General features: G+C 40.9%; 1 protein-coding gene and 1 long non-coding RNA gene across 2 annotated transcripts; both read right to left on the bottom strand.

Annotated features, from left to right (window-relative positions):
- Positions 1-14,727: 14,727 nt before the first annotated feature.
- ccnd1 (cyclin D1) lies at positions 14,728-31,636 on the bottom strand. The gene is made up of 5 exons (XM_042341474.1): positions 31,170-31,636; positions 28,989-29,204; positions 26,853-27,012; positions 22,711-22,859; positions 14,728-17,393 (listed from the first exon to the last, which is right to left on the bottom strand). Exons 1-5 carry the CDS (start codon positions 31,365-31,367, stop codon positions 17,238-17,240), a joined length of 879 nt encoding a protein of 292 aa, XP_042197408.1. The 5' UTR covers positions 31,368-31,636; the 3' UTR covers positions 14,728-17,237.
- A 7,989-nt stretch (positions 31,637-39,625) lies between these two features.
- On the bottom strand, positions 39,626-62,923 carry LOC103175013. Its single transcript, XR_487425.2, has 3 exons — positions 62,846-62,923; positions 62,086-62,134; positions 39,626-39,679 (listed from the first exon to the last, which is right to left on the bottom strand). It is a non-coding gene; the product is annotated as an uncharacterized LOC103175013 (long non-coding RNA).
- Positions 62,924-72,089: the final 9,166 nt, after the last annotated feature.

Raw genomic sequence — 72,089 nt, 5'->3', positions numbered from 1 at the left:
GTGAAGTCAATTAATACATCAGTTAAGGGCCATGTTATTAATAGCCCTGCACAAGGTATTTTTCCCATCAGCTATTCAGCATTGTAGCCTGGCATTAATTAAACAAACTGTCGGCTGGCCTTATTAAGAAGACCAGAGCCAGATAAAAGAGCACAAGTTCCTTTCAGCAAAGCGGCACATCTCGACAATGGAAGCCGCATTCTGGTGATTGTGCCTGCTGTGGCGGCAGGAACTCCTGAAATAGGGAAATTAGGTTCATTCAGCTCCTCGGCTCCCTTTTTAATCCTCAATTTATGTATGTGATGCGGAAACCTATCCTGGGAAATGATGATCAGCCACACAGAAGAAAAAAAAAAGTGGACATTGCAAAGAAATACCGAACAAGGCTTTTTTTTTTACAATAATTTCATAGGCTTTAAAGAAAAGGTGGTGGTGGAGCAACATTTTTTTTTCTTTCTATGGAGCACAATTAAATTATCTTTAAGCTGTGAAATAGATTTTTCTCAGGGTTCTCAGAGTTTGTCGTCCCCCCCCCCACTCCCTCTCTCTCTCTCTCTCTCTGGAGGGGACCATTCTCTGGAATGAGAATGTGGCGGAGATTTTAAGATTTTACCGCATCTGGTATTGTCATAGTGGTTGAAGATCAAGCCATACTCGGTAGGAAACTCTCCTCAAAATCCATCCCAATACTTTACAAGGAATATTTACTACTGTACCTTAAGGAGGCACATAGAACATGTTTACCCTGATCAGCCCAGGAACAACAAACCCAGCCTGGACCAAAGCACTCTTGTAAATTTGAGGATTTGACAAAGGATTATAATCGATGACACACACATCAAATCTAATTCCCCCCTGCATTATTTAAACAAAATGAATACAGTTCCCATAGCACATCCTTCCATCCTTCCTTTAAAGAAATTGTGCTGGACAAGCAAAGAAGAGAAACCTAACCCTACCGCAGGCTCCCTGTTCAGGCTAATACCCAGTTTCTTATCAACTGCTGTTGGCAAGTGCCATTTTATAAGCTCTTTAGTGGAATTCTAAACATTGGAGTTCTGCTGTTTGTTTTTAAATGCGACTGCTTGACTCACTTGAACTCCAACTGTTGCTTGTATAGTCACAGCACCTTTCACATAAAATAACAGGAACTGGAAGGTCTTTAACTTTCCTCCCTCAATGCCAAAACCTTTTTCGTGTGCACCCTGGCTATGGTATCTCCCCTCACACACCTGCAGGGAGGTTGGTTCCTTGCTTATATTGGCTTCATTGCATCATTATTAATCTATGAATAACAATAGATAATTATTTGGGCAGGGCAGGTTTGCAGGCGCTATGGGGAGAGAGGAGGGGGGAGTGGGATTGATTTGAATAGCTCTTTTCAAAGATCCGGCACAGACCCGATAGGCTGAATGGCCTCCTTCTGTGCTGTATAATTCTATGATTCTATGATTAATGCATTCCCCACATGGTTTGTTAAGTGGACCTGTTTCTTCCACTACAATCAGATGCAGCAGTTCCTTTGCTCTAATCACAGCCAGTTATCACCAAGTTATTGCATAACTGGAATTGAACCCTTTCCTGGACCTGGGTAACAATTCAAACCTATCATAGAATCATAGAATATTACAGAACAGAAGGCCCATCGTGCCTGTGCTGGCTCTTTGGAAGAGCTACCCATTCAGTTCCTTATACTCATGCTCTTTCCCCATATCCTTGCGAAATTTTCCTCTTCGAATACCTTTCCAATTCCCTTTTGGAAGTTGTTAATTAATCTGTTTCCACCAGCCTTTCAGGCAGTGCATTCCAGATGGTAACAACTCTGTGTGTGTGTGTGTAAAAAAAATTATCCTTGTCTCCCTTCTAATTTGCTAATTTATTTATCCATTTATGATGGGAATAATTTTCTCTAAACATTTAAGTGAGTGGGATTCAAAGCATTCATTTTATAACTTCTTATATATGTGTTTTATTTAGTGAGACACCTGGTGGGTAAAGACTGGATGTGTCTATTGCTTTGACCGCTGTGCAGATAAAGACTGTATTATGTTTTAAAAAGGAGACATCTAATGGTCGAGTTGGGTATGTCACAGCAGTGATCACCCCTCAGGCTCTACAGTGTTTCAACCAACTACCAACTTCATGCCATCAATTCTGTGAAAGCATATATTTGACTTTCTGAAAGCTCAAGAAGTATAGATAAGAGAGCTGCGTTAACAAGTACTTTCTCGTCCTTGGGATTTATTTATGGAAGTGTGAATGATGAGGTTGTGAGGATGCATTAACGGTATCCTAATACTCTGTGCATCCCCTTGTGGGAACAAGGTGGGCAAACTAGAATCAGTACATTGCACACATTGTTGTTGGTTTTCCATGAGTATAAGGATGTGCAGCATTATAGTCAGGCCACACTGTTGCATGGTAGCACGGTGCATTGGAGCACAAATCACAGTGCAAGGAGGAAACCTTCCACACACTGGCTTCAGCAGAGGAGGAATCGTCACATTTGTTTCTGCGAGGACAGTTTAGAAATCTGTCGTGGCCCGTGTCACCCAGAACAGAGACCATAAGGTGGTCTGAACATAAATGAAATCACCATCTCTCAAGCCAATTATTTAGATTCAATATGACATTACAAGACACATACTTTTCATTCATAATATTATTCGCAGTTGACTGCAGTCGGATCATTTACACTGAATGAAATGAAAACTTCCCAGGCATAGAGGCTGCTGCGATCCCATACTCAAAAATGACAGGGTCAGGTGAATCTACCCTTAAAATCTCTCAGAGAAGAATTTATTGAATGAATCATATTTTTTAAGATAAATGTATTTTTGTCAATACATGCACATTTGAACTATGAAGGGATTCGCTGTTTTGGTGCAGTTGTTTAGGCTGAGAAAACAAAAAAGAAACACTTCCTTCTTTGGAACTTAAGTGTGGTTACAGGCTGTGGGAAAGTTTTGACTAACTTCTCATGCTTTATTGGGCTGAATCCAGTGACTGGGGCAAAGTAATGCTCATGTCTGATTGTTGTCTGTAGATTATTGCAAAATATATTAACTTGTCCACTAGACAATAAGTGAACGTCAGTTTCACATTTGTCATCCATGCAACATATGTTCAGCAATGGTTATTAATAAGAGTCATGCAGGCTTCTTATTGTATTAACATAATATGAACATTCGCAGAGTGCCCCAAATGCAAAAATAAAGCACTGCAAGGAAGAAATGAACACATGGGTGAGCCAGTCACTGGTATATGAATGTGCTGCCAACATCTTGGTTTTAATATAAAACAGTATAGGCTTTTTATCCCCCAGACAATTACATTAGCCAAATGTGTTTTGATTTCTTTATATGCGGCCTTTCAAAAGTCACTGTCTCTTTGATTACGATACGAATCGATATTTTTACCTCCGTGAGTGAAGGCAAACCTATCCTTTTGAGCATACTGCCAACAGCCTAGAGCAGTTTGCTAAACTTTTGGAAAAACTATTGCTTTGGCATCTAATTGCATCAGACTCACCGGATATAGTAATCTCCAGATTGAACAGTTACTGAAAACATCCTAAAATCATTAATGTTGTTCAAAGGTGAAGCAAAGGAGAGCATGGATTTAGTTAAATTGTTGGCATTAAGTGGACTGGTAAGTGGAGCAATGGTTGCTAGTCAAGTCTTAGAGCTTTATTCTACAAAAAAANTTCCCAGACCTTTCAGGCGTTGAGTTCACATACCACAAGTGGAAAATCTATGATCTACAAAGCAAATTTATGTGTCTAGGAGTTTTATATTGTGCTTTGAAAATTATTCATTATTGTTCCATCTTATAATTTTGTGTGCAGGTTCCTATTACATATTAAAATATGATTTTTATTTCCCCCTCTAGCTGCGATGAAACATTATTTTGTTTATTCAAATATTTGGTGCAGCCAGGGATTTGACCATTGATTCTTGCATTCTTGATTGGGATCAGCTAACTCAATGCTAATTGGGAATGTTAATGTTAGGTTAATACAGTAAGAACATTATGTAAGTCTTATTAATCAGCTAACTCAGCACAGTCCAGGGATTTGAACCTTCCGGGTCTGTACAGTTTAGGTTCAACTCCAGTCAGTGCCTTTACCAATCGAATCATCCAGGAAGTTGACAGCAGTATTCGATCGCATAAGATGATTTTGAAGAAGTCATTTCGCAGGTCTTCGACATTCCATCACTGTATTTGTGGCCTGCAAACATACACAGGAGACAGCATGACAGAAATTACTTTACAGATTTTTGATTCATTTTTGTCATTGCTTCTTGCTCCTCGTTTGTTTTATCTTAGTCTAAATGAAACTATGACTTCCTTAAACACCAATCTCCCTTTTGAATGTGAAAAAGGGTTACAAAAGATATTTGGGAAGCAAAGGTGGAACAATTAAATGATCCAACAAATTGGTGGAACAGACTCAATGGGTCAAATGACCCCCATGTTCTTTATTCCTATTTTCTTCACAGTGTGTTTAAAAGTGTCCTTGATTAAGAATATTTTTTCGGTTCTATTTTCCTTCCTGAGAGAGTTGTCTTAATATTTATAGATCCAGCTATGAAAAATGAACACACGGATTTGCAGCAGAGATTTTGGTCAAACGTCTGAATGTGAGGCGAGAGAGAGTGCTATGAGCTGAGGCAGGCTGACACATCTTAAAGTTTTGTTTGAACTACAAGCATTACAACGCAAATTTGTTTTGTGACTTTTTTTCTATTAAAAGATTAATAAACAGCAGTCGGAAATTAGTATCACCGTGCATAGCTGCCAGTACTGATTTGAAACTCAGCTGCAAAATATATACCAGCAACTGGCAAAGACACCAAAAAGCCACCTTGAAAAGCAAAGCTTTTGAATGTTCACTCAAATCAAACCTGGAATGACTCTTCTGCGGTCTAAAATATTCTTTCAAATCATTCTTTAAGTGGTTAACAATCTAGCCACCAGGTATTAGTGCGCCCGTTGTCATCCGCTGTTTGTAACTGCAATGTGAAATCACAGATAAAGTGAGGCTCCATCAGCCGACAATCAGGTCATGTCAGAAGAACACGGCAAGGCAGGGAAGATAGGGTTTCATAACCTCCAGTCAACATTTCTAACCCAGATTCCTCTTACTCACTGCACAAATGGTATTTCGTGCTGCAGATGCCAAGGCACAAGCTGACATAAACAAGCTTGACAGATGAGGGATAGACCTCCACAAGAGTCAGTATCATGAGGGAAGATTTAGGAAATGTGATGACACGTAACATATATGGGATTTCCTCAGGTTTCAGACGGGGTTTCGTGGACAGTTTTAGAAACGCATCACGTTCCAGAGGCCATCAAGCATAAAAAAGCACATAGTTTATGTGATTCGGTTCAGGTGGGTCACCTGTGTTTAGGAATCTCTTCTATTCTTCACAAATAATGAAGGAGATTAATGCTTCTTTCTGATTTATCACATCAGGGTACTGTAAACACAAGGCGATGACAACTCTGATTGTTACCTTTGTTACTCAGGCGCAGCCACAACCTGCAGTCTGGGTCCTCTTGTATGGAAACACCCTTCAGGATTCATTACCATTTGTATATATCTATATTATATATTTTTAATAAAAATACTGCCAGCACTTTCATGAGAATTGGAGAATGAGGGGAAAGCAACTCTAATGATTCCATTAAATCTGCACAAAAACTGCTTTGCAAATGTCACTGAATTTATTCCTGTAGAATTTACATGAAAAGCATTATATATTTTTTCAATGTTTCTTTCATGACGAGCGAAATCATGCAGACTTCTCTTTGTGGTCAGCCGGGTGTCTGACACATGCGGAAATCCATCACATGCTTAAGAGTATCCATAAGAAAATCTTAAAAAATATATAAAATACTGATCGATCAGCAACTAAAATAGAATGGTGAAAAAATATAAGCAGAACGTTTTCCCTGGGTCTAGATTTACTCTATTTATGCTAAATTACAGAGTTTGAAGTGTTTGACAAATAGAACCTTGAATCCGAAGCTGATTTTCTCTACGTTCTTTTAACAACAAATAGTTTACCTCCAAATTAAAACTGAAGCTTAAAGAAAAGTATTTAGTGTGTTCAATTTGATATTTATTTACATTTGTTTAACAATAACCTGCTTTAAGAAAATGTCTAGCAGCAGGATTAAGTCTAAAAAAACGTCTTATTTTTGCTTCATATTTATGTTTATTACAAGTCTGCATGTGAGCCAAAGCAATTACAAGTGAGATTTCCAAGTGTTGTAAAATCTCCATCTCACTGGTATTTTAGCTATAGACTAATTTATGTGTTACCATGTTAGCCTCAAATAATATGTGGATTCCAGAAAAATGGTGTTTCGAATGGTAAATATGGGATTTCCATTTGAAGGGGTGAAATTTCACAACGTTTTCAAAAGTGCAGGTTATTGACGAATGATCTATCCACTGGTATATATCAAATGAAGTTGATGAATGGAATGTTTATTACCAGGACTCTGGTAATTACTAGACTGGTGGTCCAGTGAACGTTCATCCATAACCCCTTTAAAAACATACAACCTGCATGCTTGCCTTTTGTCAATCTGCGCAGGCTTCATTTCAAAGCCAGCATAAATCAGATAATGTCCTTTTCAACATTCCCTGGTCTTTGAAAACATTCTGCGTAGCTGTTCGGGTTTAAGTGCTACATTTTGGTCTTTCACTACATGGTTGTTTGGTTAGACGTCGTCATTTGCTGCTGCAATTGGAAACCGATGCATGGCCACTTCATTTGACATCAATTACCTGTGAAGTACTTTAAAGACATTTCAATATTATTGGCACTATAGGGATAAAAATTCCACCCGGGTCAAGATTTCTCTGTTAACTTAGCATTTCGGAGAGTCCAAGATTTGACAATTTTTAAATCTAGCCTTAATTTTGAAGGACTCCAGAGAACCTGCTTCTAAGTTCAGACTGAATTCAACAATTTGTAAAATGTTGCTGTATTTGCCTATGAATCATAGTAAATCCCGGGAAACACTTTGAATCGTCCTCCTGACATGAAATGCGCTATACAAAATGCAAGTATTATTCCTTTTTTTTATTATCTAAGTTTACCCCCTGATGGAGAGTGAAAAATACTGTTCATTCATCTGATTGCCTCATGCATAGAGCCAAAAGTGTTCTTAAAACCATGAATGCTAAGCAGACAAAAATACTTATCCCTCCAACACAGGCATATTTAGTGTCCTGGAACCTGTTGTTCTTGTCATATGGACATGAAAACACAAGATTACTGGCTAAGTAATCTCTCTCAGTTTTTGACTTCTTGAATGGTACAGTTGAATACCAATCAGCGCTTAACCATTTGTCCAGTGTGTTTAATGCTTGGATCAAGGTAATTCTCGGATTAGAACATTTATGCAATGGGAGAGAATGGTGTTGGAATTTTATGTGTGGACCAGTTATGCATTTGCGTTTATCCAGACTTGAATATTGTAAGTCGCAGAGCCTAAACATGCATCTTAATATCTTCAAGAATGCTAAATGGTATCTGAGACATTGGGAAATGTTAATCTTTTATTTTTACTAAGAAAACGTCAGAAAGTCACAGTGCTGCCCTGAACCTTATGTGGTTACTTTCTCTCTCTCTCTCCACTCATTTTATGTGCTCTCACCAAATTTACGGAAGTATGACTACACAAGGCTTTTCATTCCATTTCACGTTATTGTTCTTGCAGCCAGATCTCAGACAGTGTGCTATTACTGGAGATCATGTTTAGCAGTCTGTTAGGATGGATTAGAGTTTCATGGTTTCCAATAAACTCCCTGATCAAACACATTCTTTGCATAACTAATAGTGAATACCCTGCCACATAATGTAGGCCTGACTGCACAGAAAAGCTTCAGAAACTTGTGAAGTTTTAGATGGGAATATTAAAAAAATCCAAAGTAGTATCTGCTTCTGCTGAAACAACTTTGTGTCCAGTTCAAGTGGGTGTTTGATTTCACTGTATTTATGAAAGAGAGATAGGTGTTTCTTTTCCATGGAACTGGGCAATATCTACTTCTGAAAAACTAACGTTACTGTGAAATCTGTTAAGCTGCTTTGTTTTTCTCGTGTGCAGGCAAATGCTGTCAGTGTCTGTGGGAAACTGGAATGTTTTGTGTCTTTGCAGCACGAAAATAACTCGTTGGAAAAAGGCAACTGCAAACACCTCACTTCACCCGTCAAGAAAAAAAATGAAAGGACAAAGAAAGAATGATGTTGAATTTTAATAAACTTTTATCTTTGAATATGCTTTTGGCTACTTTTCCTCTACCCCTCCTGTCTCTCTCCATGTTCAAACTTCCAGTTCAATCCCCCACTCTCCTGATATACAAAGATAAAGCTTTTGAGATATTGTCCCTACATGAAAGGCTCGAAATATCAAATTGTAGTTGTCATTGATTTGAGGAAATGAAAAGTGCAAATTCTTCAAAGCATTATAACAAGCAAAAGTGCAATGTAATGAAAGACAGCAACAACTTAGCACTCAGTAGTCTTAATTGCTGTACTTTTTTTTTACAGATAATTCTTATTGTTAATTTCAAAACTCAATTGTTGAAGCAATCCGATATTCATATCACCCATCTCCTCGCAGCTCTGCATCTTATTTAGGATTAAATGTGCCTCTGGTTTAAAAACTCACTAAACCAAGCAATGAAGTGCAAATCATTTGGAAGCACAAAACCAGTTCAATATTCTGAATTTACTACACATGTGGAAGCATTTGATTTTCTTGATCCGGTTTTTAATTATTATTTTAAATTCTGTAGCATGTTATGATGCAAACTTATGTCTTCTAGGAGTTGAATTAAAATTGGTCAAAATTGGTAAATCGGGTACAAATGGTCTTTTGACCTCCAACTTAATGAAAAATGTTCTGGAAAACAACATGAGGTGAACTCTTATTTCCTATGTGGGAACTAACAATGGCATTGAGCTCCCAGTGTCACATGCCTCTATCCATCAGACCCATAAACATCATAGACATAGGAAACCACTGACATGTGACCTTTCAAATGATCACTTACACAGGTGTCAGCAAAATAAAAAAATGAAAAAGCAAAAACCTTTTAACAACGTCTGTGGCCCTTTCCCTTCATGTGTAACCAATCCAGCATGAAGTTTTATGCCTGCATTCACTGACTTTTGTACTACTTAAAAATTAAGAGGCACTTTGCATTGTTGTAGGATCAATGTCTAGTCCAGACACAGGCTTGAGCTTGTTTCTGTATGCAAGACTACTGTTGCTTCACAAGGATGAAGAGATTTCTATTTTCAGTGTGTTGAAACTTCATTGCAAAACACTCAAAACATCTCCCCAAGACAGAGGATGCACCAAGACAGTAAAACAAAGAGTACCCGGGTTTGGAATTTCAGGACAGACACCAGGAAGTATTTCTTTACACAACAACAACAACAACAACTTGCATTTTGTACAGTACCCTTCATGCAGGGTAACGTGAGGGTTTGGGAGCACTCACATACTAATTAAAAAACGGCTAAATGCTATGAAGGAAAGAGGATGGGGTGGGTGTTCTGGAGTGACGAGGTCCAAACCAATCTTGAGACCTTGAGAAGTCTATATATCTGGTGCATTTGGTAACTGAAGTACAGTAGTTTGTTATTGTGTTTTACTGGCATTTTGCAATTACAGTGGGTCCTTGCTATAATGCATGTTGGGAGAAAGCCATCGGTTATGTTTTTCTGGGGAGCAATTTTCTGAGCGAAATTCGTGCTGAATCTAAAAATTATGGAAGTCAAAAATAATTTCCGAAAAACATTGCAAGGATTATTGAAAAGTGCCTTGGATTGCTATTAAAGTTGACCCTTTCTTATCCGCAAGAAGGAATTTTCCCGACAAATTGCATTCAATCGCAGCAATAAATAGGGACTAATGATAACAACTCAAATGTTAGCCCGGTCATATTTTACGTAAGATGTTTTAATTTTGACGATATCATCCCTTTCTCTCCCATCATCTTCTTCCGAAGGCACTCAGTGTTGCTGGGCTTCAGCTCCACAGTGTGGAAAGTGTGGAAAGAATGGGAGAGTGAATGAGAAATAATCCGACTCCTATCATCAAAGTGTGTCTCTTCCTGGATTGTCTATGTACTGACAGGATGCTCGAAAGTATCTGAAACTGGACCTATCCCCAAGCAATCTGAACATACAATGAATCACTGAGATAATCTTTAAGGGAGGAAAATAGGGGAAAATGAATGACAATTATGAACGCAAGTAAAAATTTCACTGTGAAAGCTACTGTGAAGGAAGCACAAAGAGACGTGTACTATCTTTGGGAATAGACCCAACTTTCAAAAGCGTAGTTTTTTTTTTATTCGCCAGGAAGTTTGTGCTAGTTCTTGATTAGAGCTAGTATTCTTTTTAAAACAGGCTTGTTGTTGCAATTATAAATGTCATGGCCCAATTTTAACATTTTGTTTCAAAACAAATCCTATCTGATAATACTACTTGGGTATATAATAATATTTGCAATTGACATACATTGGCGCCTTATCATTTCATAATGCGTCAACAAGCGCTTCACACAATGAGTTTGAAGTGTAATGATAATTGTTATGCAGGCAACCGAGCAGCTAATCTGACCAGCAAAAGCGATGATAAGCAAAATAACAAATTTTACCATCTTTGAATAGGTGCCTAACTGAGTATGGATTATCGAGGTTATAAACATCCTATTAACATGCTTCTACTAACCAGAAAAATCACTTCCTACTCCTACCCTCCAACCCCCCGATCCCAACAACCAGCTCATACTGACTGTCCAGTGCCTTGGGGCACCCTCCTGTCGTGAAAGGTGCTGTACAAGTGTAATTTATTGTTGTTGTTGTTATCATCCCAGTAATACCTCAGCATGAAACTCTCTGTCTTCTGCTTGAAGAGTCTCAAGGTGATTACATAAAACAGAACACTGATTGATTGGCTGCATGGGTTATGGATGCTATGTTATTTGTTTCAATTCTAGGAGTATTGTGCAATTTTGGGTCCCTAACGTCTCGGCTTCTGCCAATGTACAACTGTATTCTCCAGACATAGGCAAGCAAGGTCTGATGAACCCCACCCCACACTTCACCCGGTGGGAGGTATTGAACACAGTTGAACATGGATAAAGAAAAAGTCTCTGCTTCTATAAGCTCCTAGTAGCTGAGACAGGAGACTCTTGAATGAGGCAAGGGGGCGTTCTGCGTGCGTTAGACTGTAGGCTGACAAAAACAACTCACTAAATAAACCTCAGTGCTTAAGGTATACTAAAAGTGATACTTATTGACCTTTAGGTTCAATAGCAGATGAAAGGCTCTTAAAGAATATCAAAGCACTGGTGACTCAAGCATTAAAGGTGATCCGAAAAATAAACACGAAAAAACTTTCATTCTATGTCATTGTTGTAAAGGCTATTATTCACCATCTGTGTCACACAAAGGCAAGTTTGGGTCTTGTTAGTTTTGCAAACATTTGCACAGCGATCCTCTATTTTCTTCCCCGTGGATTGGCGAGAAAGGAAAGCTGAAACACGTCAGCGTCTTTTTTTAAAATCTTAAAAAGCTTTCATCTACAAAACCGTGCAGCACACTCTCCGGGACGAAAGTAAGGAGCAGGTAACAAAAGACATTACAAAAATAACCTGAACAAATACGTGCCACAGGGCATTTTGTGGCGCTAGCTGGTGCCTTTTCATCAGGATGAACTGGATGGCAATTGACAGGAAATGGTTCAGGATATCGTGGCCCTTCTCTCTGGGTCACTTGATCTGCACCTTTGAAATTCCAACACAAAATCCATTTGCGTGCTTTTTAAGTCATGTTTGGCATTTTCGTGAACTCTTTTGTACGGCTGCCATTAAGTGTAAGATAAACACATCATTCCACTCACCAAAGCCTCCAGGTCGCAACATCTCTCACTCAGGTAGACATTTTTGAAATTACCTTTTTGTCTAATGTATCAGTTGTCACCCTTCGTCGCTGCTTTTAACAGTTTTTTTTNCTGAATGGACTTACCAAAAAAAAATTCCTTGAAACCTGAAAAACACTTAGCCTGACCTCAAATAATAACAATAATAATAATAATCCTTACAATTGAGGATTTCACATCTCAAAGACCGTCACAAGATTTACTGTAAAGTGTAGAGACTGGGTATTTGGCATCCAAAATAAGACAAAATATGTTGGCGAGTTTACATTATTTTCATTTGTCCAATGTCTAATGGATGCTGACCGCCACCAAATAATGAAACAAGGTTCAAAACCAGAAACAATGAGTGAAAATTGAGCGTTTTACCAAAATAAAAAATGTCTGATTTTCTTATGTGTCTTGTTTTACTTCTTAAAACAGCTAATTTCCATTTGTATATCAGGTAGCATTGCAGCAGTGCGCAGCGAGCAACATTAAAACAAAGACAGCTGTTTTGTGAATTTGACCCTGAACAGCACACACCAGATCTGGGAAAGATTGTGCAGGGACTTGGTGGGCAGAGCACAGCTTTCCAGTGCCTGAGGCAAGTTTCAACAACCGTCCCTCAACAAGTGATGGTTAACTCTGCATTTTAGCTTCCGCTCACAGGAACAGAGAGTTCTTAACGCAGACATTGGAAGTGGAAATGCAACCCTTCATAACAGGAAAGGGCAAACAACTCCTGACGCTGACAGGGAGGGAGGGAGCATTCAGACCGAGCTGGGGGTCAGACTTAGATCACATCGAAGTGCAGTTCCCGCAAGTCAACATGATGCCCTGCCGGGTAGTGGCAGTATTTGCTATTCGTCATATCCGGTTCCAAATACAGTTCTGACGAAAGGTCATCGACCTGAAACATTAACTCACTTTCCTCTCTCTCCATAGATGCTGCCTGACCTGCTGAGTGTTCACTGCACCTTGCTTTTATGTCACATTTCCAGCATCTGCAGTATTTTACCTTTTCCAAATACAGTATTGCATTTTAAATTCCGTTACCTGGGCCAGAATTCAACAGGCAGGGGAACGCATAATAATAATAATCCTTGTATTTGATATAACACTTTTCACGTCTCAAAGCGCTCTTGTGTGAAGCTTAAGACATGCATTACATGTGGGATGTAAACAATTGTTACAGAATGTCTAAACAGGGGGATCGAAGTACGAGCAACTACGTGGTGATTCTCTTATAATCTGATGAACGTACAACCTGGCAAGCTTTCTAATTGCACAGAGGGTACATGCATCGGGCAGAGAGCAACTGACCCTTATCAAAAGATGAACTGGTTTGCGGCTTTGGGCATACCGTGCTATGATGCAGCGTTAGAGGATTATAACATTCCATAATCCTTAATCAACGCTGGAAACCCAGACAAAGGTTTGCCTTCAGTAAGGGTGTGCAACAAGTGACACATTGACTGGCACTTCCTCAGTCTTTCATTTCAATCACCCTCCCCATTTCCACCAGCTCAGCAATTTCTTGATCCTAGGTGATATTCCTAGAAAAANTTCAGTGGGCGAACTCTGTTGATTAGTGCTCTTCAGGACCTGGTGTCGAGACTGCCCCAAAACCCAGCTCATACATACAATACTTCTGGTTTCTCATTGACAGCTCCATACTGATCAGACAGGAGAGCTATCACCCACTGCACCCCAATCAATCCCCTTCTCCCTCCCGCACCACATCCCTTATACATCGATTCAAACACCAATGGAAGAAACAGGCAACCCGCAGAGATAGGTTTTCAAAATATTTTTTATTTCTAGTTTATTTTTGTTGAAAATTTGTCTAGTACAGGTCTGTTTGTGAAAATGTGCATTTCAGACCATGAACAGTGACATTATGTAAAATATAAAAGTACAAATTTTTTTNGAGCTGAATGCTTTTATATAGATTGTAACCATCTGAAAATACGTGAAACATTGATTTTTAAAAAAAAAAACAGACATATTTGTCGGTACGTGAAACCTCTATTCAGCCTTTGGCCTTTCAGTACAGATTATCTTCTTTAATATAAAAATACAGTACACCGCCTTTCGGTACACAACCTTGCACAACCAACGTCCATTGTCTCTGCAGTATTGTGGTTATAAATGGAAGGTTCAGAAGAACAGAGATGCCACATGCAGAAATGACACTGAGGTAAGCAGTAACATGTTCCTGAAATTCAGACAATATACATCAAATCCTCTGGGATCCTGGATTCTTGTCATTACAAGATCCCTTTGGACAAGTGTACAAAGCATTTCAGTTTTCAGTAAAACAGTTCTATGAGGCAATGTATGAAATAAAAACCCGGTGTAAAAAGACTGGTTATTAAACTGTAGTTTGAGGTAATGTGAATAGGAACCTTTTTTTTTGGAATAGAGCAGTAATCACATTAAGTAGAACTGATCACATTAAAACAAAATAAAACGAAATCTACAAAAAAACCGATGTCAATAATATAATTTTCTATGAGAAAATTAAACCTATAACGTGGCAGTATATGGCATTGTAATAACAAAACAAAACAAAAAAAAAACCGATCCACAAAATAGCAGCAAAACACAATGACAAAAGAAAAAAAAGAGAAAAAAAAAAAGCAATGTTAATTTTCAAACCAAGCTGGGAACATTTCCATAGCAGCTCAAAGGAGTGTCCACTCCGTTTCTTACAATCAACACCTTAACGGCAGTATCACACAAAAAGCTCTCCCATCACATTCTCCTCACACCGCAACTTCAACTGAGTTTAGTTTCTCCTCCTCCTCCCCCCACCCCCCCACGACTACTTTCTAGCATCAGTACATACCAAGATGTGCAAATTTTCTACCAATACCTAAAAGCTGGGGGAAAACGTAGGAACGAACATAACTGTTTTCAAGTAGACCATTTCTACTAGAATTGTAACTATGGTGTTTTGTGTTTCTGGACACGAAGGGAACATTTTAAATGTATAAATGGAGCCTGAAGTAAGGATAAGTAAAAGGATTCCAATCCTACAGGCCTTTCTCGCTCTCTCTATAGGGGGCATGATATAGCAGCAGCTTTTCCAGGTTTTCCGCCTCATTCCACCCATCTGAAAGGAGCCCTACTTTTACTCTAAGCACTATTATTACCTGGTGTTAGCATCAGGGTCCAAAATGAGCAATTGAGCGTGGCTGGAGTCGGGGACAATGCAAAATTGTTTCGAACCACGTTAACTCTCAAAGATCACTGAGTTGCAACACAGAGTAAAAACACAGAAACGTACGTAATGTAAATTTTTTTAAAAATCTGCCACAAATGCCACTTTGATCGGAGGCAGGGATATAAGATTTTGGCCCAAAGACTATTTCACTTGTCGACGCGAGGCAGATGTCATATCACATCCTGTCATCTGAGAACTATAGCGTTACATCCTCAACACCTGTGAGGCCATAAAAGCAAGTCTTGTTTCAAACATTAAACTCAATTAATCTCTCCCAACTGGTTGACGGCTTAAGACTAGTCATTGACAGGTTACACCTCATGTATTGTCATCACCACAACACACCACCTGGGCAGGATTGCTCCTGGCTCCCAGTCAGGTAAAGAAACTTTTTTTTATATATACCAAAACCAACTAGAAAACTAAAGCCACCAGCAGTGAAAGCTCAGACCTCAACCTCTCAGTTACCCCTAACCTGAGGATCTTCATTTACTCTTCTAAAGACACCATACGTCACAGGAGTACTTTAAAAATGTATTTACTGCATGAAAAACACAGACATTTCCCATAAGGACTAAAACTCCTATATCTGCAACACAGACACTTTAACCTTGAACTCTGTGATGTGTCTCTACCAGAAGATTCTTTTTTTTTTCTACTTCAGTCTTACAATAAATAGTTCTACATTACCTTATAAATAAATTACATGATGAAGAATTTTCTTTTAGTTGTGGATAATTAAGCAAATAGGTTCTGTAGCAAATAGGTTCTAGTTACATTCTACGTTTCGCTAAACACCTGAAAAATAAATCTATGTAGGCCCCATTTATAAATTAGTTGGCACATGAAAAAGATTTCTAAACACTGTTCTTTCGCTAAACAGGTCAGTGATGCCAGCAGTTTTGGAATATAATTACCACTTACTGGAATGTCATGATCCAGGTTCCATTTCCCTCTCAAACACCATAGTCAACTCACTTGCTTTGCTACATCCGTGTGCAGGCAAGCAATAGTATTTTCTAAACCATTCCATTTAAATTCGTTTTTTTTTTTAAAAAAATTCCTCCAAAGAAAAACAAACAAACAAGGATTTTTAAATCTACTGACTGAAAGTGCTTCGAAATGGAATGGTTTCAGAAAAGAAAGGTAAGGCTAAGGATTAAACCCGACATTGGCAAGCCCGCATTGGGTTGACTCCAGCCAGCATTGTGTATTTACATAGTCTCCTCTGTCAAAAATAAAAAATTTAATAAAATGAAGGCTTAAAAACGTATTATACCATTAGTAACTGTGTGTATAATTAGGTACTTAGCCACGAGTAGTAAAAAGGGCAGTTACAAGTTATATTAAGCTGGCACCCACAAGCCTTCAGCACAGGTAATCCACAGTCTCCAAAGATTAACATATAATAATGCTGAGTACTAAAATACACTAATGGGTTACATCAACCATTTATAAGGTGAAGAGGATCAGCACTAAGGAATCATATAAACATCTGGACAAACTGATTATAAAGTGACTAGACACGTATGCAAGCAGGTATAGAAAAGCCTAGATTGCAGTAAAAGCTACGCACTTTTTTTTTCTTTTTTTCTCTCTTTTTGTAGAAAAAAAAGATTAAAATTGTTACTACCTAAAACCCTCTTCTACATTAAAAATGGTTCATTCACACTCAAAAATCAATTCTAATACCTCCCCTAATGACATTTTGTTGTTGTCACCTATTATTATAAACTTAGAAGCATAAACACTTGATTTTTTTTGTATATAAAACACACTATTTCATTAATGATACATATAATCTGCACAATTTTTTGTGGCATAACACACGCCGTGTTATGTTATCCAAATGCCTTCTTTTTTTGTTTTTATTTAACCTCAGTTTCAGACCATTTCATATTAAAAATGAATGGTAAAGGGCAACAGAGCACTGAAAAGCAAAGAGAAGAACTTCCCCTTCTTTTACAATGTCCTGGCGATGTTAATGGGGAGGTCATGATGTTTTTAGCGAGCATTTCCTTGCAAGTTGCCATGACCACTGTTAGAAATCATAGGTTCACATCTCGCACATCCGTTGGTGTACAGGACAGATCCAGTTCATCCTCAACAGTCTTTGTTTCCGAGGGTATACTGTTGTGTTGAACCTGGCGTAGGCTGGTCTCAAGCAGTGATTCGATTTGTTCTTGGCAAGCCCGTAAACAATCCTATACAAAGACAAAAGGTGAGGTGGGGTCGGTTAGTATGGACATTCTGCCAAACAAGTACAAATTAATTCAAACTTTTTTTTTTAATTGATTGCTTTGACAGAAGAATGCTAAGACCTTGTGGGGCAGAGAGTATCATGTTATTACAGGACCTGTGCAGGACGCCACAAAAAGACGAATGAATGTGCTTTGCAGTCTATAATAAAACAGGTATACGTGGTATGTCACTCAAATCTATTGTTTGATGAGAAGCCTCGGTAACGATCACAGTTTCTCTAGCGTCTAACAGGGAGACGGGCCACTGCTCTCCACCAGACCTCAGTAGCAGGAAGCTTCCAAATAAGAGCGCGAAAGGCAAGAATGTGCATTAGGTGAAAGATTCCAGCATTGCTAAGTCTGCCTCTATCCCACAGCCAAATGAAAGAGTGGAACCCATTGTGACTCTGAAAATGAAAGGTCTGGGATTCCAAACAAAAACAAAGTAACAATCATGGAATTGCTCAATCCAAGTCTTTTATCAATCCAGCTCCTTTAACTTCTTTCAAGTGCGCATTTTGATATGTCCTTTCCCTGCCATTTGCTCTGACCTCTGGAATGGCAAGCTTTGCTCTGAGTCCACTCTTCCATGATGAATTAGTGTTAGGATGTGCATGACTGCGAACGAATGACATTTCTCAAAGAGGGCGACCAGCCTTCTGCTCCCTTTTGCCTGAGTCTCAGTTACTCAATTTACTTGACTTCTGGTAACGTGCTTCATGTGTGATCCGCTCTCCTTTATCCCCTATTACCACAACATTGCATACTTTTGCCTACAGACAAAACAGTCGCTGAACATGAAGACCATCGAAACATTGACATCGTAGGCACTATAAAAATACAAATACTTTCTTTCCGACTTGGGTATTCACTGACCAGTTTATGTTTTACTTTTTTGATATTAAAAACACCCAATGTCAGGTATGAACTGCAAGTAGCGCAAATCCAATTATTAGAAATCATTGAAAATCAGGAACCCTCGACCTTACAAGTTTCTTTATTATTATAATCTTGGTTTGATACAACCCATGGAGAGACCAAAGCCGCAAAGTATCACCTCGGGCCTTATATATCTGCTGTATTTGAGAGTCACATTGTAGGCAATATTAATCCGATTAGTATCAGAAGAGTTAAGAAGATGCTCAGATATTCCAATGTATCTTGTTTGGCGTTACCACTGCACGTTCATTATCGATCACAATGGGGCAACTGCTGTAGTAATTGGTGAAACTTATTAAATGGGATTGAACCATTCAGTAACATTGGGCATCCTTGTCGATTTAAGACTCTCACTTTCATTGGCCCTGGATCATAATCTTGAATACATGACATAATGGGATTGTCCTGTTCTTTTTTTTTCGTCAGCTAGCCAGGCAGTCTGTGTACTCCTGAGAGACAGAGATTTATAATAACTAGTCTTAACAAATTGCTAGGTGGCTTCTGACAATCCAATGGGCAACTTTGCTGCATCTCAAGAGACTTGCCCAGAACCTACGCTCAGAAAGCTGGATTTAATCAATAATGAATTCTTGAAACACAGACTTGGCCTCATAACATGGGGCTGAATTAAGTTTGAATTAACGCAAGTGTGGGGGGTGAAGTTCAATACAGGGGAGAGAGAAAGAAGTAATAAATAGTACACATGTATAGATAGTTTCTACACTACCTCAGCTGACACCTCCCAAGCTTCATTGCACGAGGAATCTCAACATGACGCCACTCTGCGAGAATTCCTTTGAACAAATGTTATAAAAACCCAGGCCATTTGCTTTTCTTCGCTCCGTTCAGTTTATCGTACCTCTGCTTTCTGCCAGAACCCTGTCACCCGGCCTCAACGGTCGCGGGACAAAGGTCTCCACAAGTTTGTTCCTTTGAAACTTCCAAAGGGCTCAGTGATCAGAATGCCAGCCAGAAGAATATGTCTATTAGCTTCTCTTGCAATACCCTAAATACCAGTGACAACATTGCCAATAGCTAGACACAAAGTGGCCTCAAGCCCAAGATCAAACACAGTAAATGCAGCAAAGGACACACACCTAGGACTGCAGGAAGCAACCTCAGATCCTATTTAAGAAGGCCATGCCAACGTATTCGTGAAGAAAAGGGAAGAGTAGAAAAAAAAACTGATAGCAGCAACTTAGACCAAACAACAGAAAGGATAACTTGAGTTTGCTAAAACCAAACAAGTGGAATAGTACCACATATGCCTCCCGCCTCAGTCAGTCCGCACTTTTAATCAGTATTTTTTTTAGCTCCTTTTCTCTTTCAAGTTACAACCTTTTCTACTTACTAATGGTGCAAAAACACCCAAAAAGCGTAACCAACACAGAATAAACGTTGTACTAGATCATAGAATTAAAAAGTTCTAATCCAACAGTGGAAAAACATTTCAAAGCTTTCCATTTCCAGTAAGGCATTGCACAGCATCAGGGCTGGTTGTGGCCTCCATTAAAGTGTTGTGAACAGAGAAGTAATCCAAGCACTTTCAAATATATGGTCGCCCACAAATATACAGTCAATTCACTTTACAGTATATTCTGTGAAGCGCTTTGGGACGTCTAGAAGACCTGAAAACGCTATCTCAAATGCACAAGTCCCATTGCTTTAAGTAGGAATTCAGCAGTGGAGTGTCTCCCTAAACACAGCACGACAAGAAGTCTCATATGTTTGCCCTCTTGTGTTCCTACATACATGATCTCTTTGGGAATAGCAGATGCCAAATCTAAGGTGTTCTCTGTGTGGACAGGCAAAAGATTGAGCTAAAAAGACAATTACAGTGACGGAAACCTGATCAGGCCAAGCAAATTCATGGCTTTCAGACAAAGGGGCAAGAGCTTTTGAAAACTAGGAGATTGCCCAAGGGTCCCAATTATGCTTATTTGGGTTCCAATTACCTGTGATCAAAGTCAAAACAGGAAATTAGACCCAATGTTCAAGTGACTGATTCAGAGCAAGGTGCTGTCTGCTCAGGTGACGATTATTCGTTCAGGTTAGGGCTGTGTGTGCCCTTAGAAAAGAGCATCCTACTTATTTGTGTGTCAAAAAGGTTGTGCTTCTCTCTCTCTCTTTTAGCAGCTGATCGATAGAACCATATTCATCAATTGTCCCCTATTAAACCTACATTCGAACATCTCATAGATAAGCAGCGACTCCAAAGTATTGTCGAAAACAACTAATTTCCGAGCAATTGTGAGATGACAGATAATGTCAGGGGACAAAACCTCGGATATCTTAAGGCACGCTTGTCTTGCAGGATAATTCAGAGCCAGTTCAAACAAAACCAGCCCTGAAGTGTCCCGAGGCTGTTTGTTAATCCTAGGATCCTGCTTTACTTTGCGGGGGTAGAATCTAACAGGGAGCAACTCTGAAACAGTGTATGTGGAGACCCACACAGGTATGGTTGCACATTTAGTTTTCTGTCCAAGGGTCTTCCTAAACTCTCATTGCCATTTTGGGTGCTGTTGGGAGGTGGAAATAAAGACTTGCACGAAGAAATGGGTGACCACTGCCTCTGAAGCTATGGTATGCTCCCATCGGCAGCACCAATAGAAAATAAAATTAACATAATTATTAATATCCTGAAATATGGGAACACTAAAAAGGTTGTAAGGGAAATGACTACTTTAGAACAGCAGTTTTACTGAGGCTTCCTTCACCACCTTGTTCAGACTTTTTATGGGTTTTTTATGATGGACTTAATAAATATCACAGCAGTCAAATTGACTCAAATCCTGTTTATTTTGCCATCTACTGAGTAACCATGGAAAGGTTCTTGTGAGGCCAATTCTTTGGAAGAAAGAGAGAGGAAATATAAAGAGTATGGTCCTGACCTTAAAGGTCCATTAAGTACATCATTCCAGTCTTAATCACTATCCCACAAGTTAACAGTTGCTACATATCACATCAATGCTGCAATTGGAGTAATTGTGGTCCCTTATTTTGTTCATTTCCAATAAGAGTATTTCCTAACACTGTAAAGGGGAACATTGCTTTACAATGAAGTTAATCTTTTACACTTTCTAACACTTCGTTGCTTTTCTATTGTGACAAACCAACAAAGCAAACCTCTCGTCTAAAACTCCTGCATGTCTGTGTCACACACTCGCTCTCCCATTTGTAAACTGTCTTCCTGGGCCAATTGATTCTCGACTGCTTTATTGCCCAATACTACTGATGCACATCTCCTGCTGTCCAGTGGCAGAAGAAAGCTACAGCATAAATCAGGCCACAATCTGCCTAACAATGAGATAATGTAATCATTAAGAGGCTGGGCTGATGACTTTCGCAGCATAGGTGCAAGGTACAATAAAATCGACTCAGATCATTAGGAAATCTTGAATAAAAGGCATTTGCACCACTTGACATAAAGAGGTGTCGGGTTACAGGCCACACATAAGGTCACAGACACCATGAGGTCCATTTATCACGTTTTTATGAGCCATTTCCTTTTGAGTTTAACCCTCTGACTGTCTGAACTGACACTATTAATTGCTGGATCGCCACTAGAGTCACACATCACAGGGCTATTGTTCTGTTGAACTCAGTAGAGATACCAGTACATAACAAGGCTATTATTACCAATGGTCTCTTTTCACTCCCAAGGCATTCCATACTCATTAAATCGAATTATTTTTGACTGAATTCTTTAATTGGTAACATTAATTTGCAGGAATAAAACTATTTTTACATGGGATTTCATCACAGCTCTGCAAACTACTACCAATAATATTTTTTAAAAATCCTTGTATTGGATATAGTACTTTAATGCCTTGTCGAAATGTCTCACAAAGTTATTTCTTAAGATTTACTGCAAAGTTATTTCTTAAGATTTACTGTTTGTGGGTGAACATGGCAACTGCCACAAACAGCCATGAAGTGAACGACCAATTTTATCTGGATTAGGTACTGGAATTATACATCGATCACATTTATTACTCATGAAATTTAATGCTGGGTCATGTTTAACCTCTACAATGAAATTGATGCACACTGTAACTCCTGTTTTGGGCATTAAGGAAAATCAATATGGAACTGAGACCACGTTTAAATGCTGTATCCTAAATCATTTCACGTATTTGCTTTGCTTTGATGTGGAAACCATTACCCAACAAGACGTGGATTAATCAAACACAAGCCCTTGTCGTTAAAAGAGTAGCAGGAATATAATAGGATGGAAGGGTGGAGTGGATCGCTGAAAACATGAAGTGAGGAGGTACTTTGTCCTTGCGAACCCCTTCACTTGGGTTCTTAAAAAGTCTGCTTTTAAGTCGAATACACTTACCGGGTCACACTTGATGATTTGTGATAGGAAGTCTGTGAGGGGCTGGTAGGAGAGAAAACTGTTGCTGTTGCCTAGATGGAGGCCATGGACAGCTGCAGCCATACTGCCAGCCGCGATCATGGATGGGGGATTGGAGATAAATTTTACATCTGCAAAAGGAAAACAAAAGAGAAAACCAATGAGGGTATTATAATCAGCTCGTATAAAAGAGAAACGAACACTGCCCTCCCCATCCCCTCCCCAATGAAAGGCAATAAACTTATCACTGTTTTTTTTCTTCTTCCCGCAATCGTTCTCTGCTGCTGGCTGTCCTCCACCGCAGTAACTGCAGTTCAGTGTAATGTGGCATAACTAAGTGACGGAGGCCTCTAGGATTTGGCACAAACTCAACGACATTCTGATCTGACACCACGCTGACAGCCGGCTCAGTCCCATGCCAGACTGCATCGCTGTAGGTCCACGCTCGAGACCACTCCCATGGATCTTTGTGAACCATATTATTGCAATTCAGACCTTGCCATCTGTAGGAGCTCAGAGCGAGCACTGGTACCTGTGCCCCGGCCAACATCCCTTCCTACTCTACGAGGCGTAGAGTGACATTGAAGCCTAAAAGACACATTTTTGTGTCCACTTTTATCCTCACAACTGCTCCAGACAAACAGCATGGTCTGCCTTTTGTCACACACAACAAGGAATTATTTGTACCAGAGGCCACTAATTTCAGCATATTAATTAGGGGGCCACTGGCTTGTAATTGGATGTCCCAGAGTGAAGAGTGTGGCATCATTGTCGACCTCCATCGCCTCATCTTGTGCTATTGAGAGCGCAGGAACAGGGCTCTGCGGTGAGATGAATTGGACCTGACATGCCTACAAAAGGAAGGGGCCCCCCCCATCAATTCAAGCACACATCCCTCCTAGCCTATCTGAGACTTCATCCGAAAGGAATAAACAACTTCAGTGTTGTAAGAATAATGGCAACCACCCTGAAGAAGACAAAAGCGAGCGGCTCGGCTTCTGAAACTCTTTAAAAAAAGAAAAAGAGAGAAAAAAAAATTCCAAACGGAACGAGTCACTCCTTCAATTCTAAATGAAGCAGTCCCATCAAACCGAGTGAGAGCTGGGGCTATGAATGAAAACCTTTCATTCAGGCAAATCAAAACTGCTTACAGAATTCACTTCCAGAGATACCACAGGTTCTGACTTGTCACATTCTTGAATCGGGGGCAGAATATAGAATATACATAAATTAACACGAAGAAAGATGGCTTCAAGTTTGTGCCGTTAATAAGAAGTCGCGTTTAACTCTATAATTATTAGAAATATGTCATTAAAAGTCGGCACCAGTCTTTTGGGGTTTGTATTCTTTGAAAGTGAGATCGGGTTATCATTGATGCCTTTCTAACGTTCAGTAAATAGAATATTTCTTTTAGAGGTAACTGGGGATTGCTAGGCCATGCCAAGATCTATTCATTACTAGCAATTATGTGTTAACTTCAAACAACGCTAGTAATTTTTCTGACCTACCGCAGCACAAAGGAGGTCTTTAGCAAAATCCAGCTCTATTAAGTAGACAATTCAGAGGGTGCATAAAAGGAATTCTGCTCAACATCACCTTGAATGTAATCCCTCCATTAAGTCTTTAAATCATCCCTTCCCCCCACTTCTTGTTAAATCTTTTGTAAAGGATAATTACTTCAGTACTCTATTTATGTGCTCTGCCCATTGCTCAGGGGCAAATGTTGTGCTTCAGCCTTTAGGCTAGACTGCTTATTTTTTTTAAGAAAAAAAGTAACTGGAGCCATGGCTCAAAGTACTGGAATGCCAGCAATGCTCAACCTTTGAACAGTCCCCGATTTGTTTCTGCATTGTGACTGCCAGCACAGCAAAGCACGTTCGAGCCTGGCAAAACTAAGCCTTGCCATCCTAATGTAATGAGCAAGCTGGAAGGGCCCAGAGATTTTCAAGATGCAAGAATAAAGCCACAAAGCAGCTCACATAACTCCAAGCTTTCCTTTCACTTTCCAGCAGCTTGAATGGCTTTAAGTCTACCCCCACTCATCTCTCCTTGCTTTCGGTAACTTCCTGTTCTTAGTTGAAAACAGTCTGCTTCTCGAGTCTAATTACGACTGGCTCTCTGTAAATAAGCCTGCACGCTGGCATTCTTTATTGCTACCGAGAAAACGAAGATCTGAGCACAAGCATGCATTTGAAGATACAAAGAGAGAGGAAAAAGCACAAGTAATTGGGAGTAAAATTCATTACGACTAACGTTCTCTGATCCTGCCGGGAGCTAGATAACTCCCTTAGTCTGAAGAGAAGCTCAAACTTCTGTAAGATTGAACTCTGGATACAAATCTGACAGCTTAGCATTGTGTAATTTGCATCTAAATAAAGACTATCCCCAAAACAGACAAATTTGCAAACACTGACATCGATCATTTTCAACATTAATTCAGGTGCATTTGGGTTTGAGACAGCATTTTTTTCCTGCAAAAATATCTTCCCTTTCCCCTTCTCCCTTTCCCCGGGTCTCCTGGACCACACAAGATGTGCACCCAGGGAGGTGGCTTCTCAGCCGGTTAGCAATCTCCCAGGCCTCCAACTAGAGCTGCTCTCTATAGCTGCTCCTGAAATGTGCACGACTAGTCAAGGGGAGTGAGTAACTAACTCTCCTTTTGATCTCCCTTCCGCCCCATGGGAAAATACCTTGTGTGCATTCAACGCCTACCTTACCCGCACGAGTAGCCTTCAAACCAGGAACTTAGCGGACAGGTGGTTAAGCTGGACTAAGCGAGTAACGGGAACCAATATAACACAGTCACCACTGCCAACTTCATAGAACAGTCCAATCAACCCCGTGGCTTTCAATGCCAGAAATGGCTCTGTAGCTGTCTATCAGAGCATCTTTAACGCTGATGCTAAAATAAGAATTTTTTTTTAAAAAATTAAGGAACTAATTTATTAATTGAGTCACAGTCCTAGTGTCAGTGAGGGTTGAATCCAATCCCCCACTTGCACTTACACAGCACATTCCCCTAGAGGGCGGTTTTCCCCCAGTTCCCCCCCAGTGCAGCTGTAGCCCTGAGGAGGCGAGAAACGGGGTGAAATCCTGGCGTTCTGCACCAACTCAACTGCGCCTCCTGGCGGCCGGACCCAGGAACAGCACCGACAGGCGCCCAGGGAGATGTCTAGACGGGACGACAACATCTTGGACAGGAGGAGTGAATGTCCCGAGACTTGCTTCAGAGGAGAGCAGGGAGAATAGGGTTCGGAAGCCACTTTGACTTTAATAATGCTTAGCTATTGAGATGACTAATTTGATTTCACCATTTATATATATATATATTTGTACACAAACTCTGTGTTTATAGAATGGACCACTTCCTTTAAAACAGCACCTGGCAATCCTATCTGAAATCTGATAAAGGGGAACAATAGTCTTAGACCTTCACCATAATATTTGTGTACACACACACACGCGCAGTAAAGCACTGGCCTTCCATTCCCCTGAGGCGTTGTGGGGAATGTTTTAATGTACATCAACCGGTCCCTTGACGGGAAGATGCCGCGTTCAGGTGGTTAGTGGGTGATGAGAGTATCAGTACATCATGAGAATCCAAAGATAAAATATTCCAAGCGCCAATAGGCAATTCCCACGCTATCTTGTACCCTCAACTGAAGATATAAAGTAGATGTCTCCAATGATATTTGAATACGATTTGTTTTAAAATACACAAAGCGCCTACTGTGCATTTCGGTAGCGAGTTGCACCTGTAGCTGTGTACAGAGCGTTGCATCCGCAAAGCCACCTGAGGGTCCCAACTGTGCACCCAAATGCCAGCAAATCCCTTTGCAATTTCTGCAAGTGATTGCTAATTTCCCTTCTACACCATCCAACCTTGGAGGCTCCTGCCTCACACCTGGGCTTTCTCCATCTTTCATGTTAATACTCTCACGCGAAAGTTTACCAATAGGACCTCTCAACAAACTCTTCAGAAAAAAAAATCTAAAATGTTGTGCATCCTCTTTCTTAGATGTGTAGGTTTTTTTTCTGTTTAGTTATTACTAATAATAAAAAAAACTTTTTTTTGGGTGGGGGGTGGTGGGGGGGTTTCCCTCCTGGTTGGACTCACTCCGTACCTGTAGCACAAAGAGCCACAAAAGTCTGGGCGTGTTTGCGGATGATCTGTTTGCTGTCCTTGGGGACGGGCAGTTTGCTGAGGAAATGTTCAATGAAATCGTGAGGAGTCACAGAGGCCAGATCCCACTTCAGTTTGTTCAGGACAAGCAGCTCCATTTGCTACAGGGGGAGGGGGAAGGAGAGAGAGAGAGAGAGAAAAAACACATAACACATGATAATAATAATAATAATAATAATAATCCTTGCATTTGATATAGCGCTTTTCACGTCGGGAGGACGTCCCGAAGCGCTTCGCAGAATATACTGTAAAGTGAATTGACTGTATATTTGTGGGCGAACTGTCTTCCTGACTTCACTCTCATCCTCTTCACAACACACACACACACACACACACAGTCTCAGAGCAACGGTGTTCTCCTTTTTTCTAAAAGCAAACGGGTTGCAGTAAAACAGATCGACTTTATTGCAATGTTGGGGGTGTGGGGGTGTGTGTGTGGGTGGGGGGTGTGTGTGTGGGTGGGGGGTGTGTGGGTGGGGAGGGGGGGGGGGGGGGGGGGGGGTGGGTGCGCCTTGTGGCAGATAAACAAACCAATGCGCTCCGTTTAGTAACGCAATTCCCCCAGTAATTGGGACCTCGTTAGGTGTGTTGCGTCCTGTCCGCTGGTGGGGGGTTGTCTTTTCTCCTTCGGGCCGATAGGGGTCGCTCGCGGTCCGCAAACACAGACTGGGACCACTCCAACCCGAGAGTGAGACATTGGGCACCGACGACAACAACAACAAAAAAAAGAGGGGATAAAATGTCACATATTGAAGTTTGGTTCTTAAAACCCCTTCCGAGCTCTTACAACCAGTGCAGTGGATGGCGTGTGATGTTGGGGTTTGGGGGACATCGATCGCTCTTAAGATGGATTTTTTTTGGGGGCATAAATGTCACCCAAAAATATTAGTATTATTATTAATTATTATTATAAAACCAAAACTTGGGTCAATGTGTGTGTCGGCTTTGCAGTGTTTTGCCTGTGGTGTGGTTCGAGGCGAAAGGCTGCGAAAGGCTGAGAGAGACGCACACCGTCCAGATGTTGAACCTGTAATAAGTAAATGCATTGCAATATGCAATGGTTTGAGGCGCACTGATAAGACTTGTGCACATGGTGGGGGGGGGGGGGGGGGGGGGGGGTTGCAGGTCTGGGAGGGGTTGCAGGTCGGGGGGGGGGTTGCAGGTCTGGGGGGAGGGGTTGCAGGTCGGGGGGGGTCGGGGGGTTGCAGGGGTTGCAGGTCTGGGGGGGGGGTCGGTTGCAGGTCTGGGGGGGGGGGTTGCAGGTCTGGGGGGGTTGCAGGTCGGGGGGGGGGGGTTTGCAGGTCTGGGGGGGGGGCTGCAGGTCTGGGGGGGGTTGCAGGTCTGGGGGGGGTTGCAGGTCTGGGGGGGGGTTGCAGGTCTGGGGGGGGGTTGCAGGTCGGGGGGGGGGGGTTGCAGGTCTGGGGGGGGGGGGTTGCAGGTCTGGGGGGGGTTGCAGGTCGGGGGGGGGGGGGCTGCAGGTCTGGGAGGGGTTGCAGGTCGGGGGGGGGGGCTTGCAGGTCTGGGGGGGTTGCAGGTCTGGGGGGGGGGGGGGTTTGCAGGTCTGGGGGGGGGTTGCAGGTCTGGGGGTTGCAGGTCTGGGGGGGGGTTGCAGGTCTGGGGAGGGGGGGGGGTTGCAGGTCTGGGGGGGGGGGGGTTGCAGGTCTGGGGGGGGGGGGGGTTGCAGGTCTGGGGGGGGTGGGGGGGGGGGGGGGTTGCAGGTCTGGGGAGGGGGTTGCAGGTCTGGGGGGGGGTTGCAGGTCTGGGGGGGGGGGGGGGGTTGCAGGTCGGGGGGGTTCGGGGAGGCTAAAAAAACACACTATTGAGACGTGATATTATTTGCACACATCACTGCCAGGAATGTGTCGGTGTCACCGTTTCATTCGATTGTATTTCAATCGTTGGTAGAAAAGCCACTTTATTAGCAATCATTAATGCATATATATATATATAGAGAGAGAGAGAGAGAGAGAGAGAAGTGGTGGTGGAGGACATATGTTTCAATAAAAAAAATGATAGTGAAAGTGATACGAGTTGCAATGATGGAGGAGGGGGTGGGGGGGGTGGGGGGTGAATTTACCAGTAATTCCTCGGGTTTGATGGAGTTGTCTGTGTATATGCAGAGTTTTTCCGCTGTTAATGGAATAGTTTCCTTCATTTTCGATGCCAAAAACATACACGTCGCTCCCAGTAATTGCAAGTGGGTTTTCTTGGTCAGTTCGATGGACAAATAGCGGTCCAAATAGTTCATGGCTAATGGGAAGACCTCTTCTTCGCATTTCTGCTCCTCGCAAACCTATTTGTGTGGGTGGGAGGGAAGAGAAAACACAGGGGAGGGGAGGAGAGGAGAGGGAGGAGAGGAGAGGGGAGGAGAGGGAGGAGGAGGAAAAAAAAGTGGAAGATTAGTTGCAGCAAAAAAAATATTTATTTGAAATTAACAACTCCAACAAAACTGGAAATATTATGTCCTTAATTCGTAATCTCTTTATTTCTGAGCAACGGATTGGGATTATGTTAGTTAGCGTTCAATGTTAATTGCGCTATTTCCCTCTCTCTCTCTCTCTCTCTCTCTCCCTCTCTCTCTCTCTCTCTCTCTTCTGCAAAGTCGGGTCTGAATTTCCACTCCGTCATCTTTTCAAAAAATATTTAAAAATATTTAAAAAATAGCCCGAGCCACAAAAACCACACGAAAACCCGCAGAAAGCGATCCTCTTTCGATTGCAATGGGATTTGGACGATTTGGGGGTTGTTTTGTCTGAGCAAAGAACTAAAGTTCACAGCCCGGGGGGGGGGTGTGGGTGGGTGGGTGGGTGGTGAGTGTGAGTGAGTGAGTGAGTGAGTGTGTGAGTGAGTGAGTGAGTGAGTGAGTGCGGAGGATATCTCGCAAAGAAGTCGCGGGGGATCGGAAACTTCAGAAATTAATTTTTTTTAAAAAAATAAGAAAAAGCGAAGGGAAGCGATGGGGAAAACGCATCGAAAAATACGCCTCATATGTCTCCCCCCCGTCCCCCCGTCCCCCCGTCCCCCCCCAGTCCCCGGGGCTGCGGGGAGACCGGCGGCGCAACTTTGGTGCGAGTCGACGCGAATTAATTGAGGAGTTTATCGGGGAGTGTCGAGATGCTGAGGAGGGGGTCGTGTGTGTGTGTGTGGTGGTGGGTGTGTGGTGTGTGGTGTCAATTTATTTCTGTATATAAAAGGATAACACTTCTTCTTCTTCTTCTTCGCGAACAAACTTTAGGCGACTCCCCGCAAACTCGCACCCGCACCGCACCCGCACCCGCACTCGCACCGCACGGCCGAGAGTCCCCCCGTTGCGCTGTCGGTTCGGTTCGGTACGGTTCGGCCACACGAAACCCACCGCTCGCTGCGAAGTCCCCCCCCCCCCCCCCCCCAACTTCCTCCACGTCGCGTCTCAATTCATTTGGAAATATTTCTCTCTCTCTTTCCCCCCTCTCTCACCCCCCCCCCCCCCCCCCCAAAAAAAAAAAAAAAAAAAACCCCTCTTTTTTTTTAAGCGCAAAAAAAAAATTATTTCACCGCAACACGCAACAAAGATGGCGTATTGTACTGGCAACGACCGCACTGCATACGTGTACATACTTATTTATTTTAAAATAAATTCGCAGCCCCGACCCAGGGCAGACTTTTTGCCAATGCAACTCGTGCCCCCCATTCCCCCCCTCCACCCCCCCCGTGCCCCCATTCCCCCCCCCTCCACCCCCCCCCCCCCCCCACCCACACCCACTGGCAATTCATCTTCAAATTCACCCCCTTTTCTTTCGAGCTGCAAAGTGCAGGCGTTTGGGTCTTTTTATTAAACTCTCTCTCTTTTGCAAAAGCCACACACACACACACACACACACAGAGAGACTTAGGAGAGAGGGAGAAATAAAAATAAAAATAAAAATAAAAATAAAAAAGATTTGAAAATTCCGCAACAATTAGGCAGAGGGTGCACAGTGGGGAGAAACATGTACGGGGGAGGTGCAGAGCTGTCTGGCTTTACTGGGAGTTGGGGGGACTGGGTTCCAGAGTCACAGGAAAGTAGTTTAGCAACTTGGGTCAAAGAGAGTGAGGGGGTGTCTGGCTCTCCTTTATATATATCTATCCATATATCTATATATATATATAGTAATAATAGTTTGCAAAATTGTGCAAAAATAAAGTGGAACATCTGGCTGGCTTGGTATTATTTTTTCTCTCTCTCTCTCTCACTTTCTCAACACACAACAACAACACACACCACACACCACACACAAACCTCCAGCATCCAAGTTGCGACAATTTTCCTCATGGATGGCAGGATTTCTTTTTGGACGCATTTGAAGTAACTGAGGGAGGGCAGGCAGTTCTCCTCCGTGCGGAGCATAGTCTGCAAGACTCGGTCATTGAGCAAATTGGGATCTTTGTAGGCTCTCCGGATGGTCTCCACCTCGCAACATAGCAGCTGATGTTCCATGGCTGGGGAGCTTAGCTTAGCTCAACTCTCTCTCTCTCTCACACTCTCTCTCTCTCTCTCTCTCTCCTCTCTCCCTCCTCTCTCTATCGCATGGACTAAATCGAGGAGGATGCTTGGTTTGCCTCTGGAGGCTACAGTTCAACAAAACTTGCCCGCAAGTGACGCAATGCCTTTTTAGTTGTTGTTATGCAGAGCAGCTGGGACTGCAAGATCAAAGGAGAAACTAGAGAGGCCACCACAGGGGCAGAGCCTTAAAGCCTTCCCTTCCCTCCCCTCGCTCTCCTCCTCCCTCCCTCCCTCCCCTCTCCCTCTCCCTCCCTCCTTCCTTCACATCCATTGCAAGAGGAGAGAGGGAGGGAGGGAGGGGAGGGGAGGGGGGGGGGGGGGGGGGGGGACGAGGCAGGATTTTATCAATGCAAATTAAAACACGACCCTTATTGATCGCCGGTTGCATTGGCTTCTTGCAGAGAGTGGGTGTTTTATTCCGGGAGCTTCAAGAGAGACTTGACTTGAACCGGACTTTTATTTTAAGAATCGTGGAAATCATAATAATAATAATAATGATAATAATAATAATAATAATAATAATAAAGAAACGACCTTTTTTTTGTCTCTCTCTCTCCCCCATCTTAAGAGATCTCTATTGTCAGAGAGTGGAAGGAAGTTTGGAGTCAGCTATCAATCAGCGATTGATTGATTGATTGATTGACTGATTGATCGATTGATTGATTGATTGACACTCCAGCGCTACTTTGTCTGTATACAATACTGTACTTAAAAAAAGTGGACGAACAGTAGTAATTCAATGAACAAGTTGAGTTAACATAATATATATATGCATTTGGAGGCATAAAAATAATGACATTATTCGCAAGTAATTTTCGATTGAAATCTGCTCAGTTTATAAGGGGGAAAAATGCCCCCTTTACGAAAAGTCATTCCCCCCCCAAGTTTTCTTCTTTTCCACCCCTTTTTTTTGGTGCATTTTGCCCTGAAACACACTGAGATCTCTCCCACCCCCGCACACCAACACACCATCCAAGGATCAGCCCAGTTTATCCCCGGGATATTATATTCAAGCAATGTTGCCTTCCTGAAAAACATGTGTGTGTGTGTGTGTGGGTGTGTGTGGTACAGATCCACATACTGTATATATATATATATATATATATATTGCACATATATTACATATATAAAAAAAGAGTTCGCCCACTGGAAAATTTAAGGATGAAATTTTTTTTTTTTTTTTTTTTTGGCAAATCGTCCTGGATGTAGGAGAGGAACCTCCTCACTCCGGTAGAAACAGAGGAGAAGGTATTAGCATAACCAATCGCGAAAAAGATTGTTACCAGGCAGATCTGGGCTGTACATCGATCACTCAGCCTCTAGTCCATCCCTTTTGTTCACATGGATGTGATGGGGAACACTTGGGGCAGTGTGTGTGTGCTTTGGGGGGTTGGTGGGGTGGTGGGGGGTTGGGGTGGGGTGGGGTGGGGGGTGTGTGTGTGGGGCAACGAGGGCGATCCGAGGTGGGAATCACCTATGATCCGAAATACCTCTCTCGAAACAATTACGCATTGCATTGCGTTGCGTTGCAAGTCAGTCGGTCCATTCCATTGCCATCCACTCACCCCCCAAACTCGCGTTTTTTTTTAAAAAAAAGTCTGCGATTTATTTCTAAATAATGCATCGATATATGTATCATCAATATATATATCTGTGTGAAAGTTCCAGTCCTTCGCCTTCGGAGCTCTCGAACATCGTTGCACTTTTAATCAATCGCCATCCCTCTGGGAGACAAGACTTCAAATTGGGTGGATATATAAAAAATAATAACAAACCTCTGCCCCCACCACCACCTCCACCACCTCCACCACCACCACCTCCTCCACCCCCTCCTCCACCACCCCCCCCCCCCCCCCCCCCCCCCCCCCCCCCCCCCCCTCCACCACCACCTCCTCCACCACCCCTCCACCACCACCCCCTCCTCCACCTCCACCACCACCCTCCCCCCTCCACCACCTCCTCCACCTCCTCCACCACCTCCACCCCCTCCACCTCCTCCTCCACCCCTCCACCTCCTCCACCTCCACCACCACCTCCTCCACCTCCACCACCTCCTCCACCCCCTCCACCTCCACCACCTCCTCCACCTCCACCTCCTCCACCTCCACCACCACCTCCTCCACCTCCACCACCACCTCCTCCACCCCCTCCACCTCCACCTCCGAGGAGAGAGAGAGAGAGAGGATGTCTTTATGGTTCTATTTATGTTCTTTTATTATGGGTCGATTTGATGTGGAAGAGGGGGTTTTGGGGGGAGGAAGGGAGAGAAGGAGGGAGGGAGGGAGGGAGGGAAGGTAGGAAAGGAGGAGGTGGGTGGGTGGGGGGGGGGGGTCCTGCGTGTGTTTGGGGGTGAATCTTGTCGCATGATGGTGACTGGGGGCCGGGACATTCCTGGGATTCCAGGCTGCGCCTATGTTAACAAGTCCACATGCTCCGTTTGCATCTAATTACCGTAATACAACTAAGCTATTGTTCCCGGGATCCAGGTTCTGCCAAAGCCACCCCACAGCATCTGTCAAACACCGAGGGGATGGGGTGAATTTCACTTAAAACACAACCACACACACACACTCACACCAGACGCGCACACACACATACACTCACACACACACACACACAGAGATCTCACCGCTCTCCTGTGGGAGGCGACTCGGATTTGTTTGTGTGGGTGTGTGGGAGCGAAGAGGGTATTGAGAGGGGTATTATGCTACTGAGTCTATTAGCTCTGTGGGTGTGTGGGTGTGTGTGTCTGTGCGTGTCTCTGTGTGACTGTGTGTGTGTGTGTCTCTGTGTGTGTGTGTCTGCGTGTGACTGTGTGTGTGTCTCTGTGTGACTGTGTCTGTGTGTGTCTCTGTGTGTGTGACTGTGTGTGTGACTGTGTGTGTGTCTCTGTGTGTGACTGTGTGTGTGTCTCTGTGTGTGACTGTGTCTCTGTGTGTGTGTGACTGTGTCTGTGTGTGTCTCTGTGTGACTGTGTCTGTGTGTGTGACTGTGTCTGTGTGTGTGTGTGACTGTGTCTCTGTGTGTGTGTGACTGTGTCTGTGTGTGTGACTGTGTCTCTGTGTGTGTGTGACTGTGTCTGTGTGTGTGACTGTGTCTCTGTGTGTGTGTGACTGTGTCTCTGTGTGTGTGTGTAGTGACTGTCTCTGTGTCTCTGTGTGTGTGTGTTTTAAACAAAAATCATCGATGTGCGCTGCATCGAGGAAGGAAACGTGAGTCATTCGGGTTTTTTTCCCCTCTTAATCCTCTGCGATTGATAGATTGCAAACATCCCGGTCAGGGGGCGGCGCTATTAATGCAATATCTCTATGACAGGGGTCGAAAAAAATGACCGGCGATGGATGAATGAATGAATGAATGAATGAATGACATTCAGCGCATTATTATTTTGCTGGAATGGCAACGAAAAAAAAGACAAGTGGCAATATTTTTTCTCTCTCTCTCTCTCTCTCTCTCTCAGAGAGACTTTCTCCTGCACCCCGTGAACTTATTGCAACATCATTAGAAACCCAGTGTTTGGGGGCAGCTGTTTGCATCCTTGTCGGTTTCAGAGTGATAAGTTTAATCAATTTATTTTCTCTTTCTCTCTCTCTCTCTCTCCATCCATCCATCCATCCAGACAGACAGACAGACAGACAGACGGATGCAGTGGTCGAGTTCGGATTGCACATCGTTCAGAGTCTGGATTCAAATCATCCTGTGCCCTCTCTCCCTCTCCCCACTCCCTCTCTGAGAAAATAACCCCATTGCAACCGTGTGGTTTTTTTTGTTTCCCCCCCAAGACCAATGCTCCAAACGCACACCGCCTGTCCACGATGCTTTTTTTTTTAAAATAGGTAAATAAAATATTTTCCCCCATAAAGTGCTGCACATTTCACTTTCTCTCTCTCTCTCTTTTTTTTTGCACCGATGCAATGCAAGTGTCGGCCAGACTGTCCTTGCAGGGTTTCTCCAGTGGGGCTGCACGTTACACAGTGACTTGACACTGTGCGTCAGGTAGTCGGGGTGATACGGTACTGGGTGGGGCTGACGCACAGGTAGGCAGGAGCCCAGGTAAACCAGGTAGAGAGAGAGAGAGAGAGAGGGACAGGTGTCACACTAAACGCAGCATATATTTTTTTCGCAGTGTTATTACACGCCCGCAGATTCACGCGCACTCGGTTCCCGGTCCCGAAGGTTCACAGCGGGGCCCCGCGTGTACTTCACCCACGATATGGTAATTAATAATGATCCTTGCGTTGGATCCAGGGCTTTTCGCGTCTTCCCGAGGCGCCAAAGCGCTTCACGGAAGAGACCGCAAAGTGAATTGACTGTCATGTGTGTGGGCGAACGCGGCAGCCGATTGCGCACGGCACAATGAAGAATAGTTGCGGGGTTCGCCCGCCAAAGTACACAGTCGATTCGCTTTAGAGTCTATTCTGTGAAGCGCTTTCGGACGTCTCAAAGACGTGATAAGGCGCTGTATCAAATGCGAGGATTATTATTATTATTATTATGAATTGACAAGAGGTGTAACTTCGTAACTCTTTGGGAATACGGGGGAAGGTACAGTTATCAACAGTGACGATTCATTTTTTTAATCTGGTTCCACCCAAAACTAAAAAATTTGGTCATTTCTATTTGTGTGCTTGAATATTTCATCAGCATTTCAGTTGCAGCATAAAGAGGTCTTGTCACTTAAAAATGACAAATGACTATAAATAATGTTAATAATAATCCTTGCATTTGATAATAGCGCCTTATTGCTACACGTCTCAAAGCACTTCACAGGATATACTGTAAAGTGGATTAATTGTGTATTCTTTGGGCGAAACACAAACTATTCTTCATTTTAGGTAAATATGTTTGTTCTGCTTTGAACTTTCATGTCCAAGAAATGAGTGGAAGTGAATTTGTGGCATAAGGGCATCTATATTGCACAAAATATATTGCATTTATTTGGAAGAAGCTTGTTATAGCATCTTGGTCTGTCTAAATAAAATCTTTTGTTCTCTTTGCACATGTTTGGTTGACGATATTTTGTGTACACATTTCAGTGCATTGTTTGAATTGATTACAATTACAGAGTCATTGTTCTTGATGGTTACCTATGAGGCACTTTACCCCAATTCACTGTTGTAGGCATAATATCAAATGTAAGGATTATTTCTACTATTGTCGATGTGCATTGTATGATACAGATTGACTAAGGGTCTGTGTTTGTGAATAGACCATTTGCATTGCTTTTCAATTAATAAAAATTAATTAAGGTAGACCAGTCCGTTGTAATAATTTTAACAGCCTTTCAAGTGTCATGTGATAAATAATAATCGTTGCATCTGTAAATCCAAGAAACTAATAATAAGTGTGTAGAACATTACTGAGATTAAATTGAGAGCATTGTTCCAGGTCTGGTCTTTGAACCTCAGAAAAGGCATATGGGGATTTGGAACAAAAGTTGCAATGAATGAATAAGGTGGAGCCTGAGCTGTTCTTTATGGGGGAAACAAGTGAAATGAATCAGGACATGATTAGAAGCTTTAAAACATGGGATAGAACAACATCTTCAATTTATTCACTTAGAGTTGCAAATTTATTGAATAATCATGTGAACAAGTCAATTCACTTTACAGTATATTCTGTGAAGCTCTTTGAGAGCACCAAATGTGATAAGGCACAAAAATGTGATGAGGCACCAAATCAAACGCAAGGATTATTAATTATTATTATTGAATGCTGAATCTTGTGAATTCTTTGAAGAAGGAAATGGTAAATTTCCTGGTTGCCGGGGAGTGGGAGGATACAGGCTTGGGTTGAGGCAGGATGGACATCAATGTGTCTCGAATCAGACTTCAAACCATGACAGCTCAATGGGCTAAATGGCATTTTTTAAAAACAATTATGTTCTTCCTCATTTGAGTTTATATTTCAGTAACTTGATGCTGTACTCAACAAGAAGTTGCTTACTTCCTCAGAGATTCGTAAGGGAATATTACTTCACTCTCCAATTTAGTGTAAATAATAAATGTTAAATATTGTAGGTGTAAATATGCACCTACAATATTAATAAATATTTTGTTGGGAGCAATATTGGTAGTTCCAGTGATAAGTAAAGACTTGAGATGATCAAATGTTCCACAGAACATGATGGATTCCTGGGTTGGAGAGGTTGGGTGGTGCGGTCAGCAGTCAGCTCGGGTTAAATTGTGGAGATAAATAGATAACCTGGGAATTAAATGAGTGATATCCAAGACATGGCAGACACTAAGCAGCAAGAACAACAATACCAATAACATCTTGCATTTATATAGCACCCTTCACAAGGGCAGTCAGTGTTTGAGTTCCTCGAGTGGAATTGAATTGATGTGTTGAATGGTCTTCCTCATTTCACCCTTTATGCTCTGAAGTACAGTATGCTCTTCCAACCATATGTTTGTTTTTCTTTTATCTCATTTATAAGCAAAGAATGTTTGGCTTAAGGCATGGGTGCAAATTTGCCATTGACACTAATGGACCACTGGCTTTAGTGAGCCGTGAGGTGACAAACTTCAACAAACTGTGACAAATGTCAATAAGCTGTCACAAGAGAAGTCTGTGCTCTGTCCTTGAATACATGTTTAAACAAAGCAGCAGTGAAATTAATCATGTTTATAGTTCACAGCTTTTGGTAGTAATGAATGGGTAAGGGGCTGACTTTTGTGTCCCATTTATTTTGCCATCAGGCATGTCATGGCAGCCCTAACGTTAGCTGTGGTGTGGTGGAAAGAGGAGAAACTTTTGATTCTATTACTACTAATAATAATCCTTGCATTTGATATAGCACCTTTTCATGTCTTCGAGACGTCTCAAAGCGCTTCACAGAATATACTATAACTTGCCTGCATACTTTGTGAGTGAAACACGGCAGCCAATTGCGCACAGCAGCATTCCATAAACAGTCGTGGATTGAAGTGACCAATTTATTATTATTATTTTATTGAAGGAATTATTATCCTCGGAAAAACAATCCACCAATCGACTAACAAACAGGTTCCTACTTACTGCTAGATAAACAAAGGCGTGGGGAGTAAGGAAACATTGCCCAGCATTTCGCCCGGCTGGGAATTGAACCCAGTTCTTTTGCTTGTGAGGCAAATGCTCTAACCACTGAGCTACAGGACTCCTGAAGCCATTACACACTGAAGTCATTATAGAGCAAGTTCATTTGTAGGGCTGGCGGTCATTTTTATTTTGCATTCCCGTTATAGTGTGGGTATGCAAAACTTATAGTGTGGGATCAAAACCGTAGAATAATGGAGTCGAACTGAGTAAGTGAATCCACTTATGAACAATTACATATGAAGCTCTTTGAGATGTCTCAATGTTACAGGCACTGTATTAAATGCAAGGATTATTATTATTATTAAAAGTGCACTGTTATAGCTCTGTTGTTTCAGCTGCTGTGTGAAGCTCCCACAATATAAACGTTCCAAAGTGCTTCTGTTATATTAAAGCTCTCTCATTAAAGTTTTGTACACTTCAGCATATCACAGACTCAGGACTGCACTTGTTTTAATAACTTACTTATAATGCTCTTTCATGTTCCTTCAGTGTGTTTGAAGTTAATATTCCTTCAGGATACCAAACAAAATCAGCAAGATCCTTTAGTAAAACGACTGGATGACCAGAGAATTTTAGTTCTTCATTTAACTTTAATATGTTTTGTAACTTTAAGATACAGGAGTATTTTAGGCTCCAACTTGTCAGTAGCCTTAGGTTTCAGTCATAACTCATTGGTTGACCGGCAGTTGTAAAGGTAAATAAACTCATCACTGCATATCAGTATGTGGATGAAATGCAAGCTTTATTTAAGTTCAGTTCTTGTATTATTTTGAAAGTAATTCATAATCGAGTACAGAGCACGGTGGGATTGTGCAGTGTTATGGGATTTGCTTGAAATGAAGATGGCATCACTGGAAATGTTTTGTTTCATTTCCATCGGTGATGTTCCAGGTTGAGAATTTTATCAGCCTGTGAAGTTTTCAACCACAGAAACACTATGAACAGCCTGTGGCTGAGTTCTCAGTGTGATCAGTGCATCAGTGCAGTGTGATTGTTCATTGCAAAATTGGCATTCAAGCCAGCACGATTCACCAGAGAAGCTGAGGATGAAAGAGCAGAGACAAATATCATACCTGTGAGTGTCTCTCACTCTGGGATCTTTGCTGTAGCCATAGCTGTTATTAATTCTACTGCTCCATGTGAACGATTTTCCTTTGCATCTTCACCTGTGATGACAAACGCACATCCACTTTACTTTAGCGCCTTACATTTGATGCATGTTGAGCAATTTGCTCCCTTTCTCCTCCAGATTAACAGGAATTAGACCGAGAAACAGCTACCACAAGGCCTTAGTCGTGCTCCTTCTACGCAATCAGTTCTAATCACAGTGCAGTATTCGGAGTCCTGTAGCTCAGTGGTTAGAGCACTCGCCTTGCAAGTGAGACACCTGGGTTCAATTCCAGGCAGAGGGCGAAACCTTGGGCAAGTTTCCTTACTCCACACACCTAATAATAATCCCTCCAAAAAACAAAACAATAATAAAATTGGTCATTTTCAATCCAAGACTGTTTATGGGACGCTGCTGTGCACAATTGGCTGCTGTGTTTCGCCCACAAAAATACAGTCAATTCACTTTACAGCATATTCTGTGAAGCACTTTGAGACGTCGAGAAGACATGAAAAGCGCTATATCAAATGCAAGGATTATTATTATTATTCGAATGGGGACATCAGGTTGGTAAGGCACACAACAACTAATTGAATTCGAGAATATACTTACAAGAATAGATGACATAACACTACATTCATTTAAGAAACTGTTTGATGCTACAATGGAAAGGCACGCTATGATTGGTATTCTGGAAGGATGAGATTAAATCGTGCAAAAACCCTTTCCTCGTCTGAACCTCTCTTGTGTTCTTGTGAATATCTGAAGCCCTCAAGGAATGACAGATCATGTCACTGGTTGCACAAGATCCCACAGGAGATCCAATAGGTAAAACAGAGCTTGTTCCAGATTTCCAAAATGTATTCCTGAAGAAAGTCTGAAAAAGTGCAAAGTACAATCATGCAGTGTCGACACGTATATCGATCAGAGATTGCCACTTGCCGAAAAGTGGTCAAGCAATGTCATAAATGATTCAGCCAGTTGCCTTGTCATATACTCGGCACATGGGAGATGTTTATTGCCCCATAAACGCGGCAATTCTGAAGTATATCATTCAGTCACTTTGCTGTTAATGTCATTGATTTGAATTGCAGTCTGATATCTTGGCTCAAAGTGCAGCTTTATGATACTTGTGTTATCTTATTTGCTGCCGGAAGTCTTGTACAATAGAAACGTCTTTTGAAGTTTGAGTTGATGTATCAATTTGCGAAAAGGTGAATCAAACAGGAATGAATAAGACCTGGAGATCTCTTTAGATTGAATAACCTGACAGGCTTATTTATTAACTATCTGCCCATTTTAAGAAGAAACTGTAGCGATGTCTGTTATCAAAAAGGTTTAACGTTGGGTTAAAGGGATCACACCACAACCACTCACTATCTACATTACTGCGCCCAACTCCAACATTAAATAATTGCTGGAATCTCATCTTCTAGTACTTTTAATATCACTCGATATTACCGCACTGTTTTGCTGTGTTTTTTACTTTACATGTGAGAAAGAGTAAAGATTTTATTCAGATCTGCAAGACATATGTTTTCCAGTGAAATAAATCCATTAATGAATCGGTAATGATATACTGTGTGGGGCTGCCTTGCAAGAAACGACTGTGTTCCACAAGGTATTTTAACCTGTGGCAGGAAATAGCCAGTTACACATCTGTTATTGTCAATGACCGAGTTTGAAATATTCGCAGAACCACTCAGATAACTAAGGGGGGAAGATATGAGGTAAATTCTTCAGAGGTTTTGTACAGCGCTGTTTCAGGGGGTTGAGATGGCACCATGCAGGCCAACACAAAGGAACACGACAGCTTTAAGAACCAAGAGGGCCTCAATACAAGTGCTCTCAGCCCCACTGAATCCAGTCTCCAACAATGTTGTAATCCATATGTTGTTGAAAATAACCCACTGACCAAGTTTTACTTACTCAACCCCTCAATCGGGATTATCTGGCAATATTTCTTTATATTCGTGCAATGAGAAAAGAGGAAGTTGTTATATGAAAAATATATATATCATATATAATTGTAAGATCAATAGCTTTAGAAAATTACATCTAGATATTTCAATCACTCATTTTGAATGAGAATTTTAAATGTGGAATGGTGGGAGTCTAAGTAAAAATTATGAGGTAGGGGGTTTAAAAGAATGATGTTATTGGCAAAGGTTTGACTACAAAGTACATAGTCACTACACTTTGCAGTAGATCCTGTGCATTCCTGTGAAGCTTTTGCGATGTCCTCCCCATGTGAATGGCACTAGATCAAACGTAAGGATTATTATTAGTATTAGTATCTATTAAAGGTTGCATTCGGGCAACATCTCACAAAGCATGACAAGGGCTCACCATTAAATCCTACAGCTTCAGCAGCTGAAGCTATGAGGAGGTCCTGGTCTATTTAGCCCTCTTTTACAATCCACTATAGTCTTAACTCGTTTAATCCATCAGACTTTTCTGCTTCAGTGAAGGTAGAACAAAACTGCTGTCAACCTTTTCGGTCCCATTCCATTCCATTTCAACCTTGCCTGACAGCTCATGGAGTGTAGCCAGAACATTAATACCTCAATACAAGTGCAGCATTTAAAGAAATGTACATCGTTGCAGAAAACAATTAGACCCATTGCCATCTATAAACCTGGTATCTCACTGCAAAAAAGCCCTACCTCGACTTGCCTGCTATATCATACACTTGCTTAGGTCGCCTTACTTATAACACCCCCCAGTATCGCTTTAGAGAGTTCTGAGGTAGTTTTGAACACCAATAAGCACATCTAACTTGTATAAATAAACCACAATGTGCCGAGGAAATTACAGTAGGTTTCAAAATAATATGTCAGATGGGGGCCAAAGGCAATCTCACAATTTGGGAGTCAGAACATGTAGAGGTGTTTATTTATGCTGTGATGTGGAGTCAAGATCCATCAACAGTACCATTTCCATCCATTATTGCATTACTTTTTTCAGTGTCACTAGGCCTCCGTGTCATACTTATGTTACTTCAGCATAACATTCCTTGTGTTTTCTTCCCACTGATCTCCTCAGGCTATAGCCACACTGAGAGGGCGGCTAGCAGCCACATCCCAGGCTTTTACTGAACTAGTTATTCAGAGGTGTGTGAGAAAGCCTTAGGGATAATGCGTCATATCTGTTCTCTCCCTGCAGGGAGATGTGTGGAGAAGAGTGTCTGGGAGCGGCTTCCTCCACTTCTATTTGTGCAGAGGTGTGTGTGTGGGTGTGTGAGAGAGTGTGAGAGAGAGCGAGATGTGCCACTCCAGTTGTCTGCCTCTGTATTTGCTTACTGAGCCACAAAGGGACAGTTTAATCTGATCTGTAATCACCAGCAACAACACACAACAGGAATAAATCTATCGTAAAATACTGCAGATGCTGGAAATCTGAAAAATTGGAAATCAGAAATTCTAAGGAATAAATCTAAATTTGAATGTAAGATTTACAGTGTAACTGGGTGGAGAATATTGCCAAGAGAAAATAACATAATAGGAATTGAATATGGGTTGGAGACATTGTTTAATGTGCAGAAATCGGATTAAAATAACCTTTCCAGAAGTGCTCTTAAATACATGTTTACATGTTTAAACTGTAGAATTAATGATGTTGTTAAGCTAGACACTTAAATTGTATATGCAGTACATATGTATATATATATTATATATTTCATTTTGTGCAATTAATGATTGATCATTTATTGAATATCATAAAGTGTGTAGATGCATACACACATATAAGGAGAACCATAAAGCACTGAAGATGAAAGTTTTACCCATTAATTGATTTTGCAACAAAGGTCAGTTGCACTCTTGTTAAACATTCAGCGCTGTCATATATTGAAGAGCATCCATCTCCCAAACATTATAGCATCAATGTCATTGGAGAATTATGATGATGAAGATATTGCTGATTTGGATAGAATCATAAATTTGGTACATAGCTTTCACCTTCACCAAGGCTACTGTGATGCGCAAGTCTGAGGGTCTGATATATGCCCTTATGAGAGCTGTATAACTGGTACAAATAGCACATGTGCCTCTAGCAACAATAATAATCCTTGCATTTGAATCAGCGCCTTTCACAGCAGGAGGGCGGCTCAAAGTGCTTTGCACGGTTTACTGTAAAGTGTGGTGACTATGCATTTGTAGGTAAACATGTCCAAGGTAGATGTACTGGCTCTAGCAGTGCAGGAATATAATCATGGCCTGAGAAGTAAGTGTGGCGATAAAAGGGCAGCGGTGCCGTCAATCAACGTCTTTGCTTTCTTTTCCCAATTAAACAAGGGGTGGCCCAATGCCCAGCAGTGCTATGTGGACATAGGGTGTTGACTGCATTGCGACTGTGTGTTTCGCAGCTACAAGATTCTGCTGTGGGAACTAAATGTCAGTTGTGTCTTGTGATGTGGAGGTGTCATGACACGTGCTTGTCCTCAATTCCTGATGCTATGAGGGAAATTAAAATGACAAAGTTACTTTCTTGGAGCTAATTCACAGTTTAGTCTGTTTTTGCTCCCAGCTTCTCCCCCATCTCGCCCCACCCAACCCTCTTCTCCGATATCTGCCCTGGGCTATGGTTTCATATGTTCCAATGACTTTCTGGCACCCAAACTAAATGGCTGTTCTTCACGTGTGCCTTTCATGTAGGATGAACATTTTGAAGCAAACATCAAAGAAACATGATGGGAAACACGGAGCAGGGAGAAAGAACAGAGAATTCAGATTGTTAACCAAAGACACAGTCAAAGTGGTATATTTTAAGAGGGTTTTGAAGGCAGAGAGAGAGAGAGAGGAAAGGAGATTTTGTAAGAGAGTTCCAAAGGCCAAGGGGCAGAGTAACTGAAAGCTCAGTCATCAATCGTGGGATGGAAGGAATGAGGAATCAGCATTGAGCAGGCTTTTTGACCTCAGGAGGGAGGAGGATAGCATGCCTGTCTCTCTCTCCTTCCTCCACATTCACTTGCGCGATGAAGCAGCAAGCTTGATTGGATAGTAATCTGGTGTTTAAACGCGGGACAATTATCCCCCCTTCAAAGCTCGAGGACAATTGAAGCCAATTGTAATACTGCCACAGCTACCCGTGAGCGAGTTTATCAAACCCAGCTATACCAGGGAATGAGTGGCTTTGTGGCTCAAGACCACTTTATGCCAGCATCACAGGAGGAAATTGGGCTGAAACACTCAAACACAAAAACAAAAAAAAACAGAGATAGCTGTAGTGTAACCAATACAATGATTCAGTATGTTTTTGATGCAATATATACAAATTGATTTTTCAGCTTCCTTTACTTCTGTACGTACTAGAGTGGATGACTACCCACACTGTACAGGGAATTGTAGACAGCTTTGAAGGATAAGAGACAATGAGTCCTTCACCCAACCCTGCCTTCCTCAACTCCATGTCAATTATAGACAGATCATTCAATGTTTTACAGTCCTATTTCTGCTAAGGTTTGAGCGACTGCTTTGATATCCTGGTGCCTTTTCTAACTTTGAAAACAGTGTGTTAGACAGTTTCCTGAGATCTGGACAGCAGGCCTCATCAAAATTGAGGATATATTACTTGGCCATCAGGACACTGTGTTTTGGAACTCTATAATTAAGCACTAAATGTTATTGTGTTTTGGAAAAAAGGAGATTTTTGAAAACCCTGGCTATTCTGGGAGCCTAAATTATCTTAGACTTATTTTTACTCCCTGAGAAAAATAGTAAAAATTTAAGATGGTGCTGAATTGCAGAAAACACTTAAATTGAATCTCTATTCAGAAGCCTATTCCTTTCAAAATAATCGTGGGAAAACAGCAATGATTCTTAGCTTTGATATCTCATTCCCTCTATTGCGAAATCTGGTTTGTGACCTGAAATTTTCAATTACAAACTTAAAAGCTTGAGAAATAATCTTATTAACTTAAGCTATGAGGGATGCTACAATTGGATATTAATTGCATATATAACATCTTTCATAAGAAAGGAAGAAATTCATCCAGGACCCAGTCCTGTTCCTGATTGTGATTCCATTTTTTCTCCAATTTTCCCTCTTTTCCATTTCTCTTCTATAAGAGGCAACTCAACAACAACAACAACACTCTCGCGTAGCATTGGGCACAACTCCACAGGTATCTGTAGTTATCTGGCACCCCGACCAAGTGAGCCTGATCATGTACTGACCCAGTGTATATACATAAACACTCTCAATCGTTCAGAGCTCCTGGTGTTTGAGCTTAACTCTCTGTGACTAGGTATTGAACCTGGTCTTTCATGGTGTCTATGACTCAACAACACACCGCTGAGGGATAGAGAGAAAAACACGCAAGGCAATATTAATGCCAGTTTCCAGCCTATTAATAAATACAATATAGCATATGTAATGCTTTTGAGCCAGCTGAGCAATTTGAGAAACATCTCCACAAGCTGGGTTGGCTAACTTCCAAATGATAAATTATAATAAAGCTTCATGAATGGAAATATTTGTCATATGACATGGCTGGTTATGGAATTTCTAGTCAGCTTGCCCACTGGCGCAGTGGGTTAATGCAGTTGATGGTGTGCTCCCTGGCTGGTACTCACTGCCCAGGCTGACAGAGGACGAATAGCTTCTGTGACAAGGTGCCAAGTACCAGAGGGCAACTGGCACTTGCCTGTATTGACTGTATATTTTGTAGGCAAAATGCAGCAGCCAATTGTGCACAGCAGTGTCCCACAAACAGTCGTGGATTACAATCCACTGAAAAGGTTTCTCTTTGTGATACCATTCCTGCAATGATTGGATTTTTATTTTCACTGGCACCTCATTGCGCTGATACATTTATTTACACCACAACTTAAGTTTGCTAATGAAAGGCAGAACGTTGGGTTAAACAGGAATGGAAAGTTAAGGGGTTTTGACATAACTGTCAAAACTCTCAATAAGGCTGAACGTATAAAACAAATGGCCCAAACAAGTGTCAAATGACTAAGTGTGAAAAGGTCAGTTTAAGAGCAGACTTGTTCAAAGCTATTTTACAACATAATAAAAGACTGTTACTTACTAATAACGAATTGTAAAAATGAGTGACCAAATGTTGGGTGGGTATGGAAATGGAGTTTTTCTTTATTCATGAGGCATTGGGTCTGAGGTCTCTGTTGTACCATCTCATTGGTATGTAAAGAAATGAATGATGTATCAGTGTTGACTGTTGACCTATTGTGGCATTATAGATATTCATGAATTCCATATTCTGGAAAAAAATCACTATGAAGATAATAACAAAAGGCACAAAGGAAACACTCAGCTGACCTGAAGAGAGAATCCTGGAGATGAGGGCACAGGGCTGAAGAGAGCGTATCGTAAGCTTTGCTCTAACCTGTGAATAGGCTACTGATAGAGCACAACTGCTACTGTCCCAGCACAACTGTTTAAACCTAGTCAGTGAAGCACATTATTAGATAGAGAACACACAGCCCACCATAATAATCCTCCATTTAATATTGCACCTCTAACGCCAAAACATCTTAAAGCGCTTCACGTGTAATTCTGGTCAGAATTACATATAAATATATTTAAATATAACACACTGGGAGAATATTTTTAATACACAGTTATTTTGTGCAGCATGTTTCCTGATGAACTGTGCATCTATTCCCTGCACCTCACTCAAATGGCTCACTCTGCTGACCTGGTATGTTGGGGAGGGCCATGTACAAGTGGAATTCAGGACTGAATGTGAAGGTCACTTCGGTTTGGCCCATTCAACCTATGAAGGTTTTGTGCTCAAGGGATGGGCGACATGTTCGATGTGAGATAAAGCTTTTACTGTACTTACCAGAGATAAGAAAACAATGTGTTTTTCTTGTTGCTAACTTGTAATAGATGATCTCTCTTAAGATGTGGCAACCAACTCTCCAGGTATGGAAACTAAATATTTCCCAACAGCTAATGGCTTGAACATTAAACTGAATGTGGTTGTGTGTTTGTGCACTTATCGGAGTAGTTAGTCTGTTTCAGTTGGTGCCTTCGGGTCAGGAGGTTGTGGGTTCAAGCCCCATGTCAGGGATTTTGAGCTCACAGTTTAGTTAGAACTAACTGGGGATAACTGCATTGTCAGAGGTGCTGTCCTTCATGTGAGATGTTGAATCGAGATCTTGTTGCTCGTTGACATCCTAATAATAATAATCCTTGCATTTGATATAGCACCTTATCATGTCTTCGAGACGTCTCAAAGCGCTTCACAGGATACACTGTAAAGTGAATTGACTGTATTTATTGTGGGCGCTGTGGATATTAAAGATCCGCAGGTATTAATGGAAAAGAGAAGGGAGTTTCTCTTGGTGTCGTGGCTGCCAATTTTCTAGGTTAATAGATTATTTACTTCTAGACCATTTTTGTGCAGGGACCAGACATCATTCTGAACTTTCAATAAACTGCCAGGGATAAAACGGGCTCAGATCGGGTATTGAACTTCTCAGAGTTTCCCATACACTGCCCCGATGGTGTATTTCAATTCCAGGCTCAAAAAACAACCTCAAATATACAACCATCGTGATTAAGCGGAGTATTTCTATTTCCCACACTCTGTATCCTTGCAGTCTCTTAGTGCTGGTCTGTTGAATTAGTGCCAGTTAATGCCAAATTTGGAATCAGTTTTGTGCTATGTTCTCATGTCCACTGGAGACTGGATTGTGATTGCTTAAGCAGATTAGTTTTGGGCCTTTAAGAGCCATCAGAGTGAGAGAGAGTGAGTGAGAGAGAGAGATCTTTATCCTTCTATTCTGGGCTAAGTCTGAAACCAAGTCCCAGTTCTTTTACGCACTATGTCAATTGTGTTCTATTTTACTATCTGAGATTAACTGTGAACAAAATCAAGCGCAATCACATTGTTTTAACGTTGTCATTTTTGGATCATTTCTATGTACCTTCTAATGACCGTATTTGAGGGCAGTTACGGAAAACGTTTATTCTACTGTAATTGTAGCAAATTGATTTGAATTACATGAATCGTCTTGTTAATTTGGATTCTTTTGTTTTACATGTACACAATTGACAATCCGAATGGCATTTAGTACACTCCAAAACAATGCCTCTATCTATATGTTACACTGATTAAATGTTGGAGATATGACAATGTCAGCAGAAGAAAGTTACGTTGGGTTCAGCCGGTAGCACTCTGACCTCTGGGTCAGAAAGTTGTGGGTTCAAGCCCCACATCCATACTTTGATCTTATGGTATAGGTTGACAGTGTGGTGCAGGAGGATTACTAGAGATGCTGTCCTTCAAATGAGACATTAAGCTGCGGTCACTTCTATCTCTTCAGGTGAATAATAAAGATCCCATCAGAAAATCACATTCTAAAGTACCTCTATTCACCTTGACAGAAGTTGGCATTTGGGTAAAAATATTGCACCAGCATTGCATCCAAATCCCTGACTGTCCAGTGCCTTGCGACGTCCTCCCGACGTGAAAGGCGTTATACAAATATAAGTTTTTGTTGTTGTGTATCAGTGTGTGTTGGTAACACTAAAATCTAAGCAAATTCTCGAATCGCATAATTACCAAGATTTCAACACACAGTACCTTACATTAACAATCGCATTAACAATTTGCATACTTTATTCTCACTTTCCAAAATCACTTGACTAAGATTGTGTGTGTTTTTACATGAACCCACGAGTAAAAGCTCAGAACCACTCTGGCCAGGAGCAGGATAGCCATGCGTATTACAGGTTTTTTTTCTTTCTTAGCATTTGGCACAGAAAGTAGCTCATGGGAACAAAGCGTCTATCATTCATCATCCTGCGTATAAGCTTCAATGTTAAAAAAGAAACCACATCAGTCGTATCATTTACTGCTAATTTATTTTAATTGTGGATCTCGTATAAAGGTGACACTTTTGCAGTGACAGGAAAGGGGAGTTCCAGGATGTGTGGCCAGTTTCATCAAGCCCTTCTTGTCAGTTATGATAATCTCACATGCTTTAAACATCTAGATCGAAAGTGCTTCTATTCATATACGGTAAGAAAGTAGGAGTGGTGAGGGATGTAGAACTTTAGCTTTCCCATGGCCTGACAATGACTCCCTCCCTGGCTTAAGGCAGCCACAGGTATGCTATGAATTTTCACTTGCTGTCAGGAAGGTATATAAATGTCTTTTCATCTTAGGTTACTTGTGCTTTGGGAACTCAGTGCATTGTTAGTGCAGCACTGACTTAGTTGGATCATAAAGAGAACACAATTCTAACTTTCTTCATTGTGCTCTGCTTTGATAATTTTTTGAAGAAAAAAAAGTTATTCTATAAATATACGCTGCTGACGATGGGCTGGCTCTCTCAATGATCGGTTCAGTGCAATAACACAAACCATTAACCCCTCGCGCTCTTTTTTTACAATATACAGCTGCAATAAAGCACGGTTTGAACATTTCCTCCCTGACCTTTTGGCAATTTATACTTTTCTTAGAAAGCTTATTGAGTCGCAATGCTTCACATGCACTTTGTTCCAGTTTGACTCGCTGAATCTGTGGAATGCATTCCTAACGATTTCTCACAAAATAGTTATCTTACAGAATGCAATGCAACATGGCAAGACCCCTCACACACAATACCAATATATCTAAACGAATTGGACTGCATGCTTTCGGGTCACGTTAGACAAACTTCCCGGCGGAAACATAGCAAACTACTGAAGCAGACTGTACCTGCCAACTCCCAGCAGTTCCCTCGCCTCCTGCACGTTGCCAACACTGCAAACAAAACCACTCAGGGTTTATCCAAAGATAAACATGAAGAGGAAAGATCCACTTAATGCTGATTGACCTTTCAACTAGCCGATCCCTTGCATCACTGTGGTATCCGTTGAAGGAGTCTGTTGGCTCAGGACTCGGTGGTACCAAGTAAACAAAGACACGCAGACATTTTCCAATACTGAAGGAGGCCATTTGGTCCACTGTATCTCTGCCGCATTGTGTATTTATTCCTTTGGTTTCTCGAGTGGTAAAGTTCTCAGGCGGGTTATAATAAAGAGGTGCAGATAGAGACTGGGGAAATCTGAAGCCTGAGCCTGAGGAATTGCAGCTATCATTCCGTAACGGCATCCTGCTCCAGGATTAACAACAACAACTTGCATTTATACAGTGCCCCTCACACAGGGTAGCGTCCCGGAGCACTTGATCAGAAGAACAGCAATCCCCATAATTCCAATAGGTGCACTGTACCATGATGGCATGACTGTCACTGAATGTAGGTTAAGGATCACAAAGGGCAACTTGCAATCCTGGCCCACCTGCAAACTGTATGTGTGTGTATTACCCAATGTTCTCCTCAGAGCTTCTTACAGTAATACAAACAGGCTTGAATACAGAACAATATTAAGTACAAATATTTCTGACTCAGTGCTATGTGCTATTTTATTTTTCCATGTTGCAAACGGGATTATATTGACATCCACCAGCCCAGATTTGAAACGTGCCTCTTAGTCCATTTTATGCTTGAAGAAAATTGATCTACTTTCATCTGGCTTCATAACCAGCACTATAACGTGGCAATCTGAGAAACCACAGGTCAACCAGCACTTAATAAGCTGTTTTTAATCCATATTCAAAACCTTTCCTCCCCATGTTTCAGATCTGCGTATTTTAGTTCACTTTCTCTAAATATTTCCCATTAATGTAACTCAACTGTGACACTACAACTTAGTGATCTGTGCATGTTAAACCCTATTCTTCAAAAGACAAATTGCAAACTGGTTAGATTTTGAGGTGTGTCTAGAAGGCATGTTTCTCCAACAGCAATATCCTAAATCACCACCTCCTTGACGACAAGACGGAAGATTGGACATCCAGGAGTTATTGAGGAAGGATGACAGGTACAGTATGCTGACTTGATTGTTTAAACACCACCCTTCCCACGCTATGTAGCAAATAGTAAGTCTAGTAAAATATAGGTAGGCAAAAAATTGATCCATCAAAATCACACACTGTGGATGACTGAAGGATCAAAGGATTAACATTGACCTTTTTCAAGATGACACTGATGCAAAAAGCTAGAACCTCCAGATTTTCTCTTGTGGAATGGCTGGCAGCTACATCAGGTTCAGAAGAAACTGACGGCCATGTGAGGAGGAACATGGGTCGGGTGCCAGTGTTATAGCTTTTAATGTCTGTGTTGGAGCATCATGTCCTCAATTTTGGAAACTTAGCAAACGTGAGAAACATGAGACACTTTTTGGAAGTGGCAGAACATAGAGAACATGGTTAGGAATCCATGGGCTAATTTGGGTTGATGTCTGTGTTTGATTTGGGGTTAAACTATTCAGGAGGAAGTTGGTTGATGATTCATTCTTTGCAAACTGGGATGCTTTTGTGACACACAGACAGACACAAAGTCGCCCTTATAATCTTTTGCCTTAGGCCTTTTCAGACTTCAAATGAAATTTATAGAATAATAATTAAACTGCATAAAATTTCACTGCCTTAACTTGCAAAATTACATTAATTGCCAGTTCCATTGCACCAATAAAGCATTACGTGGCTTGGCATGTTTCGTCCCTCAAAGACTGAAACAGTGTTCCAACAACCACCAACATTCAATACGTGGTGGGTTCCCTGTAATGTGGTCCCAGAACAAAATGAATAAGAAAATATTCCACATAATATACCAATAATGCCTTCAATATACAAAAGAAAGTGCAAGTGGTGCTGACATATCTCAATGAAAATATATACACTGAGTCACATGATACTGCACATCATGAGTGTTTGCACTGCAATTCCTGAAGCTTTCATAGGATTTGATGTTGAATTACAGTATAGAAGTTTGTAATACATTATTTGATAAAAATACTAGTTTGAGGTAGTGTGTTGGGACAGTCACTGATTATTTCATTTGGATGCATTCAGCATTGTAATTTCCCATATAATTACTTTATGTTGTAAAAAAAAATGGACATATTTGGTAACTGGAAATGTGCAGACACCAAACAGTTAAAATAAATTGATCCAAACCATTTTTGATTCACAAAAACTTTGGTCTCAGCAGTAAAATTTGCTAACAATTAAATTATTCATTTATGGGCATGCAATTCAGTCATAGCTTCCTAGGATTCAATCCACACCATTGTAAACTCGCCACCTGTATGACATGTGCAACATCCTTTCCCTTCCCCCTCCATCTGCCGCCCCTTTTCCTTTTTTTTTAGCCAAAATTGACTTTGATCCAGTTCAGATTTTGCCTCAGTGCATGTCATCGTCTGCTGCTGTACAAACAGAGTTGTATTAAAGTCAACTATTGGGAGTAGATTTTAGGATGAAGATTCAATTATTTGTTCCTCAAGAAAATATCAAACAACCCACCAAGGTTTGAGTAGACATCTCCTGACCCAACTTGTAAAGTCTGCACACCTGCTATTGTAAAATAACTATGCATTTACCCTTGAAAAAATGCACATCTTTGAAAGACAAATTGCAACCTACTAGATTATTGAGGTGCATCTCCAAACATACACTCACTACACTTCGCAGCATAATTCTGTGAAGCTCTTTGAGATGTCTCAACAACACAATAGATCGTTACAGCAAATGCAAGGATTGCTATTATATGCTGGGAGAAGCCGCAGTTTTAATGGCAATTCTTGCCCAGTCTTGATTTGTCCATTTACCTCCCAACCGCTGTCTTGCTGGGCTAGAATTCCACAGACACCAGCAGCCAGCTCTCTCTCTCTCTCTGGCCAAGTGGCTATCTGTCATGGTAAAGCCCAACCCTGTTTCCACACCAATGGATCACTGGATAGCAAATAAGAGCAAGAAATCTGACACATCTCTAGGTGTGCTGAAGCCAGTTGGAGGAACCCAGCTTGTGCTCTAAAATGAAATGAGTTAATCCAGCACAGGCTAGGTATCAAACCTGCAACCTTCTGGTTTACATAGCTTAGTGCTATGCCAAATAGTGGCTTACCTGTTAAGCCATCTGGGTCTTCAAAGAGAACTTGGGGGGCTTTTCACACAAATGTGTCAGAGCTGGAAGCTAAAATGGATTCCACTTCAATTGTGATGCAAACACACAAATTGTCTTGAATTTGGACCATGTTGAGTTTAGATTGGCCTATACCTTTAAAAAAAACAGTGCATCATGAGCAGAGAGGTACAAGCTGTCCTGGGTGTGCTTACTGTCATTTTCCATATTGCAGTCCAAATCTCTCCACTGCTAAAGTATGTTTCTGGCAAGTTCATGCTTGCTGAAGGAGCAAGATAAGTGCTAGTTATTTCATTAAAAATGTTGCTTACCTGGTCTAACAGGAGACATCTGATTCAGGGTTATTAAGAATGCTAGGGATTTTGCTCAGCGGGGCTATCAATTAGATTTAGCCTGACCTGGGGGAAGCGGTGGGGGGGTGGGAAATTAAATCTAGTATTCAGGTGAGTATGTATGACTTTTCCTTTCCCCCAGTGGTGTAGTGGTGGGAGATTATGTTCATGTCCATCTGAAATCCGTTCTTCAGATTTATTTTTCCAAATGCTCAGAATTTACAATGTCTGGAATCCGCATATGAAAGGAAACATTCATTTTCATCTGTTTTCCCCCATCGCTAATGGTATTCTCAGATATATCAGACCCTTTGTGTGTAATTGTGTCTTTCGGAAGCCCTACAAAAAGCAGACGATATAAAGAAAGGCATTCTGTATGGTTTCTGTATAACTGAGGAAACCGGAAGGAGTTACTGTAATATCAGAGGTTGTGACACGACATAGTGTTTACAGTGAGAAATTATTCAAGAAGGGTCTTACCATATGCAGAATGCTAGTAACTTGCTCAAGTTATTGTTGTTGTAGATAATATTTTCAGACATTTTCACCTTAATCCTCAGACCACAATTAATCAACAACTTCTGAGCCATAATCATTGCACTCGACAGCAATTAACTATGAAGCATTTTGAGACATTATTGACACTGTAGAAGCTATATTAAGTGAAAGGATTATTCTATGTTATTAATACACACTCACTATTGTTCATTAGTAACAGCCGCCCCTGATTTGTGCAGCCAACGAAGCCTGACGTGATGTCTGAGATTTCTCAGAAGGGCTGAAAGCATCTTATTTATATCACACCTAGAATGAATGACAGATGGGCTTCATTGGGTTGGTGCTTGTATGTACATTCATGAGGACATCAGTCGCTACCAGCCCCCTTGAACCAACTCAGAAGCACAGTCCTGTTTATAAACTACCGGGAGCATCCATTCTTCTTTCTATGGATTGACCTTGATATATCTTCCCATCCCCAGTTTGGGTCAATCATTTCTGGAAGACTCTTTTGAGGCGTACAATTTAACATATATTAAGTTCACCGGCCCTCGGACAGATTTATCCCAAAGCAAAGGGAAACGAGGGAAAATGTCAAAACAGATCAACAGGCTGCGAGTCTGATGTGTGGGGCTTGGCTTCAGGGGCCCTACATCTCGATCAGGCCATGCACTGTGGCTACTTCCCCACACAGCCTAATGATTGGTGTGAAGCTACATTTTTATGCTTTCACACACATCCCTTTAGAATGGGAAGACACACAGAGACATTTTTCATTCTCAAATTTTCACGCCTTAATTAGCGGATCAGTGGTAAGAGGTCAGCCCCCAAAGTTGTAGCGAGAATTACACTTTTGCAGGGGCCCCAACTCTCGATTTTTACAAGAGTAATTTATCACCTAATTATTAAGACTGAAAGGTCTTCACAAGATCCAGTTTTATTCCTTATTTACTTTTGCAAAACTGGATTCACCTCTCATTTCCACGTGAAACACTTGTAGATTGACAGCATGTGTAAGGGTTGTTTTGCCCTTGGACTGATCGCAGTTTTATTTCTTAAGGGGGAAAAACAAATCATACACGTTTAATAATAAAATGGTAAGAAAGAGAGCAATGTTCTTTGATCAAATCAAAAAAAAGTTACAATTATTTTTCTTTTTGCAAAGCTTTGAAATCAGGATGTTTCTGGCAACCCTGCTGGTTTGACAGAGTTCTTTTTTCAACTCAGTTGAATCTGTGAAATTGACAACAATGTAAGTTTGAAAAGGGCTCTCTGCACTTTAAATGCACTCCTGTATAATTAGATTTTATCCAAAATACCAGTACAGTATTTCAGTTTTCATGTCTTTCATCTTTGCACAAATACACTACTATGTGCAATATAATTTAGTCCTCCCTGAGCTCTCAGGATCGACTGATCATCGATCTCAAGGCTTTTCTCGTTTGCGCTTACTTTACTTTATTTTTCCGACAGGTAAGAAAGGATCATTGATGCCTTTTCGTTGGTTTCACTCAGCACTAAGGTCTGTTTGCCTTTCTCAAGAAATGTATGGGCACGTTTAAGTGAAAAGAATCAAATGTTCCAAACCAATTTCCACTTTGACTCATTTGGTTGATTCATCTCTATTCAGGAAATACTTTTTTGCTCAGATTATACATTTTCTGTGCTGTATTTTAAGGCCAACTACCACACAGCCAGCCTTCTATATCATGCATGTTATGTGGTTTGAAAGGTTGCTTTCACTACAGAAATCTAATAAAATCTCATAAAAATGAAATAATCAGGAGCGGTATGTATTCATTCCAGTTAAAAATAAACCAGAAATATTGCTAATAATACAGACGTGAAAAATTTAATGTCAAACACAAACTTTTATGGGAAGAATCTAATCTGGTGGAAAAGGGCCATTTGTGTAACAGGAATCAAAAGTGTTCATGATACATTGGCTTCAAAGATACACATAGAATGCACTGATTGGACATATAAGAACTCATTTGTCATTTGCAGAAATTAGAACCAAAATATAACATTTATATAATATTAAAATAATAATAACTATATAGTAATATAATATAAAACACAAAATGCACAGTAAATCCTCTTGACAGTATATTCTGTGAAGCACTTTGAGATGTCTCAACGATGGGATAAGGCGTTATGTCAAATGCGAAGATTATTATTATGTTAGATAAATGCTGATCACCCCTTCCTGTCCACATGTTTTTGGTCATAGACACCAAAATAATGTCTCTTGTTACAAAATAATATTGGCATTTTATGCTGATTTCAGTCTCCCAAATTGCTGAGTGGTCATTTAATCTTTGCTTCTGGTTAGTTAGACGTATGGTATATTCTGAAAGTTGCATTTTCTCTTTGATTTGGAGAGCGATCTCTTCCTGTATAAACCTTGGGAATATTTTAAAAACCGCAAGCAGGATTTTTTTGACTTAGTGCATGCTACCAGCAAACGATACCCACCCAATCATTGTTATCTCCACCCACTTGGAACCCCAACAAGTCACTCAGTTCCAATGTAATCATGAAACCGAAGGTAATTGAAAGGGTTTAAAGGTTAAAGCTTTCACAAAACATGCTGTAGTTTGCATGATCAACTGCAATTCTCACATTTTTGACTAGATGTCAAATGCAAGGATATATAGATATTATTATATATAGAGTATGTATGACACCTGATGGATAAGATGACATATATTCTTTCCTTCTTCAATCCAATTATTTGGTCAACCATGAACCCTCTTCCCAGAGGGAGTGCTTTCTTAATTCTGAAAAGTAATTAGATGTGCATAAGAACATAAGAATTAGGAGTAGGAGTAGGCCATTCAGCCCTTCGTGCCTGCTCCACCATTCAATAAGATCATGGCTGATCTTCTCACCTAACTCTGATTACCTGCCCTATCCCCATATCCCCTAATCCCTCTATTTTCCAAGGGTTGGCAAGAGCCAAGGTTTGAGAACCTGAGAGTGTAAGTCGGGATACTACTAGAGTTTAAACAGTTTAAACAGCTAAAACTACTTAGCTTGCTACTGTGAGCATTGTGTTGCAAAGCTTGCTGCCTCTTACCCAGCCAGAACCACCCTCCCCATTAGAGCTTTGGTTTCTAGGGTTAACAGGATTTCCGTGGCCTCTAGTGACCAGTCTGCCTCTCCAAAGCCTGCCAATGAGCCAGGCTGGTGTGTCTGTCATCAATAGTGCCTCAGAGTATTGCAACCTGGCCTAGAATACCACGACCAACACATTCCTTTGTCAGCAAGTCCTCTTGGAGCCAGGTCAGCCAGAAGGAGATCCTGCTTACTAACCCTGCACCCCCACCCACGCAACCCCTCCACCCCCGCCCCCCCCAACCCCCGCTTCCCCCAAAAGGATAGACATTAGTTGGTCATTTGACATCTGACAAGTGCTGGTTTAAACCCTCACAGGGTGTATGGCAGGTAACCAAGAACTCCCCACGAGTTTCCTGCTCAGCAACTCAACTCAGCATGATCTTTCGATCAACAAAAGAAAACAACCTTTTTCTCAAGCAAGTGAAGAGAAACCAATGAAACAGGACTACCCTGTTCAGAACTGGTTTGGTTGAAGACTGACTGTGATCTGCGGGCAAAACAAAGTAATTTTTTATAATACGCCTTCATATTTGTAAGCACAATATGATATACTGATAACACAGAGAAACAGCCAAGATCATTGCTGTAAATTGACACTGGTGAAACTTGTATTCCATTAAAAACATGCTTTGGAAAATGGAGTGACTCCCAGTAGCTTGGACTCCATATGGAAGGAGTTAACAGTGATTACTGGATAAATTAGGTGGATGCCATTTGACAGCCTGAAGTAAAATTTGGGAAGACAAGACTTGAAATGTTCCTGATATTTGTTTAGAAATATTAAAGAATACAAGCACCAGGAGTAACAAATCTTATCCCAGTCCCTTAAAAATTTGGCTGGCTCTTTTTTCTAGCAATATGGAGAATAACACCTCGCATGCCAAATCTCTGCCATAGTCTCCATGTTTTCAAAAGGCAATGAAGAATTTGTATCAACCAATAGACGATAGAGAAAATTGTCAGAATATAATTAACCTCCGATTGAATTGCATTCGTCTACAGATTACCCAGTCACTCCACTTAGAGTCATCGTTTGAGGTGTCCTCCTGACGTGAAAGGTGCTATATCAAATATAAGGTTTTTATGTTATTATTATCTGTGTCTGGTAATGGTTTGTGCAAGCTTTTAAATCAGGGAAATACTGAAATGGGCTTGCTTGCAAGCATGTGACAAAGGCTACCAAATTGGATTATCCGGAAAAAAAGTGTAAGATGAATGTCTCCTCCTCCAGATCAACCGTGTACACAGAATATTGTCACTAACTTCGGACTTGTATAGAAGTTTCGCTGAATGCATTACAAGTTGACGTGCAATTTGTTGTTTTGTTGTTGAGACGTATGTACATAAATTCAGCAGGTCTCAAAATACTTTGATTATTAAATCTTCACAACTTTTTGGTTACTCCCTGTCCAATGTTTTCTATGAATGTTAATGCAACTAAATACACTCTTAAAATATATATACACCTGTTACAGAATGAATGAACGAATCTGTCTCAGCACCCAGAACATAACAGTAGCCAATTGATTCTGATGCATGCGGGGGAAGGGTGGGTGATCATTCATTCAGTTGCCGCTTATCTCATTCTCATCATCCAGTCATGTTAGGTTAATGTGGTTTAACCATTTGTGTCCAATTAAACACAAATCAAGTCTTCCTTTCTGGCCATTAATGTAAGGAAAAGTCAACGTTTGAACAGGAAGCCAATCTCTTAACTCAGTGCCGTAGGATTGCTTTTTTGTGCCTCGATCAAAAAAAGTGTTGGGAATCTTAATTTAGGAGCAAGTATCAGTTAGAAGGTTAGAATTGAGTTTTATAGTTAGTCAGCGTGAAGGGCGCTATGTAAATGCAAGTTGTTGTTGTTATAGTTAGGCAGGATACTTGTTTTTCTGCTGATAAAGACATTCTTTTCAGAGATCTCTTTAACGATTGAGTTTCCCCACTCTCACCATTGTGTCATTGTGGGTGATGGTGGTGCTTGTATTAATACTGGCCGACAGTCTTGGTATCTCAATGGCCCAGAGCCACCCGACATTGTTTCTGCCTCACTCGCCCCAATGTTTTTCCCATGTCTCTATATCAGATTGTCCCAGATTACCTTTGTATCGAGTTCAGCCCTTAACACCTTTTTAAGAACCATTAGCTGCCTCTTTGTGTACCCAATTACTGTTTAATTTCTTTCTAATGTCTTGGTTTTTCAAAGCTATTTTCCTCAAACATGACCTCACTTTCTCGGTACAAAGGACCTTTTGCAGATCAATTGGTCCAATTGTAATGAAGGTCGCACTTGGAATGTTAACCTAACATTTCTCTTTCAGATGCTGATTGACTTTTTTTGCTCATTTTCAAATAAGTTAACTTACAAAATTGTTTTCTTTCACATTCTCTGCTATTGGGACGTCCTCCCGACATGAAAGGCGCTCTATAAATGGAATCTTGTTGTTGTTGTTGTATTAGGTGAAATGGTCTGTGCGAATACAATCTGGTCTACATGTTGAAACAGCTTAACTGTAAACTATCCCCTTCTTATAACCATATATCTCTATAGTTCCTATTTTAGTAACTTTAGTTAAGAAAGGCTAAAGCCACACTGTTAATTTAAAACATTTATATGAGGCCAGGATGCTGGAATCATTAAAAAGAAATTCTTGATGCTGCAATGGTAGGGTTAGTATTCTGGAAGGATGAGATCAAATGTGCCAAATGGCTTTCTTCATCCCAAACTCTTGTAATCTTGACATTACTAGTATGTCTTTGGAGGCAACTACTAATGGGCAAGGGGTGTTTTTCCTGCATCCTGATAAAGGATGATGGATTTGGAGTCAGACATGCCAAGCGCTCCGAGACGCAGTCCGGCATGAAGGGCGCTATATAAATGCAAGTTGTTGTTGTTCTGGTGATGGTGAACAGCTCATCATCAGCTTTGCTGGCAGACTGAGGCCTTTGGGAAAAAATGATTACAGGAAGGTAGAAGTCCAGAAGCATTGAAATTCGCCCCTGATTCTGTATTTCCGGACCTGGAGAAGAATCTCCGCTCTAGCAGACACTTGCTTTTCAGTTCTGCACCGAGCCTCAACTTATTAAATATAGCTTAATCAGATCAGCCTGACACATTGAGAATACTATTTAAATGCCTGCCGCATGTACGAGGTGCCATGGTATTGCGGTTTAATAATAGGGTTTGTTTATGCAATTGTACGTGAATGATTCGGAATTCCAGAAACAAACACCATGGCAACTCCCAGTGACCCTGCAGTGGACGGCTGTGATTGGAGTTCCTCAAACACGTTCTGCCTCAAACACCATTTATTAAAACTTATGAGAGGTCATTTCTCACAACCATGTCAGGAATATTGTGTAATGATTCTTTATCCATTGATCACTTTTTGAAAGCATGCTCGAGGCGTGAAATGCTTTGAGCACCCTCTGTCACCTCTTCTCAATAATAGTAATAATCTTTGCATTTGATACAGTGCATTATCACATCTTCGAAGTGTCTCGAAGCACTTCACAGAATATATTGTAAAGTGAATTAATTGACTGTGTATGTTGTGGGCAAAAGTAATATTTAAGACAAGAGCAAAGCAGCAATTAATGAGTGTGATGGTGTCTTTCATAGATTTTAAGAAAAATAAACTTTTTTTAACACTTTACGGAAACACATGCATGTCAAATATCTCAAAATATTAAGTAGCTACTGTTAAATGCAGTGACAGTGTTTAGTGGGCAATCACAAGATCACGTAGGACCCTAGAAATACAGCACCAGTATAACCCAGCAAGGTCATGAGGTGAATGACCAATTTATCATGAGGATTATTGGCAAGTACACAGGTACCACTGGATTGTTAATGTCCACCTGAACAGGTAGACAGGGTTTTAGTTTTAATGTTTCTAGTTGAAGCACAGCATCTCTAACACTGCAGCACACCCTCAGTGCTGCATAGGAGTGTTAATCCACTCACAATTGTGAGGTCAAAGTCCTACAAACCTTTCAACCCACAGATGATAGTGCTACCTTCATGTGAATTGCATAAATGATACATACATGTCAGTGATTATAAGGCATCAGTCTCTTAGAAAGCGGTGACAATTTATGATTGTTATTTGAACCCTGGGATTTGAACATTTCCTTAAAGTCATTTGAAGGTATTATATTACAGTGTGAGATCTGAATGCATATTGCATTTATGACATAGGACCTGAAGGCATCTGGACAATACAATGCAGGATCCGAAGGTAAATTGGATTTAAGACAAAGGATCTTAAGATAAACAGGAAATATGACACAGGATCAGAAGGCGTTGTAAATCATGTGGCAGACTCTGGAATACAGTATTTATAATGTTACAATGCTATAATGTGTTTCTTTTTCTCCTTTTTTCTCCTTATTCTTGTCCAGAAGATGGTGGCTCACAATTTAATTTCAGGAGGAACTTATTACAACAATAACAACTTGCATTTATATAGCTCCAATCATGCCGGACGGCGTCTCGGAGCGCCTAAACAAAAAACAAAATGAAGTTCTCCCTTTAAGTTGTACAGAACTCAGGGCTACCCTACCTTTCAGTTCCATTCTCTGATCAGTTTGGCTTCCCATCATTGTGGAATCCTGTGAATGGAGAGAACCCAACAGTGAATTTTAAAGTCTTACAGAAGTTACCTTCATTTAAAAAAAATCACACAGAAGGCTACTATGGAATTTTGTAGGATTTTTCAATTGAAATTCCCCTTGTTCGATTGATGGCTATTTGTAATTACATTTAAGCCTCTGAGGTATTTCTCCGCTTATTAAAATATCCAAACAGATTCTTGTATTATCTTTTTAAATCCAGCAGGAATTCCTCCAAATATTTATATCAATAGCACTTGGGTTTCTATAGCATTTGAATCAGACATTCAACAGAGTTAGTTAAATATTGGGAGTTGGAGCTAAGCACATATTCACACAGTCATCTATTAAGCACGCTCAGCACATAAAGGGTTAACCACCATCTGAGTGGATGATCTTTACAGTATCAAACTGATATCTAGTTTAATATGGAATTGAGCAACTCTTTGTGGGAAAAGGCATTTCGTATTTTGAGTTATCCAGAAAACGTGGCTTCCAAAAGAACACCCATTGGCTCACTGTTTGAGGTACTTATTGCTTCCAGTGCTGGATAGACTTTGGGTAGATGTGTGGGAAATATGACAGCAGTGTTCCTCAATGACTTCCAAACAGGCATCTGTAGAACTGTGTCAAATGGCAGTTTATCTGCCTCAGGTAACCAAACATTTCCTGTACTTAGTTGGGAGGCTGTGTAATCAATTTGAGATGTACCTGCGGAACTCCGAAATCCCATCTTCCAAAGCTTCCACAATCCAAGTCGTGTTTAAGAATTTGAAGCACGGCTGAACCCAGCCTGGGAATAAACGCAAAATTCATAAACTGAAAAAAAATCCCTAATTCTTATTTAAATTTATTCCTCTGGCATGTCATCTAAAGAAAAATTCCTTGTTTTTTGAAAAGCACAGGCAATTAATTTCCAAATCAACATTAATCTTCTGAGTGGGACGACTGCTCGAAGGGATAAAATCTTGTCAAAAAGTTTCCAGAGTGAGTTAACCATATAATTATTGATATCACAATGAAATTGTCATTGAGATGACATATATATGTGTGTGGCAATGAGATATTATTAATATTTAAATTAACTTAGGATTCTCCTTATTCTCAGTTTACCAAAATCTTCCATATTAAAAAATGTAACTAATAATAATAATCCTTGCATTTGATATATCGCCTTAGCACATGTTGAGACGTCTCAAAGTGCTTCACAGAATATATTATATTGTAATTATTATATTGACTGTATATACTTTATGGGCGAAACGTGGCAGCCAATTTCACACAGCAGTATTCCACAAACAGATGTGGACTGAGTGACCAAATTATTATTATTTTTTAAGGGATTATTACCCCTGGAAAAGCGATCCGCCAATCAGATTGTTTGGTGAGTGTACAGCATTGTACAGCATTGGGCACACAGGCAGAGGTTGCTAGTTTGAGTCCCAGGCTTGGTGGAACTCTTTGGGCCAATTTTCCAGCTGTCTGTTGGCCAGGATTGAGCACCATCGATGGCAGCCATGTTTCTGGCCTCGCTGCTTCAACTGTACGTGAAAAGACGACAAATGGCACAAAGGGGTCGATGGAAGCGTTGGAAAGGACTGATATTGCTCCGAGACTGAAATTACACAACATTTTAGAAACTTTTCATTACCTTTTTTGTTGTTTTCTGAGAAATGCCAAATATGGCATGAAAACACTAGCTTCAAAGTGTTCCGAAACATTTCATTTTCACAGTCTTTAATTAAGAAAAGTACATTACAGTATTTACTTTTACTAATTTCCACATAAATCAAGGATAAGAAAACACAGACAGACATGAGAAAGACCCAGTCTAGTCTGCTGCTAAATGAATGAAAGTCATTAGAGGGATTAGTGTCATATTGTAAAGATAATGGAGCAGGATTAAAAACAAATCATTCAATTTGAGCGTCTCTTCAGCAGCAGTTTGATGTCTTCAGCTGATTTGAGATGTTGAGAAAAATCACGCTCTTTCTGAACTGTGCTTTTTACACGACACTAAAATGATGCAGAATTGTCTTACAAAGAATATCCATTGAATTCTGGTAGAAAATGGACTGGATACCCAGTCAAGGCAACAAGTACAATACAGTAATCCAAAGTGGGATTTTAGATGACATCAAAGGACACCCAATATGAATTTAGCTCTCGACATTAGTCTGATTTGCACAATTGTAATTCATTCTCAGGAAAAGACAAATCTAAAATGTTATCTTACCGCTAGTTGAGTTGCGCCTGTTTGTGTCCTTGTGTGTGTGCAAGCGTGTGTGTTAGAGAAAGAGTGCAATTTTGTCTTTATACAAACTGAACTACAGAGAGAATTTATATCAGAAGGAAGATTAATGGTTTTCAGATGACATCTTGTTATGTTTGGCAAAAAATTCCAGGCTTCTCATGGTGAGTTTGAAATATAGTGGTTATGTGTTTGAAGTGGGAAAATTGTCCATTTCAGTTGTTAAACGAGAGCAGTGATATAAGACTGAACATATTATTACCTGATGGAATCTGTAGCTTTACAGAACCAAAGGAATAGTCTGTAATTTTTTTTTTAGTTTTTGTCCACCTATTTCTAAGTATTTACCCTCTATTGGGATAAAATTCTGTCTGGGTCTAAAGGTTTACTCTATTCATGTATCATTTTTAGAACAACCAGAATTTGGCAAATTACTGAATCAGTCTAAACTTTGAAGCCACTTTTTGTAGTTCTTAAAAGAAACTTCAGAAAACTGGCTTCTTGATTACGACTGTATTTAAAACTTTGCTAAATTCTAGATGCTCTGAAATGCTGCGAAATTAGTATAAATCTAGATCCAGGTGGAATTGTACCCTTTGTGCTAAAGAATCAAACTATGTTGCCCTCAACCTGAATCTGCTTAACTATCTCATCCAGCTCAATTTCATTTTGAAAAATAATTTCAATTTGTTTGCAATAATCTCTTTAAAATCACTTTAAAATCAGCTGAAGTACTCTGGCAGGTTGATTCAGATTTTATGAAATCATTCCTAAACTTCACAATCATATCATTAGCCCCAGCAAACGAGAGAGAACCTGAGACTTTTTATCAAAACAGTAGTGTTTGTGAGAAATCCCATCAGATATTTTTAAACAGATTTCAGCTCACATTGAAGTTTCTGTGCTTCTAGCAGGTCACATTTTTCTGGTGGGTAAAGGTTCTCTATTATTCCCAGCAAAACTGCAGCCAGGCCCCAGTCTATCCCAGGTCTTTTGATGTTCTGAATCCTCTTCATATCCCAGATAAAAAGTCAGTGATTAAGACAGAGTTCCTGATGGGAAGCATGCTCATGGTTTCTTTAAGGCGAAGGTTTCTCAGTGAATCAAACTTTTCTCTGCTCAGGAGCCCCACAAAAGCCCCTGAAAAGATGGATAGAGCAATTGTCCTGTTTAGTGATCCGCAAAGGGAATCGAGTCCCTTGTGAAGGGGCCAACACAAAGTCTGACCCCACACTGTAGGAGGAGTACAATGAAAGGCCAAGGGGACTAACGAGAGGAAAATGTGGACAATAGGTGCTGTAGCCAACGCACAACTCCTGCCATGCAGACTATGGTGCAGAAACATTAACTGCTTCAGACATATCAAGAGTAAGCGAAGCATAAAGAACTTGACGTTTCCTCCTTGGCGGTGTGGTCTGTCAACTTAAAAGAGTAACCGAAGCCTTTAAGATGCTGAGAAAGAGGTCAGAGTGACACACAGTCTCATTGACGGGACCAAATTCATTTAGAAAATACATAAAGTTTTGAAACAATATCATTTTGAAAGTAAAACGCCCCCCAACCCCCCCCAGCAATCCCATAACTTCAGTGTGTGAACGATCCCGAGTGCTCATCAGAATCCTCAGGCAAAGAGCATCTCATCATCCGTTGCCATTCGCTTTAAATCTCCTCCCTTTTCCCTCGATACCACTGAAATTGATGGGTGGTACAAGATCACCCGCAGTCTGTGGCCTCACACCCGGACACATACTGAGAACGTGTGTGGAGAGACGGCTCAAGACGTGACCAGCTGACTGCCAGTCATGGAATCCTGCACCAAAGTACTGAGGTCTAAGGGCACAACTGCAGGGGAAACACAGCACAGCAGTCAGTGGACCTCAGCAGACCACTGATCCGGGTGTTTATCGTGACACATACATTGAAACTAATATAAGTGAAGAAAGCTAGTGTGCTAATTGGCACTGAGGCTGGAAGATGTGTTACTGGAAGAATGGCTGGAGGTGTATTTGTCCTTTAAAATGTACCAGGGCAGTGTGGGGGGGGTGGGGGAGGATGGATAATTTGAGCATTTTTGCTTAACAAGAGTAATACAATTTCAGATCAGGCTTATCATCAGTTTTGCTTTCTTTAGCCTGTTTGTTTCTTCCCATCACTTTTGTCTTCCAGTCGTTTTGTGCTGACCTTCTCCCTCCTGATCTATCCGACTGTTCCTGGCAAATCATCCACCTTCTCTCCGCGTTTCACCTTTGAGGCTAGAGAGTGGGAAGTAGCAAGCTGAGCAACCACAGATGGCATCATAGCCAAGCCTAATCAACAACAACAACAAACAACAAGCGCCCCTCACACAGGGTAGCGTGTCTGAGTGCTTGACGGTGGGGGGCACAATGCCGAGCTGAGGGGAAGGGGGATACATGATCACCCGCGTGTATGCAAACACACACTTACCAGAAAGGAGACTGGTTATCTATCCGGAGCAGAAACATTCACAGGTTTCTGATGCCAGTGTCAGGATGACCGATTGCAGTGCCCTGTTTGTGGCTTGGCTGAGCTCAACGCAGAACAGGAATCAACAATCAAGCCAACAACATTCTTTGCCTTGGTACACAAGAGGGGGAGGGGAGACGCGGGTGGCTTTACCCACATGAATTTAAATAAATTATCCAAATTGCTCCAAATTACAAGCAAGTTGTAAACTTAAGCCATGGTCACCTTTTACCATTTTCACTCCTTCATTTGATTCGTTTTTTTACCTTCTTACTTTTTCTGTCCTGAGTACAGATCCTCAATTGAGGGGCAGAGATGAGAGAGGAGCCAGCAACTTATTGCCAGTGTTTCTCACCACAGGAGGGTCAGTGGTATGTGCATTCCAGGGCAACCCTCCATTCCGCCAATTTACCATCTGACCCTCACTAACAATCAGGAAATGCGTAGACTTTAACTGACACTTCCGACTGGGAATTCACTATACAGGGAATGCCAAGCACCAACTCGTGACCCAAGACTCCCTGACAACACAACTCTTAAGGTGGATTTTTACAAGAGTTGCATTGTGGAAAAATATTGCCAAGCGGCCTGACGAGATCATGATGAGGTTTAGCCAGGTCAGGTCATGAGTGGACTAGTTTCCATATCCTATAAGCAAACCTGCATTGTTTATTATAACATCAAAGAACTGGCAAACATCAACACATTGGACTATTTATTACAATTTTGAGAACTTTATGGATGGGTTGTTTAAAAATGTCTTTTATCCAGGTAAGTAGAGGCGAAGGAATACTCAACAGAGCCAATTGGCACGGTTAGGTGTGTGCCGTTGCTATGGTATATAATGAGGTCCTGAGCAGTTCTGGGTCAGACTGTAACATTGCTGGGTCGCAGGTAACCTTCTATGACATTGTGTTCGATGGATATTGTTGCATAGTTTGCAAGTGTTTCACTTTCAAGGCAAAAGAAAGCCTCCCTAGCGGTTGAAAAGAAACTCTTTAAAAGTTGCATTTCATTTGATACCCTGTCTCCTCAACCTACGCATATAAAAGTAAGCGTTCAAAGCATGGTCCAGTGTCAGCTTACATCCAAAATCTGTCCTATTTACACACATTGTATATCTAAACCTGCGCCAATAAGAGCCAGAGAAACCACGAGTGTACGATTCCTCCTTTTGATGATGAGAATGAATGTGAATGTGAATTGGTATAAACTGTCAGTGAGTTACTGATTGGCATCCTCTTCTGGTCATGTTATCACCTGCCTCTTATAGTCCATCATTTGTTCCCACTGTTGGAAATTGAATAAAACACTTGAGACGTGTGAGCGATCCTGGGTTCAAATCCATATTGGTGGAACAGGCTTGATGGGCTGAATGGCCTACTCCTGTCCCTATGTTCTTATTTCACTCAATAGTAAAAAAAAACACTTTCATTTTCAAATATAGCAAAAAGCTTGGAAACCAGGCAGAATGATGATAGGAGAACATTGCCCCATTCCATTAATATATTAATTTGCACTTTTTAAGGGGTCAGGTTTCATGGCAGTTTTATTGAACTAACGAACACAAGTATCTTTAATTATGTGTAAAATTCAACTTGTGATACAAAGAGACTCAAAGCTCTAGCCGATTCCTTGAAAATAAACACAAAACCCTTGCTGTTAGTCATCCTGTCTCGACAACATGATAAAGCGCTTTATCAAATGCAAGGGTTATTATTATTATAACTCGACTCATGGAGTCAGTCTGTGAGGGATCACAGTAAGGCTGCTTGCATTCACATGCAGTACAGTGGTTCTTTTGACTTAACTCCTTTCACTTTCAAAAAAAAGATGGTCATAAGATGAAGCAGCTGAGCTAGTTTGAGGTGTATGGAGCAATAGCTAAAATACTGAATTAAAAGCCACCAAGTATGATTATTTGAGGATTAATGAAAAAAGTCTGTGGAGTTGGGGTTTCAATACACTGGTTTCCAGTTTGGGTTGCACCACATCTGAGTGAATAAAATATTATTGGAATAAAACCCACAGTAAACACACGTTGAAGCACATGTTTTAGTTCATTATTGCCATTAGATTCATTTTTTATTACTGTTCTATTAGTGTACCACATATTCAGTTAATCATACAGCACAGGCCTTTTAAACAGTAAGATCTGTGCAGAAGGATTTGGACTGTAATTATCCACTTAGGCTGTACCTAGTATCATACTGGTCTTTCTGCAATGGCTAGGACGATGAAAGCATCCGAGGTTTCTCACTTACATCAAAAAAGTATTTTCTCAATACGTTTCTTCCTTATCCTCAGTGAGTCTGACACTGGGACTTTGAACTCACAGTCTCATATGCAGTGCATGCACTACTTGATAAGTGAAGGATTGTTCTCCCAGTGTCCTGGTCAACAATCTCCCAGCTAAGATTGATCCTTCACTTCATTAGCTGTTTGTGGGACATTGTTGAGTGAACATTTGTCTGCTTCATTTGCCTGCAAAAATAAACACTGCTTTACAGTGAAGCATCTTCCTGACATATGCCAGATACAAGGATTATTATTATTATTTGTTATCTCATATTATCCTAGATCAGCCTGAATCTGGAATAAAGCTTTTGGCGGTAAATTTGATTGGATAAAGCAGAATGTGGAAGGTGCAGCCTGCTTATTCCAGTTTTCAGCACATTGCTATTTATTTTGGCTCGAGACGGCACTTATTGTGGATTTTAAAATGCTTAGTCGCTGCGTGCACTCCTCTAGACTTAAAAGCAGCATTCTGACATGAAGATTTGTAACACTTAATAAAAACTGCATCGATACACTCCGAGCAAAATCTTCAAGTAATCAGAAGCTGCATTTAAGCATATTGTGCTCCACATTTACTGATTGGTCAGATATTAAAAAAAACTACCTTTCCACCGCAAGTTGTATTTAAACATCAAATTGAATTTACATCATAATTTCCCGAGCTGTAAATTACAAGGGATTTGCTCATTGTTTCCAAATGAGTGGCATTACCTTATCCAACTGCCAACAAAGGAGAGAATCCTCTCGGTATCTAGATGTTTACCCATGTTTTTAAACCATGAATAAAGGAGAGATAAACACCTGCTTGTAAGAATACAGGCCCTGCCTTTGCAAATTTCCTCTCACACTGACAAACAAGCATGCTCTCAGGTGATATCTCCAATTATCTACTAACAGGCGGTCCACAATCATTCAGCAGTCAATGGAATCTGCAGAGGTAGCCAGTGGCTCCCTGCCATTGACTCATTGTTGCGTTCTCTAAATTAGATTGGAATTATAGTACTTTATTTATTGCCTCCAGGTTTGAAAATGGCTCAAAATCCTTTTTATAAAAAGCCACAGGGGGTAAATAGAATTTATGTTACTATTTTAAGACTTAAATTGTGGCGCATTGTTGTACAATTGGGCTTTTCGCCTGTTGTGTGAACAAACTCATTGCAATGATTGAAATACTGATAACACTGAGCCAGCCAGGCTGATACCACCCACCCATAATGCTTTCAGTACGATTGTGAAATAGGTAAAATGGCTGTGAAGTGCCAGTCACTCTTTGCTTTGCGCTCTCGTGTAATCCACTTCAGAGAGTAGCACAGAAGGGCCCTGTAAGTGGGCTGCATTAATATATTTTGCAAATATTTATGGCTCGGTTACTTGATCTGTTTTAACATAGTTAATTCATTTGAATAACTGCTGTTTCTTATAAACAGAAGATCCTACCTCCGCTCAAGAGTTATCGCGACAAATGATTGTTGTTTATTTTTATTCTGTTACAAATTTCCCTTTCAAGGAAGTGGTTATTTCCACCTTGTGTTGTTATCAGATTGAAGAGGAAGAACTGTTTGGGAAACTGGGCAGGCAGACAATGAAAGCCAGGCCCTGTTCCCTAATCGTACATAAATGGCAGTGCTTTACACCATGAACAGTTTTAACCTCAAATTTGCATACAGTATTGCAATTTCAATGTTTAACTGTAGCGACACAATAACAGGTATTTATGTTAAATCAGATATTTGGTGGAGACACTCGACCTTTCATACATCAAATCAACAAACTAGAGACATTCATCCCATCATCTTGACTGGATTTGGACCCAATTTCCAACCAAAAGCAAAAATCAACAACACCAACCTCTTTGGATTACCTGCTAATACCATGTTCTACCATAACTAATGACACAATCAGGATTCGGTGTTTGTGGGACGTTGCTGTGCGCAAATTGGGTGCCACCTACAAATACACAGTCACCACACTTGGCAGCAAAATCCGATGAAGTACTTTGAGACATTTCAACAATGTGATAAGGCAATATATCAAATGCAAAGATTGCTATTGTTACCCTCACCTTGGGATATCAAGGATCCATACTATTGCATCTTTTGTGGCACCGACAGGATATGTTGGGAAATAAGGAAAGCATTTGATGGAATTCTGGATGGAGGAGAGATTGAGATCTTCGAGGAACCACATGGAAGTGTGGCGAGTGGGTGGGGTGGGGGAGAGAGAAGCATTTTGGTTCCACTGCACGAGTACATGTTTCTTTTGCGAAGAACTTGTGTTGAACTTAATTTAACTGGACCCAGGGTTACTGTCTTTCTCACGTTCTCACTGTTTTCATGAGCAGAACATAATGTGAACCCGCTACAAGACAAGCTTGTATTAGTGGAGCACAAAAAATATGCAGATCATTGGGACAAATCAATTTCCATTGATGGGGTGGAATCTTATAACTTTGTTTAGAAAAAGATTAATTTATGTTTAAAGTCTTACTAAAATAAGGCATTGTGACTGAATAAAGTCTGGCCTGTAGTTCCTTATTTGTCCTGTGGGATAGAAATTATGCGCTGTGTTTAACAGCAAAATTAAACATATTTTAATTCTTTGTGATTGTTAAAAAAATGTTTCTGATGTTTGCACCTTAAATAACATTGGACAGCATTCTACAGACAAATGGCACAGGACAATATTTAATTAATAATAATCCTTGCATTTGATATAGTGCCTTATCACGTCTTCAAGACGTCTCAAAGCGATTGGCAGAATATATTGTAAAGTGAATTGACTATATTTTGTGGGTGAAACGCAGCAGCCAATTGCACACAGCAGCGTCCCCACACACAGTCGTGGATTGAATGACCAATTTATTATTATTATTATTTTGTGAGCAAGGTGACCAACATTGACACTGAAGCGAACAGCGGAGTT

Source organism: Callorhinchus milii, unplaced genomic scaffold (assembly GCF_018977255.1).
Source record: "Callorhinchus milii isolate IMCB2004 unplaced genomic scaffold, IMCB_Cmil_1.0 Scaffold17, whole genome shotgun sequence".
In the NCBI taxonomy this organism is placed as follows: Eukaryota; Metazoa; Chordata; class Chondrichthyes; order Chimaeriformes; family Callorhinchidae; genus Callorhinchus; species Callorhinchus milii.
This window is presented reverse-complemented; position numbering and strand designations above follow the sequence as displayed.

Excerpts from the sequence above, each read along its gene's own strand:
- ccnd1 (XM_042341474.1), bottom strand. The coding sequence starts at position 31,367 with ATGGAACATCAGCTGCTATGTTGCGAGGTGGAGACCATCCGGAGAGCC. Across the intron at positions 27,013-28,988 it reads TCAAACCCGAGGAATTACTG|CAAATGGAGCTGCTTGTCCT; the intron begins GTAAATTCACCC and ends CTCCCCCTGTAG. Across the intron at positions 22,860-26,852 it reads TGTGGCTCTTTGTGCTACAG|ATGTAAAATTTATCTCCAAT; the intron begins GTACGGAGTGAG and ends TTCCTTTTGCAG.